This window comes from Leptodactylus fuscus, chromosome 2 (assembly GCF_031893055.1).
Source record: "Leptodactylus fuscus isolate aLepFus1 chromosome 2, aLepFus1.hap2, whole genome shotgun sequence".
NCBI classification, from domain to species: domain Eukaryota; kingdom Metazoa; phylum Chordata; class Amphibia; order Anura; family Leptodactylidae; genus Leptodactylus; species Leptodactylus fuscus.
Genome location: NC_134266.1, coordinates 198,133,361 through 198,204,663, shown reverse-complemented (window position 1 = coordinate 198,204,663; position 71,303 = coordinate 198,133,361). Strand labels below are relative to the sequence as shown.

At 42.3% G+C, this 71,303-nt stretch overlaps 1 protein-coding gene across 2 annotated transcripts; it reads left to right on the top strand.

Annotated features, from left to right (window-relative positions):
• The first annotated feature begins 10,608 nt into the window (after positions 1-10,608).
• Positions 10,609-64,141, top strand: SLAIN1 (SLAIN motif family member 1). 2 transcript variants are annotated; one of them, XM_075265396.1, is made up of 8 exons: positions 10,609-11,294; positions 21,774-21,913; positions 29,995-30,141; positions 42,663-42,812; positions 45,794-46,147; positions 49,220-49,375; positions 58,328-58,613; positions 63,846-64,141. In XM_075265396.1, exons 1-8 carry the CDS (start codon positions 10,810-10,812, stop codon positions 63,919-63,921), a joined length of 1,794 nt encoding a protein of 597 aa, XP_075121497.1. In that variant the 5' UTR covers positions 10,609-10,809; the 3' UTR covers positions 63,922-64,141. The 2 variants fall into 2 exon arrangements, with proteins under 2 accessions (XP_075121497.1, XP_075121498.1); XM_075265397.1 differs by lacking the exon at positions 29,995-30,141.
• The last annotated feature ends 7,162 nt before the right edge of the window (positions 64,142-71,303 follow it).

The following is a 71,303-nucleotide window of genomic DNA, read 5'->3' as shown; positions in this document are numbered from 1 at the left end:
AAGGAAGCATCTGCTGGGGTCTACCAACTATTGTATATGAATAAATGTTGTTTTTGTATTCTACTACAGGTGTCCAAATACTTATTGGTAGACAGTGCATGTTGAATTAAGTTGAAAGTAAAATCATCATTTATTTTTAACCTGTACTTTAAATCCATGATAACTTCCTATTCAGTTAGTTAGGAAATTAAATGGGTTATCCACTTTAGGTACTCCCTTTTGGTTAGAATGGTCCCAAATGATAAAAAAAAAATCAGCTCTATGAATGAGATCTTTTTTTTATTAACTCAGAATTCCCTAATAGGAAAATGTTTTTTTCTAAATCAAACAATCCCTTAGTAATCTTCTAGTAATAGAAATACACTTGTACTCTACTTTAGTCATCTATTATAGAAATACACTTGTACTCTACTGTAATCTATGTATTACATATCAGACCTGGACATCACCTGTAGCAGTCACCTCCTGGGTACTAAAAATAGAATCCAGTGCTCGCATACCTCCAACACAGGAGATAACAGGTAATGCAAAAAAATGAGTACCGGTACTCCCCATAAGACAACAAGTCACATTGAGAAAACAACTGTATGATGGTTTAAGGAGTCAGTGGTGGTGACAGTCTTGCAAAAAAAAAAAAAAAAAAAAAAAAAAAGGCAGGATGATTAATGAACAACTAACACTAACTTACTCTGTATGAAACTACTCCCTGAACACTGGCCCTAACACCAGTATGTATGATATTGCAAAGTCATTTCATCTTCTGAATTCAGCAATTGTATTGCCAATCCAAGGCGAAAATTCCTCAGCAGAGCATCATGTTTCTCAAATCTGTATTAGCTCGGAAGCAGAGAAATTTTGAAATAAATTCTGTGCAGACAATAAACTATTGTCTTTACTATGATGATGACATTTTGATTGTATGAGAATTTCAGGACTTCAAGGGTTAAATGCAAAGCTGCACCTGCACCCAGAAGCTGACAAGAAGGCTTTCAATCTGCAATTTTCGTTTCGATCATGTGAAGGATCGGTAATTGTAGACTTGATAATACCAACTTTAATTATAGCTCACAAACCAGAAGGACTATATTTTGGGGGAGGAACTAGACAAACTCTCTTATGTAAATCCACTAGCATTTGGGAAAACTAACAATGATAATTATTGATCTCCATGTACAGCAGTGTCTTTGTGCCAATGACATTGCATATGGAGTGTGCTTAATACATTATGTTTAAGGATAGATAGCCTTTCAATAGAAGTGTTAATATTTTATTTTTGACAATTAACAATATATATATATATATATATATATATATATATATATATATATATCAAATTAATATTTGATGTAACCGCCCTTTGGGGTCTTGGAAGTAATGATGTGGCCCCGCAGACACCTGATCTCAACATCATCAAATATGTCTGGGATTACATCAAGAGACATAAGGATATGAGTATGCAACTTGGACTGGCCTACAGGTGAACATGTGAATCCCCCAGTGCGTTCACACGGAGTAAACGCACGTGTATTTTGTCAAAATACACGTGTAAAAAATACACGTGTAAAAATAAGACTACCATTGACTTCATTGACATTTTTTTACACGTGTAAAAAAACACGTCAAAATGCACGTCAAAATACACATTAAAATACACATCAAAATAAGGGGCCACACGGTGGCTCAGTGGTTAGCGCTGCAGCCTTGCAGCGCTGGGTCCTGGTGTTCAAATCCCACCAAAGGCATAAAACCATCTGCAAGGAGTTTGTATGTTCTCCCCGTGTTTGCATGGATTTCCATCCCATATTCCAAAAAGACATACTGATAGGGAAAAATGTACATTGTGAGCTCTATGTGGGGCTCACAATCTACATTTAAAAAAAAAAAAAATACACATCAAAATACATGTGTAAAATGTCCTTGAAGTCAATGGGAGTCTTATTTTTACACGTGTATTTTTTTACACCTTAAGGGTGCATTCACACTACGTATACGGCAGCTTATTCTGAATGTAACACACGTTCAGAATAAGCGGCGTATAAAGCAGTTCCATTCATTTCTATGGGAGCCGGCATACGAGCGCTCCCCATAGAAATTAATGGGCTGCTTTTTTCACTACGAGCGCTCCCATTGAAGTGAATGGGAAGTGCTGGCGTGTACGGCTCAGCATGAGCAGAGCTAGCCGTACAAGCGGGCACTTCCCATTCACTTCAATGGGACTGCTCGTAGTGAAAAAAAGCAGCCCATTTATTTCTATGGGGAGCGCTCGTATGCTGGCTCCCATAGAAATGAATGGGAACTGCTTTATACACCGCTTATTCTGAATGTGTTTTACGTTCAGAATAAGCTGCCGTATACGTAGTGTGAATGCACCCTAAAGGCTCATTCACACGGAGTAAACGCCAGCTTATTCTGAACGTAAAACACGTTCAGAATCAGCGGCGTATAAGGGCTCATTCACACGGAGTAAATGCCAGCTTATTCTGAACATAAAACACGTTCAGAATCAGCGCGTACAAAGCAGATCCCATTCATTTCTATGGGACCCGGCATACGAGCACTCCCCATAGAAATGAATGGGCTGCTTTTTTCCCTATTGGTTTCAATGTGATACGCGCGTATCATATTGAAACCAATAGGGAAAAAAGCAGCCCATTCATTTCAATGGGGAGTGTTCGTATGCCGGGTCCCATAGAAATGAATGGGATCTGCTTTGTACGCGCTGATTCTGAACGTGTTTTATGTTCATTTGTATACTCAATGTGAATGCACCCGTATTTTGCCAAAATATGCACACGTTTACTCCGTGTGAACGGGCCCTTAGTCAGAGGGCCCCCGGCTTACATTGGTTTGGCAGAAAACACTAATTTTACTTCAAACATATACTCATTTGCGTCTCAACCAGATTATTTGAGAAATTACTCAGTTTATTTGCATATACTTTGGGTGACTGATATGATACCTATGTGCAGAGTCTGGGTAACCAGTATCCTTCCTTCCTGTGCACCATCTTGTAAATCACACTACATTATATCCAAAAATAAAGCAAATTATAGCTACGGTAAGTGCACATATAACATCTAGAAGAAGGTTTTGCCAAAACATGCATCAGAGCTAGCACCATCCTGGGGCCAATTTGGCCATGATATAATCCACATGATTTTGGAAGGCCTGGATATCAGGGGGAAGGGGGAAGGGGGAAGGGGGAAGGGGGAAGGGGGAAGGGGGGGGAAGGGGGGGGAAGGGGGGGGGCGGGCTAAAGCTGTTATGGTTTATAAAAAATACTGGATGCTGACTATTGTACTATTATAAAAGGTAGCGGCTTATACTATGCAGTTCTTGCTCCTGTCTTAACCTGCCTGCACTTCAGTATCCAGGGTGCACTGCACGCCATGTCCAGATACTGAACAATGTCACGTTCTGAAATTGCTCAGAATCCAGACATAGGGTGAGAAGGTCTTGACAGAAGCAGGGATTGGTGAGTAAATATTGTCTGCTACCTGTTGGAATAATCCAACAGCAGCCAATGTCACTGAATGAGCGACAAAACTTGGACAATATACTGCATGGGAGCCAAAAAAAGGGGCCAGTATTCTGTGTGGAATCCAAAATGTGGGTCAGTAAAGGGGGTGTTATATAGTGGGGGGCCAGTAAAGGGTTTTTATGATTTGAAAGAAGGGGCATGGCCTAAAATGTTGTTTAGGGAGGTCCAAAGAAATAATATTTCTTAATACCCCCAAAACGACAAGTCCGTTCCAGGTATGGAGGCATGGGTTCATGAATCTGCAGCTTGTTATCTTGCTAGGTTAAATTCATATCATCTTCTTTTAAGTCCGTTGTTGCACGCGCAAAATTACACGTGTTATACGCCCGTAACGACCCATTGAAATGAATGGGATTTGTTTTGAGCGCACGCATTCTGACACATGTATACTTGCCAGAATGCGCACCTGTAAAGTCCGTGCGAACTGGCCCTAAGTTGCCATGTTGCCCTAGCCCAGTGATGGAGAACCTTTTAGAGACCAAGTGCCTAAACTGCAACCCAAAACCCACTAATTTATCACAAAGTGCCAGCTCGGCAATTTAACCTTAATAATGTGCAGATTCACAATTGCACACAATTACAGACCTGCTAAATATAGTCATACCAATGAGGCTTTATAGAGCTTTCTGCTCCACTGTGACCCTCACACAGTCCAATCTGCTTCACAGTGACCCCCCCAGGGCAATCAGCTCCACAGTGGCCCCCACACATTATAATCTCCTGCACAGTGGTCCCCACACAGTACAATTTGCTCCACGGTGGCCCCCACACAGTATAATCTGTTCCATGGATGGGTGCCCAAAGAGAGGGCTCTGAGTGCCACCTCTGGCACCTGTGCCATAGGTTCGCCATCACGGTCCTAGCCAAAAGTAGGGTTATCTGCATTGGAGACTCTGTTGCAGTGACTGCCAAAATCGCAACACGAAAAAGAGCTGCAAGTCCAACTTTTTCATCCGAGTATTTTAGTTTAAAGAACGGACACCTGATGGATCCCATTATAGTCAATAGGGTCAGTCGGGCAACGTTGGTGTCCTATGCTTTAGCATTCTGTGGGTCCATTATTCTGGTCCTGTGACAGACCAGAACAACAGGCACATGAGCACAAATGTGACCATATTGCAATTGTGGCTGATTGTTGCAGCAGGAACATATCATCACCCAGCTTTTCCAGGCCCCTGGATCATTGTATAATTATGAGATCTAGAAAAACTGGGTGGCTCTCAGTCAGTCATGTTACTGAAGTGCTGTACAGGGTGATATGGCTGTTTCCAGAGACAATAGAATACATGCATCTGTACTGGGTAGCATACAGAGTACTGTACAGTACTGCCTGGTTAGGAATGTGTAGGTGGCAGTGCGTGATGTTGGTGGGCACCCATTGGATTTTCCTACGGGTGACACTTCGGTCGTCCTCTTCATTGCTGATAAAGAGGCCAAAGTCCTGCCATATAGCGCTGTGACACCTGATACAAACAATAACACAATCATGTTACATTATATCACAACACATGAAAAACAAAGTCATAATTTTTACAGTTCAAGAAAAAAGTAGGGTGGGTGGGAGGGATGCTTCCTGCTTCAGTGCTGGCAGGGATCCAAGAGGGCATCCCGTCCAGTGTTGGTCTGAATATGCCAGAGGGAGGCCCCACCCCCTCACTGCCACTGACCAAACAAACACTAAGTCAGTGGAGGGGTAAGGGGGAGGGAACTAAAGCACACACGGCCGGTCAATATCCTGCTGGATTAAGCAGCTAGCCGGCTCGCAGACCAGCCATATTATCCTCACACAAAACACTCCTCACCTCCACCTGGCCCACGTGTAACCTTAACATAATTACGAACAAACAAATTTTATGTATAAGTGGAGTGGGCCACAGCTTTATTACATATATATATCACACATATGCAGAAACCCCATTCTCAGCGACCGATGTGGTGTGTCCCCCCAAGTGCCAGCCACCTCATCCTGATGGGCCCGCGTTGGATGTTTCTCCGGGTGACACGTTGATTGTCCGCTTCATCACTGAAAAAAGGGCCAAGGTCCTGCCATATGCCAATCAGAGCTCGGTGTAAGCCTACAGCGGTAACAGCCTATTAAAAAAAAAAAAAAAAACAGCAGTAGCGGCTGCCGCCAGGCCCCCCTAGTGTCCCGGGCCCTGTGGCAGCCGCTCCTGCTGCTACAACGATAGTTGTCTCCTGCGTCTCCTGCCGCAATACCCATTCTAGAAAGGTACTAAAGACTTCAAAATAGCGACATGAAATAGAGCACCCCATGGGTAAGTACCTGTCATAGTAAACTACCTATCATAGTAGAGCTCCGCGACCTGCACGCACCAACAAAGACACTGCTTTATCAAAGGACACATAGGACACCGTCGTTTCCTCTTTTGGGATGCTGTCATTGACCGATTCGCCAGGTGGGAAGGATAGGTGATGTATCAGCCTGAATTTTCCTTCCTCATTAGGTTTTACTAAGGGGATCTGCCATGCAGCCCAAGGCCACCTCCTTATCAGTTTTGTACTGTGTTCATGTCTTTTGAAACTGAACATAAATTCTCTACTAATGTAAGGGATGAACTGGCAATATGGGGTATGTAAAAACCAAAAGAAAAACCTCTAATTATCATGTCTGCTTCCTGCCTCTCGGGATATCTGTCTAGCCAAAGGCACCTCTTTTCTACATTCAATGGGGTCCTCTGGTTTACCATGTGCTTGTTTTAAGAGCCTAACTCTTTTTGGGCAGAGCAGAGCTGTATGGGCTCCCCCACCGATGGTGCATTCATGTTTAAGTCGGCAGGAGGTGAAAAATCTACAGTGTCCTTCATTATACATCCAGCATGCTCCAGGCTTACAACTAGCCGCTGTGGCGATGATGCTCCTGCAGTGGCTGCTGGCTTAAAGGAGGACCCTGACAGTTTTGGGGTCATTAACTGAATCCATATGTCAGTAGCTTTTGAAGCCTAACCCACCTCTTGCCGAAGCGCCAGGAGCCGCCAGAATTCCTAATCATACATCCACCATGCAGATCCACCATGCAATTTATGAGCTGAGGAATGGTATATAAGTACACAAACAGCTTGTTTGCCTTTTCCAGTTTTTCTTGGCAAAGTATACATGACATTGTAGCATAAGCCTGCAACCAATTGATGAAAGTTCTAGCCACTTTAGCCTTTTTATCCTCGCCTCTACCATATACTCGCTGTTTGTCCACTGTAAGCTGGTCCTGAGATATTAGTGACCAAGTGTCCACAAATTCTCCATTCACAATTTACCTCCGCTGGCACATGTGTGCCCATTGGAGCCACATCAAAAAAATACGTGTCTCTCCATAACTAACCATCAGGCTGCTGCGCACCCCCCCCTTTTTAATCTTTGAAGGGGGCTTAACTCCAACATCTCCAACACTTCCCTCAGCATCTCAACCACTGCGTCCGTCCTATGCTGTAGCGTAACCTCACTCGGTGCCACAACTGGAGAAGCCCTCCCTTCCAACTTCGACAACATTGCCTTAAGAATATCCAAAATGTCACTGCAGTTGGTGGATTGTGTAGACTATGCCTGGGAACAAGCCAACACACTGGTCGGTATGATGAGCAGCTGCGCCAGCTTGTTTGAGAAAGGAGGCAGTGGAGCTGGTCCTGACATCATAGCCTCAGGCACGTATGATGCTTCCTGGGCGGTTATGGGTTCTCTTCTCCTCCATGAACTCACAGCCATGGGTCCACCTCCATGAACTCACATTGCCACGTGTCCGCCTGAATCTGTATGAATCCTTAGATGACGAGTCCAAAGAGTACGATGCCGATCGTTCCCTGTCAGAGCTATGGGTGTGCCTTTTGTTGTGCCTGCGGGACCTAGAGCTACGCTGACTTGGATGACTCCCAGTGGATGACCTACTAAGGGACCTATGGCGGGAACTCCTACTGTCATACAGGGGGCTATTAGATCTAACTGACCCAGGTGCCTCAGAACCTCTCTAAGGCGGGCGCCCGAGCACCGGGAATCACGGGTCATTGAAGACCTCCTGGGAGCTATAAGTGCATAGGTTGTTATAGGAGTGTACTTGCCTTCAAATAACTCCCCACTGAGGCGGACTTCACTAGGTGGTGCTACCTCACCATAAGGAGCAGCAGCTATTGGGCATAGGCTCGTCTGTGACAAGGCGGAGTCTAAGATTGGACCACAATGGAGACTGCTGTGGTCCAATCTTAGACTCTGCCTGCTCACAGACGATCCTCCGGCCGAACTAGCGTTGATTGGCCGAATGCTGTACACTGTACAGCATTCGGCCAATCAACGCTGATCAATGCATTCCTATGAGAAAAAGTCAACTCCTGCATAACCGCAAGCTGCCAGCTCTCCCAACTAGCAAGGACGAGCCTGCTGCAGAACCAGCGTTGATTTGCCGAATGCTATACAGTGTATAGCATTCGGCCATCAATGCTGGTTCTGAAGGACGAGTAAGGGCCGTTTCACATTACCGCTTGCCTCTCATCCGGAAGGCGTCTGCAGGAGGCCCCCCCCCCGAATGGAATATCAGCACAACTGCAAGCGCTGTGCAGTTAAAGCGCACGGACCCCATAGACTATAATGGGGTCCGTGTGCTTGCCGTGTACTGCCCGCACGAATCATTCAGCACACGAACCCGTTATAGTCTATGGGGTCCATGCGCTTTAACTGCACAGCGCTCCTCCTAAACACTCTCCTCCTGCTACTCGTGGACTTGGTGACTCTCCTTTAGTCGAATAGTGGTTTCTCTTGAAACGAGCATTTTTTCCCATAGACTATAATGGAATTCGATATATTTATTTCACTACTCGCTCATCTCTAATTACTACTACTACTGCTGCTGCTGCTGCTCCATAGCTTGGGGTTCTACTTCAGCGCTGGCAGGGATCCGAAAGGATGTCCTCGCCCAGCGCTGGTCTGAATATGTCAGCGGAGGCCCCGCCCCCTCCCATCAGCCAATAAAATGCTAATCCAGTGGAGGAGGAAGGGGGAGGACACTACAGTACACACAGCCGGTCAAAATCCTGCTGGTTGGCTCACAGGAACCGGGCGAGAGCCGTAAGCAACTCCACCGCCAGTCTGCACCTGCTACTGCCGCCACCTCCTCTCGCAATGCATCAGCCAGGGTCATGCCTGCTAGCTGCTTACGCCCTGGCATGGCCCGCTGTACTATGTCTGCCCAGTCCTGTGCCCACTCTGCTGTGCACCTCATCTATTGGGGGAAGCCAGTACCCTCCAGAAAATATAGGCCATTACAGCACTAGACCACAGCTGCATATCTCTCAACTGTCCCAGATTCTGTGGGACAGTCCTGGATTGTGGATTGCGTCCTACAGTCCCGGTCGGCAATCCGGTATGTCCGTTATGTCAACTCTTCTGTGTCTGGAGTTGACTTCAATAGCGAACAAAGCTTCTCTGCTGTGTGTGTGGGAAAGTGAAGGTGGGGGACATAAAACTGGGAGCAGACATAGGGGGAACATGAAACTGGAGACAGATGTAGGGGAGACAATAAACTGGTGGCAAATAGAGGGGGTTGGGACATTAAATAGGGGGAGAATAAGAGGGATATTAAATTGGGGACAGCTGGAGGAGGACATTAAAAAATGGGGGTCCCTGGACGGAGACAATAAGCTGGGGGCAGTTGGAAAGGGACATTAAACTGGGGACATCATGTTCGCTTCTATTTGCCCCCAGTTTAATGTCACTTTCTAGCTACCCCTACGATTTAATGTCCCCTTCCACATACCCAGCGGCATTTTTGCTTACCTAAGCCAGTCCAGGACAAGCTGTCCTGGACTGGCTTAGCACCGAGCGGTGGACTGGGGAGGCCGCTGGAGCAGCGCTGCTCCAGCGGCCTCCCCTCACGCTCAGGCAGAGAGCAGGTCCTCTGCCTGCCTGCGAATGCCGCTAAGCCCCTCCGTCACGCCCCCTCCGATCCGCCCCCTCCTCCCAGGCGAAAAGGCCAGGTTCACCCCTGCACATACCCCAGTTTAATCTCCTCCTTTAGTTGCCCCAGTTTAATGTCACCTTCTAGCTACCCCTACGATTTAATGTCCCCTTCCACATACCCCAGTTTAATCTCCCCCTCCAGCTGCCCCAGTTTAATGTCCCCTCCTATTTGCCCCCAGTTTGGGCACGAGGAGAGGGACTTTTTTACTGTGGGCAATTGGAGAGGAACATTATAATGTTAGGGTGAGCATTATAGGTAGGAGCATTATACTGTATGGTGGCACAAAGAAAAATGGATGAGAATAGGCGGAGTCAACATAGAAGTGGGTGGGGATAAATTTGCCACGGCACGCATAGCACACCACACATTTTGTCCCTCTTTCTGTTCTTTGAAAGCTGGGAGGTATGCAGCTGTCATGTCTGAGTGCCACTGAGGGGCCACTGACTGACCACTCTAATACCGATGCAGCATCCTGAATTAGGTGGAGATACTGGACCTGGAAGATGGGTATTGTAGTGAAGAGGAAGATACCTGTTATTCATTCTCCCTGGCATGGAAGCCATATATAAAGCTCATACTGATAGTAACATTGTGCTTTGTAGGAGGAAACAGGTTGGCTCTGGGTGGAAGGAGCATGGCATGAATGCAGATTAGCTTGTATGTGCTAGAACCTGTGCTGGTACAGCATGGCTTCACTCCAGTTATAGATGTGTGTCCTGTCACTGTGTTACCTGTGGTGTTGCATAGGACTGCCTACTGTATACCTCAGTCCGTGCAGCTCAAACAGGGTTAATGACACATTTAACTCTGCTACATCTGTAGTCCTGAGCCATCTCCGCACACAGGAAAGGCCTTTATTAGCCCAAGAGGATTTACCCTGTCATTGCTCAGCCACAGGCTGCAGGAATACAATCTGTTCCTGGCCATACAATTTGGGTTTATCACAGGCTAAATCTTAGAGCGGCTTCAGTTGGTGTGCTTGCTATAAATGGTTTTATACTGCTATTGAAATACTGCAGGTCTACATTGCATTGTATGCAGGTTTAATATCCCCAGAGCCTGGCTTCTCTTTGTTCCCATTGTGTGTGTCCACCCCCCCTCTCTGAGCATTAGTGGGAGGGAGCCCGGCACTCACATCAATATTCCCAGTGCTGACAGGAGGCGCATCCACTCTGAGTAGAGGAGGATGCAGCCTGAGCACAAGTGCAGCAGCCATCAGCGTCCCTGACTGAGCCTGCCCGGAGCTGGACATTGTACGCTCATCACCTTTGAGTTTGGGAGTGGGCACTGTGCAAGCTGAGGCTGTGCCATGGCAGAGGTGAAGTGTGGAACCACTGCGGGCACTCCTGTAGCCACTAATGGGATGGTGGTGAACGCAGAGCTGGAGGTGAAGAAGCTTCAGGAGCTGGTCAGGAAGCTGGAGAAGCAGAACGAGCAGCTGAGGAACCGGGCGAGCGCTGTCAGCAACTGCACTGCCAGCCCGCACCTGCTGCTGTCGCCCCCTCCCGCAATGCATCAGCCAGGGTCATGCCTGCTGTCTGCTTCGGCCCTGGCACGGCCCGCTGGACTGTGTCTACCCAGCCCTGTGCCCACTCTGCTATGCACCTCATCTATAGGGGGAAGCCTGTACCCTCCAGATAATATAGGCTATTACAGCACTAGACCACAGCTGTCATGTCTGAGTGCCACTGAGGGGCCACTGACTGACCACTCTAATACCGGTGCCACCATCCTGGATGAGGTGGAGATACTGGACCTGGAAGATGGGTATTGTAGTGAAGAGGAAGACACCTGGTAATCATTCTCCCTGGCATGGAAGCCATATATAAAGCTCATACTGATAGTAAGATTGTGCTTGGTAGGAGGAAACAGGTTGGCTCTGGGTGGAAGGAGCATGGCATGAATGCAGATTAGCTTGTATGTGCTAGAATCTGTGCTGGTACAGCATGGCTTCACTCCAGTTATAGATGTGTGTCCTGTTACTGTGTTACCTGTGGTTTTACATAGGACTGCCTAATGTATACCTCAGTCCGTGCAGCTTGTAAAGGGTTAATGTTACATTTAACTCTGCTACATCTGTAGTCCTGAGCCGTCTCCGCACACAAGAAAGGCCTTTATTAGCCCAAGAGGATTTACCCTGTCATTGCTCAGCCACAGGCTGCAGGAATACAATCTGTTCCAGGCAATAGGATTTGGGTTTATCACAGGCTAAATCTTACAGAGCGGCTTCGGTTCATGTGCTTGCTATAAATGGTTTTATACTGCTATTGAAATACTGCAGGTCTACATTGCATTGTATGCAGGTTTAATATATTTATTCTGAATGGCAAAGCGTCATCTGTTTTTGTACTATGCTGCATGGGATTGGTAGGCATGGACGGGGGCGTTTTGTTTTGTATCACACCATCTACTTGGTCCTATGCAGTGCATCAGAAAGCTGGTGTTTATAGGATACATTGCTGGATATTCTCCTAATATTCTCATTTGTATTCAAGGCATTGTAGAAGAAGAATGTTACTATTCCAGTGCCAGTCATACTGAATTGACAAACCCTTTTAATAAAGCGTCATTAGATACCATCTGCATTTAAGGTGTGTCAGTCTTCAATTAAATGTTACTCTCATGGAAACCTTGAGCAGCCGATCACCTGAATATAATCTCTATAAATGCAATATGCATAGGATATTATTACACCATGTCTCTGCCTGCTTTATTTAACCACTCAGCATAGTCACATGGTCTACTAAAATGTATGTATATTATTGCAGACCCATGGGTTAGGCATCAGATTTCCTAATGGTTTTATAATCCATCTAGGTAATGGGATGAGCTTACAAAATCAATTGATGAGCAAGGGACATCTGTATATGTGAAATACTCTCCAGACTGCATTGCTTCTGCTGGATTCTTGCACGTGCTATCAGGAGCAGTAAGGATCAATTTACACACAGCAGATTGTTGCGACTTTCCAATCCAACTGAATACAGTTTGTAAAAATTCATGCTCTTGTTGCAGAAACAACCCCATTTAGATGAATGCAACTGATTTTCTAGCCACAGTAGTTTCTGCAACAAATCTTCCACATGTGAATATACCTGAATTGCTGAACTTTTTCTGGATAATGCTTAATAATTGCCCTAGTTAATAGATTGGATCTGAGAATGTACATGATGGTAATCATTCATATGGAAATTCTAGTAATGCAACTATAGAATAAACATTTTCTATTGATTCCATAATCACACAATAGGGTTTCCATTCTGGTCACAGTTTATATACGACAATAACAGAGATTGTCAGAGGCTTTCTTGTGTAGATCAGATCATATGTCTGTTTATCCTTGGCATGTATGGTATGATATCTTATAGCCAAAGTGTGTTTATAGGTGCCACATGTAGTGCTTGTTATGATGAACTGTCACTACTCCTAGCAAATCTGTTTTGGCAATGAAATAAGAATTATTAAGCTTTTCTTAGAAATCAGTGCTGCGCTTTTCTTCAATATTATTATTATTATTCATTGACAATTGGGTGTTGCTATCCACTTTGTAGCATTGATACATGTTAGATGGCCATAAATCTCTGTCCCACCAAACCAGAGTTTTAGGCTAAGGCCCCACTGGACATCCCACAGCAAAAAAAGTGCTCTGGGAAAAACCACGGCGGCAGCGCATTGCGGTTCTTCCCACAGCACTTTAAACAGAAAGGTATAGGTATAATAGGTATAGGTATAATTGACATGGTGTCATTTCCAAAACCGCACTGGTTTTGGAAATCACGGTGTGTCCACACCACGGTTTTTACCACAAAGTGGGCATGGGATTCGCTAGAATCCCATCCACTATGCCCTGACTCTAAAACATGGGCAAATCGCTGTGTTTACATCCCGTAGGGTCCCAACTTTAGGCTGCTTTCACACGGTCAATGTGTGGTCAGTGATTTTCATCAGTGATTGTGAGTCAAAACTAGGAGTGGAGACTACACAGAACAGGTAGAAATATTTCTATTATACCTGATCTCTGTGTAGTCTCCACTCCTAATTTTGGCTCCCAATCACTGAACAAAACACTGACCAAACACTGCTATGTTAAAGCAGCTTAAAGGAAAGGTGCTTGAGAATCGTTTGTCTTATGGAAAATACAAGTCTTTTCTAATACAGACATATCAGTAGAGGCAACAGATGCTTCTTAAAGGGGTTATGCAGGGAGAAATAAAGCTTACCAATGCATTCCAAATAAAGCTTACCAATGCGTTCCCTGCATGAGCAAACTTTATTACTAATAAATATCCAGGTCTGCCAAAGCCCAATTATTACATTTGTTGAACGCTACTGCGAGGATGGGAATTTCATTCCTCCAACTGTTAACTGTTAGGGGGCGTTCACACTACCGTCGGTGTCCGACAGGTCGTGTCCGCTCCTAGTGTCCGCTCAAAATCTGGCACGGACATTAGGAGCGGACACTAGCCTGTGTCCGTGACACCTGTCATTCATTTCAATGGGCATCGGGTGCGTTTTTTTGCACTCCGTGCCTGTCCTTCCCTGTCCGCAAGGGAAGATGTCCGACTTCTCAAGCGGACAGAAAAACCCTGCATGCAGGGTTCTTCTGTCCGCTTGAGAAGTCGGACATCTTCACTTGCGGACAGGGAAGGACAGGCACGGAGTGCAAAAGAACGCACCCGATGCCCATTGAAATGAATGACAGGTGTCACGGACACAGCTAGTGTCCGCTCCTAATGTCCGTGCCAGATTTTGAGCGGACACTAGGAGCGGACACTACCAGTCGGACACCGACGGTAGTGTGAACGCTCCCTTAACCAGTCCGCTCTACTCTATAGACATGCAGAAGGAGTACAGCGGAGTCAGTGACATCACAGAGGTGGGCAAGGACAGTGATTCCATCAGGTGCTAGTATTAAATGAGCCAAGTGTGTATATATATATCTTATTGTTTGTATAATGAAAAGTTCTGCAATATTCTAATATACATTCTGTATCAAATTCTCATAGTTTTCTAGATCTCTGCTTGCAGTCATCCATTCTCCTTATTCCCAGTGGATAAAGAATCAGTCCATGGTCATGTGATGAACATACGGGTGCACAGCTGGTTCTAGTCACAGCACAGTAATTAGACATCTGCCTGGTAATGAGCTGTGCACCTGTATGTTCATGTATTGTATTTGCATTAAAGAGGTTGTCCAAGATTTAGGCTTTTATGACCTATCCTGGGTAAGCCATAAATATCTGATTGATGGAGGCAACCGCAAGGGCCCCCACACCGATCTGCTGTGTGGGGCTGCGTTTGATGTCCATACTATACACAACATGATGCTGGAAGCTGATACCCCCTGATAGTCACTTTATAGTCGCTCAGCACCAGTACTGCAGCTCTGTTCCCATTTAAGTCAATATGAGCTGAACTGCAGTACTGGCCCTCGGCCACTATACAGAGCGCGGAGCCAACTTCTTTAAGCAGCTGATCAGTGCAGGGGCCACCTCAAAATCAGCCTCCAAAAAAAGCCTCCCAATAGAGTTATATTGGGGGGCTTTCTTTGGAGGCTGATTTTTTGAGGCAGATTCAGCATCAAAATCAGTGCCAAAAAACTCTGCACTGTGCACTGACCCTAAGTGCCATCCTCGATCTTCAGTTGGATGCCGCAGAGTTGGAAGCAGAAATGGTACTATTCCATTATCGGGCCAGCAGCAGCGCAGTTCAGAACCAGCATGGGGACAGCAGCGGTCAGTTCAGTTCAGCAGTGGGAATGACAATGACATCCGAGGACTGCTGGCCTGATGCTTGTGCCCAGTAACCAGTACATCAATGCCCCCCCTCCTCTTCCCAGTGCTGCCCCCAGCTCTCCTTACATCTGCCTCGTACCCTCTCCCCGTAATAGGCCTCACCGTAAATCCTGAGCAATGAACGCTACTAGTTAGTCGCCGAACGTTGCAGAAAGTTTGTCCCTCTGACATGCCGTAGCTCCCCGTTTCTATGGTCGGCATCAGCACGTCCCTTGTCAGGGCCTGGATTGAGCCCTGGTGTCTTTCCTTTCGGTCTCTGATCTCGGTACCAGCACCGAGTTGAGGCCTAGTCGTGTGGCGGGTAGAGGGTACGGGGCAGATGTAATGAGAGCTGGGGGGGGGGCAGCACTGCCGAAGAGGAGTAGGATGGGCGGGGGGGCATTGATGTACAGGCTACTGGGCACAAGCATTGGGCCAGCAGTCCTCGTATGTCATTGTAATTCCCGCTACTGAACTAAACTGCTGACCGCTGCTGTCCCCATGCTGGTGCTGAACTGCCCTGCTGCTGGCCCCATAACGGAATAGTACCGCAGAAATTTTCAGATTCTGCAGCTCTTTTGGAAAAGTGGAAACATTTTTTGCTGAAGCTAAATTTTTCAGCTGGTACAAATTCCGCTGTATGAACTTGCCCCTATTTACTAGAAAATAACATCATAATATATTGACAATTTTCTAAGTACTATATTTAGTTTTATAGCACATTCAAGGTTGTCGCTATGCTCTCCTTGTATAATATTGTATAAAGCACTGTTAGCATCTTATCGTCATGACCTTGTCTCATCTGAAGATGTGACAAAATATTCACAATATTGTTAAACTTTGTAATAATAATAATATACAATAATCTATTAACCATGAAAAGTTCCCGGCATGTAACTGTTATGTACGCTTGGATTTATCACATGACTTCTTTTATCTGTTGTAAACTTTCTCAGATGTAGCATTTAACCTAGTTTTACTTGTTTCTTCTTCATTGCTGAACCCTTTCAGGCTATTGATGCCTTTCTTCAGGAAAGACTTTTCTCTAAGTGGGTCAAGAATTGGGTAAAACTTTATTTGCCAACAAAGCCTCTAGATTAGCTCACATTCAAGGCATGTGACCAACTCTTGTGGTGGGACAAGGAAGAATGTGTACCTTCATGGCAGTGCTTCAGGCCAGTGTGGAAACTGACCTTCTCTGTACTTCGGTGATGTCTGGCCTGACCCCAGATTCCAGGTTACTACAGGATGTAACCAATGCTGAGCTAAGTGGTTTAGTTGCTGAATATTGCTTAGGTTTGATATTATTTGGGCAGGTTATCGTCTATTGACAAGATAGGGAATAATTGTCTGATTGGTGGAAGTTCTCACTGGTCCTATGTGCCCTATATGAATAAAGTGGAAGGTTGTATATGCATACTACCACCCCATTTATTTTTATTGGACTGCCAGGAGTGCTGTACTCTATCATTGGCTATCCTTTGTAGAGCATGTGGCAGAAACGTGCGACCTGTCACTCCACACAATCAGTGCACACAAGACTCCCATTCTTTGGATAGCTGGTAATTTGTAATGACCAAAGTTCTGCTTTATGTACATACGTTAGGTTTCTTTGGTATGGTTTAGCAGATTGTCACTGAACATTTCTGATTTAGGATACTCTTTGTGTATTGGTTTGGGTTATGACTATAGCCACTGCTCTGTATATTCCTTGCTTAAATAATTTGTAAAACAAATCCCAATTCTGTTCCACGTTGTTCGCATTCAGCATATTGTGATCTAGTTAACAAATTATGTTGGTGTAAGTGGCCAATTTAGCCACTAAATCTGACCAAGGACATTTGTAAGGACTTTGTTACTCCCTGTGTTTATGTGGGTTTCCTATGGGTACTCTGGTTTCCTCCCACATTCCAACGACCTATTCATAGGGAATGTAGATTGTGGGCCCTATATGGGACAGTAAATTGTGGAATATGTTGGCACTATTCACTATGCAAATAGATAATATAAGAATCACACAGTGTTTACACATGGACACCAGTAGACCCCATTGACTATAAATAGGACTGCCGTGCGTTCGCCATTTTTAAAACTCCAAGCGCCGGAGACAAAGGTCCTCTGTGAAATGGTCTAGTAATACTCCGCATAAACTAATATGCAAATGTGAGTTTTTTTTGTCACACCACAAAATTGACCACTTCAAAACTGGCATGGGACACTCAATTATTTAAGTACACCAGAAAATCTGTCACAGGGACTTATTTAAAGGCCCCACATTGCATCCTGCAGCAGTTTTTCCACGTAGAGCTTGTCACAGAATGTCCACAGAGGTTTCCTCTGCAGACTTTCTGCTTCCATTATACCTATAGGGAAATAGCCGGTGTTTCCGTAGGTTTAATTGACATGCTGTGATTTTCTAAACCCCAAGGTTTTGTAAGTCACTGCTTGTCCACTATGTGTATTTTTATGTAAAGTGGGGATGGGATTTGCTAGAATGGCATTCGCTTTGCTATAAATGTGAAGCGCTGCATTTTTTTTTTTTTTTTACACAGATTTTCCACCGCAGGCAAACCGCGCCATTTACGCCATATGGGCCCGGTTCACATTTGCGTTCGGATTTCCATTCAAGGAGTCCGCTTGGGGTCTCCCCGAACGGAAACCTATGCATATTAGAAAGTGGTTACCTAAGTAAACCACATGGACTCCATAGACAATAATGAGGTCTGTGTGGTTTCCACTTGAAACATGCAGAGAGAAAGGAGCTGCTTGCAGTACTTTTCTCTGCATGTTTCATGCAGACACCAAGCGGAAACCACATGGACCCCATTATAGTCTAGGAGGTTTGCAGGTTTCCCAGGTAACTGCTTTTTAATGCGTATAAGTTTCTGTTCGGGGGTCCCCAAGCGGACTTCCTGAATGGAAACCCGAACGCTGATGTGAACTGGTCCTAAGGCTGAGGTTCCACGCTTCGGAAACGCAGATTTTTTGTTGCAGATTTTGTTGTAGTTTTTTTTTTTTTTCTGAGTGTAAGCCAGGAGTGGATTGGGCAGAAAGTAGAAGTATAAGAACTTCTTATATATTTCCCATTCCTCTTGCATCCTTTCTTGGCTTTGGCTTAAGACACCACAGCAAAATCTGTAACAAAAAGGCTGTGTTTCCGCAATGTGGAGCCGTACCTAATACTTCAACGGTTTTAGTTCATTCTCCCCAGTGTCTGTCACTTTCATTACTTTTATTGTTTTGCCCCATAACAGTAATAAAAAGTGCAGGTGTAAGCAACATCTTAGGCGTTAGCAAATAAGACTTAACCAACTCAACACAACATGTTTCTATGTCATTGACCTCAATGATACAAAATATGGATGTCCCTTCTTTCTGCTTTCCATTTTTTTTTTTGTTATGGGAAAAAGGAAGGGCTGTACAGTAGTGTTATTTTTTCCACCATAAAAATGGAAACCTGTGTTTATTTTGACAATAAGGTGAATGAGGACAGCAACAAATGGAAAGTCTTATATTTGTAACTATTATACATAGGAAACTTTTTTTCTCCCCCCCCCCCCCCCATTATTCTATTCCTCTGTCTGATGAAAACGGTAAGTCCGTGGCTGTGAGAGTCTAGTCTTAGTGACTTATGTATTCATCTGTCTGAAATAGAGAGATTGGCCAGGGGATAAAGCGAAGTAAGGGGAGCCTTCACACGGAGTAACGCCGAGCTTGTAAAAATAAAGGCGTAAAATCACTGTCCATAGACTGCAATGGATTTCTTTGGTTTCGTTTTACGCCTGTATTTTTACGGCCGTAAAGTTAATTGCAATGTATTTCAATGGGTTGAGTGTGTTTACGCGGCATATAACGCCACGTATACGGACCGCGTTACGCGGCATATACGCCGCATAACGCGGTCCGTATACGTGGCGTTATATGCCGCGTAAACACACTCAACCCATTGAAATACATTGCAATTAACTTATTGCATATTGATGTTATTGATTTCCCTTGTTTTTCTCCATCACAGGAGCTGAACAGTGAAAATCATGGATGACCTTTTACTGTAAAATCAGTAAATTGCTTCCTTTTTAAACTCTCAGACATAAATAATCTGCAGACAAGTTGTTTTAGTAACTAGAAGGTAGATTTGGGGGAAATGAATCATTCCCCATGACCCTTTTATTGCATTTAAATGTGCACACCTTTTAACTTCCATTTGCACAAAATTTAATGTTTTTAATTCGTCTTTGCTGTTTTCAATAAAAGGGGGTGTGGTGAAGACCTGCTGTGGGTGGGGCCAGTAGCCCGCCAGATTTATCCTCTAGCTCAGGGGTAGGGAACCTTTGGCTCTCCAGCTGCTGCGAAACTACAACTCCCAGCATGCTCCATTCACTTCCATGGGAGTTCCCAGAACAGCAGAGCCAGTATGCATGCTGGGAGTTGTAGTTTTGCAACAGCTGGAGAGCCGTACGTTCCCTACCCCTGATCTAGCTGGTGTAGACTTCAGTCTAGACTCACTGACTGCTGAAGTGTGCCCTTCAGGACGGGTTCACACCGTCTGCTCTCACCGGCAAAACCGTTTTTTTAACCAGACACAAAGTCGGACATGCAGGACTTTGTGTCCGGTTAAAAAAAAAACAACAAAAAAACAAAAACCGGTTTCGCCACAGAGAGCAGAAGACGCTCATGAGTGCTCACTGGCGGACACTGAATGCAGAGTTTCCGTCTTCTGCCGACAGAAAACGGAAACCTGCAAAGCGGAGATGGGGCGCTGGTGTGAACCCGCCCTAACTTATGACAAGTGTGTACCATGGAGATAAAACTTTTCCTTTTGTTTTATTGTATCTAATAAGGAGGTTCTCATTACATAGCATATTTGGACCATGATGGTGGAATGCCTCATCTTCCTCACCTCACAGCAACCTGTAGTTCCCATTTTCCTGACTGCATGTTCCATGTGAATGTTGAGAAACCTCTTCATTGTATAGTAAAGAAGCAAATACTAGACAGAGCGGATGGGGATGGGGTGACTGCTGCTTCTGTCTCTGGGCCTGTGTGAGAGGGGAACAGAAAACAGGGCAACTATAATCACTTCAACAATACAGTTAGTAATGGTGAATGACAGAACTTAAAGGGATTCTACCACTAAGACACTTTTTTTTCTAGTTACCACGTCGGAATAGCCTTTAAAAAGGCTATTCGTCTCTTACCTGTGGAAGTGCTCTCCGCCGCGCCGTTCGTTCAAAATACCGGTTTGTACCGGTATGCTAATTAGTTCTCTCGCAGCGATGGGGGAGTCCCCATTGCAGCTCGAAAACTGACCGCAGCGCCGCCTCTCTGGTCTTCGGTGTCCTCCCCTTGCTTCTTCAGCGTCTGTCGGACGCCTGCGCAGTATGCTCTCTGTTCGGCGAAGATTGCCGAACGTACTGTTGAAATTGCGGTGCCCGCACTATTGCTGGGACCGCAATTTCGCGCATGCGCAGTACGTTCGGCAATCTTCGCCGAACAGAGCGTACTGCGCAGGCGTCCGACAGTACGCTGAAGAAGCAAGGGGAGGACACCGAAGACCAGAGAGGCGGCGCTGCGGTCAGTTTTCGAGCTGCAATGGGGACGCCCCCATCGCTGCTCCTGCGATGGGGACGCCCCCATCGCTGCGAGAGAACTAATTAGCATACCGGTACAAACCGGTATTTTGAACGAACGGCGCGGCGGAGAGCACTTCCACAGGTAAGAGACGAATAGCCTTTTTAAAGGCTATTCCGACGTGGTAACTAGAAAAAAAAGTGTTTTAGTGGTAGAATCCCTTTAAGTAGTTGCTTTGCTCTTTTCTCTATATTTATTAATGACTTTGGTGTTGACTTACAAACTAAAAGTTCCAATTGCTGAAGGCACAAAATTTTGTAGAATAATGTGGTGAGCAAAACTTGGATCCGTTAGAAAAGTGGAAAAATGGCATCCGTTTAGCTTAGAGCAAGATGACAGCTTATTAGCGTCATGGATTGTGACTTTTTAACCTGGTCATACAGACATAGCTTAAATATCCCCATTAAAAGTGTGTATGTATGTGTGTGTTATTGGGGTGTTCATGCACTAAATCTGTCAGTTTTTCAGTGAGGTTAAGGCCACACGTAGCGAGCCACAGCGGAAAAGACCATGGTGGAAACACATCACTATTTTTCTGAAGCACTTTTCACAGAAAGTCGGCTTAGTTTTCCTCTGTGGACTTTTAGAACTATACAGAAAATTCCAGTGTTTCTGTAAGTGTAATTGACATGCTCGTTTTATAAAAATGTTTTTTTGAAATCGCAGCATTTCCGCTGTGGATATTTTTCTGCAATGTGTGTTTGGAATTAGCCAGAATCTCATCCACTTTGCTGGTACTGTAAAAAAATGTTGTGGTTTTTGCCGCTGCCAAATTGCGGCATTTACGCTATGTGGGGCCCCGGCCTTAAGCTGTATAATATAAGTAAATACTCTGAAGCACAACTGAATTATTCTTTGTATTTTCCAGGCTTTATGTGTCTCCTACTAAAAAGCAGAAATCCTTTGAGCCGACCCTCAGCCCATTAGAATGGTGTAGGCAAGTTCTGGATCATCCGAGTCCTGAAATAGAAGCCGCAAAGAGATCGCTTTGCTTCCGACTTGAGCAAGGTAATCGATATAGTATTGATGTGTGCTATTTTTGATACTGAGCTTTTCCAGAAATGTTTTTATGTATTTTGCAAACCTAATAACCCTCTTTAATATCTCACGTGATGAACATTATGAAGGATTAAGGGCTGAGTATCTGACATATCTGCAGTTCAGCTGATGGGAAATTGTTTTGTAAAACAGAAGTACTGTAGACCACAAAATGTCAGCTCTGGGATGCTCTTAGCATGTCAATACCTTTTAGTCAATGTGTTTATTGCTCGCTAGATGCTTGCTTGTTGTTATGGTAACTGTGGGTGGGTTTTACTGGCAGTGGGCTCAGAAAAACATGACTGTGGACACGTGATGTCACCTTTCATGGTCAAGGATCTTCTGACTTTGAATCATGCGAGGATAATCGGTTGGCTAAGGAACACGGAAAAACATACAGAACGTAAAATTACCTTTCTTTGTAGCTGTTTTATTTTTTCATTTTAATCTGACTATTAAAAATGACCTTAAACCATTAAGTGCAAACATTTACATTTACATTAGAACTTTCTGTCTCATAAGAGTATGAGTATAATAATACCAGTAGTAGTGCTCAAGATGGAAACCTTTTTAAACCCCAGAGGTACACACAGTATATTGGTCGTAGATTTTCAGTACACTTCCACAATAAAGGTACAATGCACGAATTGAGGTTTTGCAAAACTCTAAACACATGATGCTGAAAAAATTTCCATGGATTCTGCATTGCAGAGGGAGAAATTTGCTGGCAGATTTTGCAAGCCATTTGATATAATAAATTATCAACTTTATGTGCACAAAGGAATTGTACTATGTCCAACATGGTAGTATATTATTATAGATATTACGCAGTCTGTAAGACTATGGGAAGATAACACTCCTTGCTGCTTTCTGCAGAATGTCTTCAGTTACAATGCACCTGTTCTGATGCCCACTACTCCCCTCCAAATGTTTTGTACTTGTTCAGACATCATAACTATTTCTCATGTGAGTTTTTTTTTTTTTTTTTGCTTCCTACACAGTTAATAATGTCATAACACATCTGTGGTTGAGAATATTAATGTCCTAACACATTTATGGCTCGACCAAGCTGTCATTTATATCAGTGAATGTTAGCCTGGCCAGTGCACAGCCGCAGAATTTTAATAGCTGATGGTACATTCAGCTTCAACTTTGCCTTGATATGCCTCCTATTTTATATAGGACATACAAGTCTTTTTATCTCAGATTGTGTATAAATCTGATAGGAGAAAAGAAAAAAACTTGGGCCATGCTCTCTAGATGAAGGTGCATTGGAGTCTTCACAGCAAAGTAAAGAAAATCCCATGGCTACTCTGACAATCTTATTAATAATATGCATTGTCTAGGAAAGCATGAATGAAAATCTTACATCTCACTAGTTAGTGTTAGTACTGTTTATAATGGCGGCTATGACTATGTTTACTCTATTGGTTGCCACTGGAATTACGTCTAGAAATAGAAATGTTATTGTAGGTTTGTTGTGTGCACTAGTCCTGGGTAAGGATGTGTTACATGGAATTGATGCTTAGTTTCTTGTTTCACCCAGTAGACAGTCGTGTTAGCACTAATCCTAAACAGACACATTTATATACTATATCCTATGCAGACAACCAAAATCTGCTTGGGGACACCTCCCTTCCCCCTGAATGGAAACTTATACGCATTAAAAAGCGGTTACCTGTGTAAACACACGGAGCCCATAGACTATAATGGGGTCCATGTGGTTTCCGCTCGGTTTCTGCACGAAACATGTGGAGAGAAAAGCAGACTCCCGAAATGGAAACCCAAGCGCAAATGTGAATGTGGTCTTAAACAGATAAGTAAAATGATCAGTATGTCTGTTCCTATTATGTCAAAGACATAAAGACTGAATCATGAACCCTAATGTAGGGTAAAGCACAGGACATCTTGGCAAGCATTTGCTGAAACGGAAAGGTAATGTGCACTTGTCCTCTCTAGATACATTGATATTGCAGCTATAAGTACTCAGACTTTTTACACTTGTATTTGTACATCCAGGAATTACACATGTAGTTTTTTTTTTGCCCATTTTGGTGCATTGTTTTCACCAATGTCAGGAGTGGATCAAAAAAGAAAGGAAAGATTGATAGATCTCCTCTTCTTCTCCCTTCCTGTGATTTACTGTAAAAACTGCATTAAAATCTGTGAAACAACAGCGGAGGAGGTTTACTGGCTAAATGTACCCAAATTATGGCGTAATTTGTGCACCACATTTAGAAACCTTGTTGTCTTCTCTGGTGTGGTTTGGCAGGAAAGTGACAGCTTATATATGGCTTTTCATCACCTCCAACAAGTCCAGCTTGTTACATCATTTAATAGATGCTCCTCCACTAATTCTGGCACAGTTGGATTTTTTTTTTTCTCTAGCCCTCACCATTCCTGAGCAGTCAGTGCTGTTAGTTGGATGTGCCTGATATGTTATTGAGACTCTGTATTGTCAGGGGAGTGGTTGAAAGCATGAGCAGGTGTGATTCTGAACTCTGACACTGGCTACCTCTGATGGAAGATCTGAATCACACTCCCTACCTGACATTGCCCTTCTGACATAATAGATAATGCACGTCAGGCACCAAAACAAACTGGGCTCAAGAGTGGTGGGGGATAGAGAAAAAATTCCAACTGTGCTGGAAGCTGTTGAGTGGCACCTATTAACAGATGCTGAGAACTTGAATTGGTGGAGCAAGTGAAAAGTCATCCTTAAGATGACAGCCAAGAACTGATATAAACTTTGATTAGACAATCTGAAGTTGCACAAAATTTATCATCTAGCATCAGCCACCGGTGCATTGTAAGACCATGTTCGCACTGTTTAGCTATTAGATGAGGAATCTGCTTCAGCATGTGGGCAGCCTAGGGCTGAGAATACAGATAGCTAACATGCTGCAGATTTTCCATAAGATAAATATTGCAATGGAAGTAGAGTGCATCAGAAACCTGGCCAACATTGGTATTGAGGATAGGTGAGTTTTGTTTTGTTGTGTCCCCCCTTTTTAAGTATATTTTACCCCCCCCCTTAAAACTCCATTTAACATATAGCATCACTCATCTCTAGTGTCCTAAGCTTTTGCATCCATGCATATGAGAATCTTCAAAGAGAGTCCAGTATCTTTTGCTCACAGACGTTTGCGTATGTGACCTACGTATACTAATGTGTAAGCATCACTATATATCAGGTTGGCATTGTATCCCATTATACCATGCAGAAAGCTAGTATGGTGAAGCACACATTGAACCTCTGCACTGCATGGAGAATGCTGAGCATTATGCACAATGATGGAGGCTGATAATCTGGAGCGTGCTTGCTTGTATGGACAGTAAGCACGATTTTACTGTACGTAATATTTCCAATGATTTATTAAACAGGAGCATGGCTGACTGATGCTGGTTCCATCTCATAGAAGGATGTGATGCAGTCCGCTGATGTAGCGGGAGGAGGATGAGATGTATCTTGTGATCGCTTCACTGGTTTGTGTGAGAAATTGCATGCCTTTCAGGATTCACCTGAGTAGTTTGGCTCTTCCTTAATCACTGTAATCTTGTTTCTGTCTCACTTGAGACTCTGTGAAGTTTATAACAATTTTCTGGAGTCATGGTTGAGTTCTCCTGTGCACTCTGGATGATGGCACATAGCCAGTCTAGCTCTTATTTTAGTCCATACTCCTGAACTTTTTATGACCAGGAATGTTCTAAAATGAAGTAAATAGCAAGCTACACGTACATGTAACACATTGTGTCTTGTATAGGATACAGCTTACCATGTAACGTTATTGCAGTCAGGGTCATAAGTGATGCCTCCTTCTTACAATGATATCTTTCTTTCAACGTTCAAGTTTTCATACAAGAATCAAATAGACCTATAATATACTTTGTGGGAACATCTGACAGTACAGTTGGAAGCATCATGTATGATAAGTAAGGCCTTACTAGCACTTCTGTATATCACGTATGTGTGGTGTCTGCATTTCGTCGACTCCATATCTACTCATTCATTTCAATGTGTTTATTCAGATGTCAGTGTTTTTGTAGGTCCGCAGAAAACAGTGTCAGCAAGTCCCTTTTTTTTTCATTGATGCTGTAATATTTTAAATGGTACCAGTCAGCTCCGTAATGCTTCCCTTTCGGTGATCTATCTAAAAAATGATGGGCAGGTCTGAAAGTGGACAGAAATACTTTTTTTTTTAATGCTCTTTAGCCCCCTCGGAGGTTTGAACCTATGATAATTACTACTGTAGTATTACAGTAGTATTGCTGTCTATGGTAAAGTCAATACAGATATTGCTCACTAATAATGATCCTGCTGCAGAAAAGCTGTAGTGCCCACTCAGCTCTTGAATGGAGCATTGCACATCAGCTCGACCACCATAGGATATGCCATAAATGTCTGACCATTATGGGTTCCACCTCTGGGACCTGCACCTAAGTCTAAAAATGACTTAGGATAGGTCATCAATATTAGATCAGCAGGGAAACAACGCCCAGGACCCTCGCAGGTCACCAGTACTGAGACAGCATGGATTGCAGTATTTTTTTACATGGTGAGAGCAATGCTGCTCACTCGCCAAAAAAACTGTAGCAGCGATTGCAGGTACTTCAGAGCTATCCTATTTAAATCTATCTCAGTACCAGTGACTTGGTACCTCAGTACCAGAGATCTCGACCCCCTAGATCTAATATTGATGAAAAGTCCTAAGTATAGGCCATCAATGATAGAACCCAGATAACTCTTTAAGGGTTTTTGTGCATATCCCTCCAGAGTAACTAAGATAAATAAAGAATCTATAGTGGATTTCTACAAAGCCGTCATCTAGTTAGGCCGCAGCAGAAAAGCACTATGGGAAAAACCACAGCAGCTACGCATAGCGGTTTTTCCCGCAACACTTTTCACAAAAAGTCCATAGAGGGTTCCGGCATGCATGCTTGACATGCTGCGAGTTACCAAACCACAACAGTTTTGGAAGTCACTATGTATTCGCTGTATGTATTCTTCTGCAAGGTATGGATGGAATTTTTTGCAAATAATATCAATATTTTTTTGCGCCACCATATTCCAAGACCCTTGACGTTTTATTTTTCTGTCAGTGTGCCTGTGATGATGACTTTTGACTTTATTGGTACAATTTATTAATACATGTGACTTTTTGATCAGTTTTCATTATTGTATGTTTTTGAGGAATATGATGAGGAGAAAACATCACTTCTGGTATTTGAATTTGAATTATCGGCTTTCCTGTTCTGTGCCCCCGCTGAAGAGCTAGTGCTAGTATACTCTCTGACTGGCATCAGTCTGTGTTTGTGGAGGGGGGGATAGGGTTTGATATCAGGAACAAAACTTCATGGTTTCCCAGTTCCGGAAGTCACAAGGACAGAGGAAATAGAAATCATCCTCCACTCCCTGCACGTTGTTAGCAGAATATGTTCCCTGCACATGGACTGAAGAGAGTATAAGTCATTTCCACTTCAACCACTGCTAGCTCTGGTTCTAATGGAGTTACAGGCATGGTTTTGTTCTTATTTTAAACCCAAAATTTATGCTTCTAGCCCCCTTGACTCTAAAGCTACAGAGTAATTGCTCCCTCTTCAGTTTCACTGCCTTCTTGAGAAAATGGTTAGGTACTTTGCTCAAATACTGAGCAGAACTTGGACAAAACTGGGGGATAAATCATATTAGCGTGTGAAAATTGTAATGCTAAGGCCTCTCACATGTTGGCCCACATTTACCAAAAGATAAACATTTTTAATTTAGACTAGACTAGATTAGTCTTAGGGTTGGCTCTCAACTGCTTTGATATTCTGTTCAGGGGAGTCCGCATGGGGACCCCCGTGAACGGAATACCAAACGCAATTGCAAGCGGTTTGCAGTTACAGCACACGGACCCCATAGACTATAATGGGGTTCATGTGCTTGCTACCAGATCTCTGCACAGAACATGCGGACAGGAAAGTAGTTTACATTCTACTTTCCTGTCCACATGGTTCGTGCGGGCAGCGCGCGGCAAGCACACAGACCTCATTATAGTCTATGGGGATCCGTGTACTTTTACTGCACAGTGCTTGCATTTGCGTCTGGTATTCCATTCGGGGAGGGGGGGTCTCATGCAGACTCCCCCGGATGAAATACCACTTTACGAGCGCTCCCATTGAAGTGAATGGGAAGTGTTTAGAAGCGCTTGCGTGTACGGTTCGGAATGAGCCGAGCGCTTACGCTGTGTGAAGGGGCCCTTAAACTGTGCTAGATTCATTGCAGTGGCTCAAGCTGGATAAAAACCTGGCACCTTTAAATAAACTGCAGTACTTGCACTAGTTGAAGTGCTGTATTTACATTGACTTGTATATGTTTGTGTACATGTAAATTGTTCATGTAGCAGGTAGAAATAGGAGGTCTGTCTCACTTATAGCAATCTTCTGTGAGTGGCAGCACTTTATAATATGTACACACAGGATTTCAGACTCCTCTTCATGAAGAATAAGATTGCTTGTTTTTATTGGGGGATATTAAGTCCATAGGAAAGAGCAGGTACAGAGTGCGCATGTCAGATGTTCTGTATATAGTACATTATAACAAACTTCATACCAGTCTATGATTCTGAACAAAGGCCGGCTATTGTTTGAAGTCCTTGTTGTTGTATCGATTCCACAATGATGTTTGGTTAGGGCTGTGGTGTGTGGGATTTCTGTGGTAGGAAAATACTGATATAGCTCTTATATTGGCACAAATTCAAGTTTCAACAGAGCTGCTGGAAGTGATACTCTTTTGTTCTTAAGTGACAAGCATTGGATTTAAATAATCTGAGATGATATTCTTGGCATCTTCCAAGGTCGCATGTATGTCCTTTTTCAGTATCAGTAACCTCTAAGGACTGTAATGTGAGAATCTCCCCATAAGCCACTTAGTGATCTGTATTTATCAGCTTCTGTATTTGTGCCTATATTGTAGAATTGATCCCTCTTATGTTAATCTGTATTCCTTAAGGTACCTCACATAACATTGTTTAAAGATAGTTGGGTTTATATATCTGTATTTAAGTTAATAATTGTAACCAGTGCCAGGAAACAATTATTTGATATGGTTAAACTTTACACATTATTCTTAGGGGTGGGGGTTGATAGGGAAGGTTAAAATAAAAGGTTGACTTTATTCTAAGCGTGGATTAAGGCTTCACATCAGTGTTGGCGTCCATTGCTTTGCTGCAATACCAGAGCAGAACTACAGAAGTGCCAGGACACCAACAGAACCCAAATGATCTGGGGTCACTTAATTTTCTGGCATGTCAAGGTCCCAGTCCCTTCTTAATTTCTGTAAAATGGTCACCAGTTTCTCAGACTACTGTGTGTACATTGTGTTAGGATCCAATAGTCTGAGACTCTGTGCTTCTGAACCTGGATGCTGCAGTAGTGGGTGGGAATGTTTCCATTCATGTCCACCGTAACACAATAGCAACGTTTATTTTGTCTGTGATGGGAAAAAATTTAGCACATTAGTCACTTTGTCTAGTCATTTTTCCTGACAGCCACTAGACAAAATAATACATGGCACAAATGTACACATTACAACTATTTTTGATTCTATTGATGTACTCTGTCATATCGTATTGAAAAAATACAAATGGGTAAAAGAGTCAGAATAAGTTACAATTATAATGCTCGGCTCCAATCTAAATCATTCCACTATGTGACGTTTCAGGTTCAACTTTTGTTAGCCCTTATCCCTTCTCTAAGGGTTACAAATACAGCAACCTGATTTATGTGTATGTAGCCTGTCCATAGAGGAAATGTGGCATAGTATCATTTACAAAATAATATAATGTTTATGGTTCATTGTGTGCGCACAAGATATTACACAATAATTTTGTACATAAATGTATGCTTGTATATTGTTAAACAAGTGCACTGTACTATTGCAACCAAGTTACAAAAACATTTACAGTTGTTACTGTTAGGTGATGAGCTTTTCCAATATGATCCATGTCATATATTAGGTATTGTTTTACAAAAAGTACTAATCGGTGATTTTTGTTCCTTTTTATGTTTAGCTGGTCGCTGGAGGAGTCTCTTTTCTACTCCTGTTTCCTCTTTCCCATATAGTCCAGTTGCGAGACTCACTCCATTTTGCAACGGCTTAAATTCTCCCAGCGTCCTTAAAACCCCAGCTAAAGCAATACTAACACCAGAAAAGACAGGTAAACCTGCAACTTATTATTTTTAACTTTGTATTAAAATGTTGTGGGTTTTCGTTATCTTCAGTAAATTATTTTTTACATTTTTTTTTTCAATTTGTGATTTTTAGGGTTTTTTTTATTTACATTTTTGACATCTCTCTTTTTTTTCTCATTGTTAATTTTGTTCTTTTTACACAAAATATTGAGTAAAATTGCTGATATGTGATACTGGTTTAAAAGATAAATATTTTATTAAATATCTCAAAACTCTACCCTTCATTTTGTTTTGCAGTAAAGTTTATAAAACAGTACAGTAGCAATAACTTGTAGGAACCTTTGTTTCTTCAAAGTGCTTTCATTTATGTGTCTTGACTCATAAACTGGAGCAATGCTTTAAAGAGGACTTTTCACATCCTCCTAGAAAGCCAACTGTTGGCATTCTAGAAGTATATAATACCACACATCATTTTTTTAAAAATGTAGATTGTGAGCCCCACATAGAGCTTATGATGTACATTTTTTCTCCCTCTCAGTATGTCTTTTTTGGAATATGGGATGGAAATCCATGCAAACACGGGGAGAACATACAAACTCCTTGCAGATGGTTTTTTTGCCCTTGGCGGGATTTGAACACCAGGACGCCAGCGCTGCAAGGCTGCAGTGGTAACCACTGAGCCACCGTGTAGCCCCAGTAATACCACACATCTGTGAAGATGTGAAAGGTCCTCTTTAAATTGTCAATTCAGTTTTGTAGATCAATAGCGCAGGGGACTATAAGAAACTTTGTAATAGAAATATTTCCTCTTATAAGATCGATCTCCTCTCCTGCCTACTAAACTACTCATTTCACTGCTCAGAGTTGTCTTCAGTGAAGAGAGGTTGTAGCTCACAGACAGGTTACATAGAGGTCTCTGTAGACAGGAGAGAAGAGGACAAGGAGGAGAAGTGAAAGAGAAACGAGCACAACAATCACGACCTACTGCTACCTAAGATAACAGTATGTGTATAGCAGATTTTGGCAATAATGTGGCGTATAGATGTAAGTAGAGCTCTGGTGGGCAAGATATCTTACTGTATTTGCTACAGAATGTCTGTGTCTTGCTGCTTCTCACTCATTCCACTTTCTCTTCCCTCTCCATAGACTTCAGTTTAGATTAATCTTTAGATCACAGTGGATTACTTAAATAGCGGTTCCTCTGTACTCCAATCTCTGTACTTCGATGTATGCCACTTCAAACAGTTGATATGTGGAACTTCCAGATTTTGTACCTCCAAGGAGCTTCAAAAAAGTCCTTGAAAACCCCTTTAACTCTTTAAGGACGCAGGGTAGTTTGGATGTTAATGCTGTGCAACTTTTTCATATTTTCCTTTCCCACCTTCCAAAATTCAAAACTAGAGATGAGCGAATACCATTCGATCGAAGGTATTAGGGTATCCGACATATTCGATTCCGATCGAATACCACGCGGTAAACGCAGTAAAAATTTGTATGCCCTCCCACCTTCCCTGGCACTTTTTTTGCACCAATGACTGTGCAGGGAAGGTGGCACAGGAAGCAGGAAAAAGTAGGCATAAAAAAAAGAGGAAAAAGTCATTGGCTGGCTAAATCAGGTGACCTCGGATTTATAAGAATAGTGGCAGCCATATTCGTGTCAGATGCATTTTGGTGAGATAGGGAGAGATTTTACTGAGGGCGAGAAAGTGATTGTAGCTTCTGCTAGGCAGGAAACATTCATGAACAACAGCTCTTTTCAGAGCTGCACTGCAGGAACAGTTTACACATATACTGAACCTGCCAAAGATGCGTCAGGGTAGCATCAAGGGATGGGAGCAGGCACGTGGACGTGGAAATCCAGCTGGGGATCCAGTCCTCAGTCCACAGTCCATCTACTGGAGAGGGGCTGCCAGCAGTGCCCCTTATCAGTAGCACAAGAGGACGGGGACGTGGACGTGGAAATCCAGCTGGGGATCCAGTCCACAGTCCAGGTACTGGAGAGGGTCTGCCAGCAGTGCCCCTCGTCAGTAGCACAAGGGGATGAGGACGAGGAAATCCAGCTGGGGATCCAAGCCGCAGTAGCTCGACTCCAATTATATACTGGAGAGGGGCAGCCAGCAGTGCCACAACATCAAGCAGGGTGTAGTGCTGACGAGGCTCGAGCACCAGGAACCTATGCTAGGGTGGAAGATATTGTGGACCCGCAACCAGCATGTCCCATTAACGGTACTGACAAGACACCATTCCATTTGTCTGTGCCAGCACACAAGTTCCTCGTCCTCCTCCTCCTCCTTGTCCTCTTCCTACAGCACCACCACCTTCACCTTTAACAAATGGTTTAAAAAAAAAACATTCATGTTTTAGAGCTCACCCCAAGGGCCTGAAAAATAATTTTTTATGGGTCACCCCAAGGACCAAAAACTAAAACTCTGCTGGTTAAAGGCTCACTTCACCCAAAGGACCTAAAACACTGCTAGTTAAAGGCTCAACTCACCCCAAGGGCCAAAAAATAAAACACTGCTGCTGCAAGGCTTTACTCACCTCAAGGGCCAAAACATAAAACCCTGCTGGTGCAAGGCTCTACTCACCTCAAGGGCCAAAAAGTAAAACACTGCTGCTGCAAGGCTCTACTCTCCCCAAGGGACAAAAACACTGCTGTTTATAGGCTCAATTCACCTCAAGGGCCAACAAATCTCTGCTGGTTAAAGGCTCAGTTCACCCAAAGGGCCAAAAACTATGCTGGTTAGAGGCTCAACTCACCCAAAGGGTCTAACATTCTGCTGGTGCAATGCTCAACTCAATTAAAGGTACAATGTTTAGATGGCTTCTTTCCAAACCGAGGGTGATTCCTTTCGGTAAGATCTGATGGCTGTTTCCAGCCCTGACTATCCTGGTTGATCTTGCTCAGTAATGAGGCCAGCTCAGCATGAGAATCTTCCACGTTAGGTTGTCCATGCCCACTAATGTGCACGAAGACTCGATCACAGTAAATGTTCTTATTTTTCTCCAATTCAATCTCTGAATGAACTGCTCTGAAAGATGGCTAGGCACTGCTGCAATGGCAATCATTGGCTTTTGCTGTTCTTTTTCCAAAGAATCTTGTGCCTTACTTGAAGAACAGACAATCTTAGTCTGACTGCTGGTTGCTTGGGCTGCAGCATTTGAAGTTGGGTCTGTCAGCCTTGTGATGAACTCCTCATTCTGGATCCCATTACTTTCAACAGTCTCTAAAGTCTTTTGACACTTTGAATTTTGTTCAGTTCCAAAGGACTCTGTGTTTAGATTTGGCTCAGTCGCAGCTCCAGAACATGCCTTGGAAGGCAAGGTTTCCTTTAGTGGCTCCATCTCAGCAGGATGATGATGGTGAAGCTTGGTTAAATTTGGTGTCGGAAGGGAAAGTGGTTTCTGATCTACATCTAAAGTATAGGAGCATGTTGTTTGGACTATTAACACCTGATCAGAACCCTGTAGAGGCAATGCAGAGTCCCATATTAGAGGACCATTACCGCTAGTAGTGGTTGCAGCCAATTCTCCACCTTTGAGGTCCTCTAAATAAAAGTTACCCCCAGGACCTGATGCCAAAATGTTATCAATTTCACAATCAAAATCAAGGTCAATGTTTGCGTCCTCAGTCCAATCCACTGCATCAATCCAACACAATGAGAGTGATGGTTCTGCAACCACCGTTTTAGGGGCTAAGAATTTTAAAGGGGCTAACACTCTGTTGCTGCAAGGCTCAACTCACTTAAAGGGCCTAACACTCTGCCTGTGCAAGGCTCAACTCACCCAAAGGGCAAAAATCTCTGCTGGTGCAAGGCGCAACTCACTTAAAGGGCCTAAAACTCTGCTAGTAAAAGGCTCAAGTCACCTCAAGGGCCTCAATCTCTGCTGGTAGCTCAGATTAAGGAGACTCTAACTTAATTTGGAAGGGCTGATGTTAAGGGCCAGAAAAGTACATTTTTGAAGGTCTCACCACATCACATACATAAAAATGACAGTTAATGGTGGGGGCTGTTGGATTTCCCATTACCTATGCCATCTGTGGTTGTCATGGGCAATGTGATTTAAAGGGGTGCATGCTAATGTTTCTTTAGCTTTAAATTTTTGTTTCTGTCCATACTATTGTGGAGGAAAGAAGGTTTCCAAGTAATTTTGAACTTTCACAGAGGTTGTATTGAGTGTGGAAAGTGTGTAGTTGATAGGCTGTGATACTGGGTAAAACTGTGACTTGGGCATGTTAGATGCCCCCAGGCATGCTTGCCCTGCTGTCCCAGTTGCATTGCAGAGGTGTTGGCATCATTTCCTGGGATGTCATTGTGGACTTGGTCACTCTCCTTAGTCGAATTGTGGTTTCCCCTGAAACGAACATTTTTTCCCCATAGACTATAATGGGATTCGATATTTGGTCGAATATTGAGGGGCTATTCGAAATGAATATCGAATATTTCACTACTCGCTCATCTCTATTCATAACTTTTTTTTTTTTTTCTGCAGCTATGTAAAGGCTTATTCTTTGCATAACGAGTTGTACTATTATTTGAAACCACTTTGGGGAACATATAAAATTAGATTAGCATTTATTAAAGAGGACCTTTCACCACTTTTGGGCACATGCAGTGTTATATACTGCTGGAAAGCTGACAGTGCGCTGAATTCAGCGCACTGTCGGCTTTCCCGATCTGTGCCCGGTGTAAAGAGCTTACGGTGCCGGTACCGTAGTGCTCTATGGTCAGAAGGGCGTTTCTGACCATTAGCCAGAGACGTCCTTCTGCCTCGCGGCGCCAATCACGCTGTGCTGTGGAGCGGGGAGGAACGCCCCCTCCCTCTGCTCACACAGCTCGTCCATAGACTAGTATTATCAGGAGCGGGAGGGGGGAGTTCCTCCCCGCTCCACAGCACAGCGCGATTGGTGCCGCGAGGCAGAAGGACGTCTCTGGCTAATGGTCAGAAACGCCCTTCTGACCATAGAGCACTACGGTACCGGCACTGTAAGCTCTTTACACCGGGCACAGATCGGGAAAGCCCGCACTGCATGTGCCCAAAAGTGGTGAAAGGTCCTCTTTAATGCTTTTTGGGAGGCCATGTGAAAAAATCCAAAATTCTATAGTTTTTGCTTTTTGTTCCTATGACATTCACTCTGCTTTAATGACAAATGACACGTTAACTTTGTCCAACGAGTTTATTATGATTATGGCAATACTACTGTATACATACATATTAATTAATATGTTAGTTTTACTGCATTTTCTGATTAAACCAGAATTTTTCTCAATAAATGAACGATTTTCCTGGGGGTCACTGTATTCTGATACTTTATAATTTTTTTTTACTGTTTAGTTGACACAAGGGCTCTCTATTTGTTAGGCAAGTTGTAGTTTTTATTGGTACCATTTTTCACTATGTAACACTTTTGATGACTTTTTATTGCTATTTTTTTGGGGAAGTGAGGTGATCAATATATATATTAATGTGCACATTGCAGTATATACATGCAGTATGCACGGGACTTATTATGCTTAATAATTTATAAAGAAAATAATAAAGGAGAATCATTTTAGTATAGTAGGCACATATATGCAGTACATCCATTTCACATAGGCTCCCTCTGTGCAATAGGGATCAGCAACCTCTTAAAACTAATCACGGGGGATCCAAGGGGTGGAGGGGTAATCCTACCCTGAACCATCTCGGAACCCGGAAGTCATGCCACAAGCACAGCTCCTGTGCCTGTGGCATACAGTATACACTTAGCACAACGTAATAGTACAGTTGGAAGAGAGAAGGGGTTAAAAACTATTAAATTGTTTGTGCTTTAAAAACATCACTGTTACAAATACAGCTGATCCATCAATAGCAATCCCCTAACATATGGCTATGTTGACATAAAAATAAAAAATATGGCTTTTGGCACATGGCATTGAAAAAAAAAAAGAAGAAAAAAATAATACTTCATCCAAGAGTTCAATATAGGCCATGTCTTTAAGAAGTTAATGCTGTACCATGTGCATTGTTTGTTCTGTGAATTGGTAACGTTTTCCCTACCGTTGTAGCATGCACAGGATTATTATGGAAGAACATATGCAGGACTCTGTGGCAGTAAACTGCTGGGGTTATAGCCTGGTATACTTTTATGTTCATTTGATACCATCACACAAGAATAGGAACAGTATGCGATTACTGTGTTGCAATAGATTAACAGACTCACATTAGGGATTTGTCCAAGTCTCTTCACATCTTCAAAAGAATAAAAGGGTAACAGCATTCAAGTCCCATCTCAACTCTCAAGGAAAAATGTAGCATTTATGAATATTACAAAGCAATAAAGTGATCATACAAGAAGCTTGGTCTTTTCAAATTATTCAATCTATCATAAATCTATCTTGGGGAATTACTTTCAAGCTGTAATAAGACTTGGTACATTTCCCCAAAGGAAAGCTGTTCCATTCTTATGTTCAGTATTTCCTACTGTTATATGTACAGCTGGAGAAGACTCAGCTTTATTTTTAAACCTACGCAAATGCAAAAATTTTTAAAAATCTTTGAAATATACATTTCAATAAGCTGTATTCTTTTATAAAACCTTACTCTGTATAAAATGTACCTTAGATGCATTAAAACCTTCAGTAGTCCATTTAAGGCCAAGGCCCCACGGCCGGAAACGCCACGGAAAAAATCGCGGCGTTTTACAGTACTTGCAAAATGGATGGGATTCCAGCGAATCCCATCCCCACTTTGCGGAAAAAATCCATTCCAAAACCATTGCGGACACGCGTGGACACGCTGCGACTTCCAGCTTGTGGGTGTTTGCTTTAATATTAGATACACTGGATTTTCAAGAATATTGCTGCCATCATTCTAGTGTTTGGGGTATATCTTCTCTTGTCCATCATACTCACAAAATATTCTCATTTGATTTTCATTGTGAATACATCTGGACAGGTATATAGAGGCAAATATGGTATAACATGCAGATTTACTGACCTAAATTTCTAATCTTATCTTTTTCCCCAGCATATCTGAGTCATTCTACAATGTTAATGTTACTGTACCAGAGTTTTTGTGTCACTGATATTAAGGGGTTATGCATGAAATAATGTAATCCCTACTCTAAAATAAAGAAATATTAGAAGTCAGTGAACCTATAAAATCTTAAAACCACAAGCTGAAAGGTTGCTGCTTTCAGGAGGTCAGAATAGGTTGGGTGATCTTTAAAGGATCATTTCTAGAGATGAGCGAACACTAAAATGTTCGAGGTTCGAAATTCGATTCGAACAGCCGCTCACTGTTCGAGTGTTCGAATGGGTTTCGAACCCCATTATAGTCTATGGGGAACATAAACTCGTTAAGGGGGAAACCCAAATTCGTGTCTGGAGGGTCACCAAGTCCACTATGACACCCCAGGAAATGATACCAACACCCTGGAATGACACTGGGACAGCAGGGGAAGCATGTCTGGGGGCATAAAAGTCACTTTATTTCATGGAAATCCCTGTCAGTTTGCGATTTTCGCAAGCTAACTTTTCCCCATAGAAATGCATTGGCCAGTGCTGATTGGCCAGAGTACGGAACTCGACCAATCAGCGCTGGCTCTGCTGGAGGAGGCGGAGTCTAAGATCGCTCCACACCAGTCTCCATTCAGGTCCGACCTTAGGCTCCGCCTCCTCCGGCAGAGCCAGCGCTGATTGGCCGAAGGCTGGCCAATGCATTCCTATGCGAATGCAGAGACTTAGCAGTGCTGAGTCAGTTTTGCTCAACTACACATCTGATGCACACTCGGCACTGCTACATCAGATGTAGCAATCTGATGTAGCAGAGCCGAGGGTGCACTAGAACCCCTGTGCAAACTCAGTTCACGCTAATAGAATGCATTGGCCAGCGCTGATTGGCCAATGCATTCTATTAGCCCGATGAAGTAGAGCTGAATGTGTGTGCTAAGCACACACATTCAGCACTGCTTCATCACGCCAATACAATGCATTAGCCAGCGCTGATTGGCCAGAGTACGGAATTCGGCCAATCAGCGCTGGCCAATGCATTCTATTAGCCCGATGAAGTAGAGCTGAATGTGTGTGCTAAGCACACACATTCAGCACTGCTTCATCACGCCAATACAATGCATTAGCCAGTGCTGATTGGCCAGAGTACGGAATTCGGCCAATCAGCGCTGGCTCTGCTGGAGGAGGCGGAGTCTAAGGTCGGACCTGAATGGAGACTGGTGTGGAGCGATCTTAGACTCCGCCTCCTCCAGAAGAGCCAGCGCTGATTGGCCGAATTCCGTACTCTGGCCAATCAGCACTGGCTAATGCATTGTATTGGCGTGATGAAGCAGTGCTGAATGTGTGTGCTTAGCACACACATTCAGCTCTACTTCATCGGGCTAATAGAATGCATTGGCCAATCAGCGCTGGCCAATGCATTCTATTAGCTTGATGAAGCAGAGTGTGCACAAGGGTTCAAGCGCACCCTCGGCTCTGATGTAGCAGAGCCGAGGGTGCACAAGGGTTCAAAATCGAATTTTGGCGCACTTTACCACGCGGTGTTCGATTCGAACATGGCGAACACCCTGATATCCGATCGAACATGTGTTCGATAGAACACTGTTCGCTCATCTCTAATCATTTCTGCTAGCAGAGTCATGAGTGACCGCCTATGTATCACTACATAACAATATTTAAAATTAATGCATCATCTCTCACTCTCTCTCATTATATCCAGATGGTACAACATATTGCTTTTTCTAAGCGCTTAGTTCTTACCTTCAGACTGTCCATTTTTTTTTTTTTTTTTAAATGTATTTTGTACATGATCATGGGATGGTTATCTTGCCAGATCGACTGGTAACAGCAATTAGAGAGATTCTTTACAACAACCATGTGGATAATAGACACAATTGTCTGGAGTTGTTCATTGAAATGTTTTCTAGATTGACTCTGTGAGCAGTGCAGAATTCATTAATAGCAGATAAGCTGTGACCATAGCCTATTGTAAATGTATATATACACTCACCGGCCACTTTATTAGGTACACCATGCTAGTAACGGGTTGGACCCCCTTTTGCCTTCAGAACTGCCTCAATTCTTCGTGGCATAGATACAACAAGGTGCTGGAAGCATTCCTCAGAGATTTTGGTCCATATTGACATGATGGCATCACACAGTTGCCGCAGATTTGTCGGCTGCACATCCATGATGTGAATCTCCCGTTCCACCACATCCCAAAGATGCTCTATTGGATTGAGATCTGGTGACTGTGGAGGCCATTGGAGTACAGTGAACTCATTGTCATGTTCAAGAAACCAGTCTGAGATGATTCCAGCTTTATGACATGGCGCATTATCCTGCTGAAAGTAGCCATCAGATGTTGGGTACATTGTGGTCATAAAGGGATGGACATGGTCAGCAACAATACTCAGATAGGCTTTGGCGTTGCAACGATGCTCAATTGGTACCAAGGGGCCCAAAGAGTGCCAAGAAAATATTCCCCACACCATGACACCACCACCACCAGCCTGAACCGTTGATACAAGGCAGGATGGATCCATGCTTTCATGTTGTTGACGCCAAATTCTGACCCTACCATCCGAATGTCGCAGCAGAAATCGAGACTCATCAGACCAGGCAACGTTTTTCCAATCTTCAATTGTCCAATTTCGATGAGCTTGTGCAAATTGTAGCCTCAGTTTCCTGTTCTTAGCTGAAAGGAGTGGCACCCGGTGTGGTCTTCTGCTGCTGTAGCCCATCTGCCTCAAAGTTCGACGTACTGTGCGTTCAGAGATGCTCTTCTGGCTACCTTGGTTGTAATGGGTGGCTATTTGAGTCACTGTTGCCTTTCTATCAGCTCGAACCAGTCTGGCCATTCTCCTCTGACCTCTGGCATCAACAACACATTTCCGCCCACAGAACTGCCGCTCACTGGATGTTTTTTATTTTTCGGACCATTCTCTGTAAACCCTAGAGATGGTTGTGCGTGAAAATCCCAGTAGATCAGCAGTTTCTGAAATACTCAGACCAGCCCTTCTGGCACCAACAACCATGCCACGTTCAAAGGCACTCAAATCACCTTTCTTCCCCATACTGATGCTCGGTTTGAACTGCAGGAGATTGTCTTGACCATGTCTACATGCCTAAATGCACTGAGTTGCCGCCATGTGATTGGCTGATTAGAAATTAAGTGTTAACGAGCAGTTGGACAGGTGTACCTAATAAAGTGGCCGGTGAGTGTATGTTACCCGTATATAGATGACTAGCTGGTACCCGCAACTTCGTCTGCGGTGATTGTAGAAGTGGGTATATACAGGCGTGGGTAAAGTTTTCGTACTGTGTATAAGGTATGGGTTATGAAATGTAACTTTGTATCTTGTTCTCTCTTGTATCTCTAATTCAGAGAATACGTGAGACTTTTGTGTTGAAGTTAATTTGTATTTGAGCTGCTATATATACGGTGTTGTGAGAAACTTTACATAGTGACTTTGGGACAGAAGTATTTGAAGTTAACCCTTTCCCGGAGATGGCATTTTTTGATTTTGGTTTTTCATTTTTGACTCTTTCTAAACCCCATAATTTTTTTTATTTCTCCGCTCCCAGAGTCATATGAGGTCTTAATTTTTCTTGGGACAAATTTTTCTTCCTGATGCCACCATTATTTATTCTATATAATGTACTGGGAAGCAGGGAAAAAAATTCTGAATGGGGTGGATTTGTCAAAAAAATGCATTTCTGCGACTTTCTTAGGGGCTTTGGTTTTACGGCGTTCACTGTGCAACCAAAATGACATGTCCCCTGTATTCTGTGTTTCGTTTCGATTCCGGGGATACCAAATTTATATGGTTTTATTTACATTTTGACCCCTTAAAAAAATCCAAAACTGTGTTAAAACATTTTTTTTTGAAAAGTCGTCATATTCCGACAGCCGTAACTTTTTTATACGTGCGTGTACGGGGATGTATAGGGTGTCTTTTTTGCGGGGTTGGGTGTACTTTTTAGTTCTACCATTTTCGGGAAATGTTATTGCTTTGATCACTTTTTATTCAAATTTTTATCAGAATCAAAAGAGTGAAAAAACGGTGGTTTGGCACTTTTGACCATTTTTCCCGCTACGGTGTTTACCGAACAGGAAAAATATTTGTATAGCTTTGTAGAGCGGGCGATTTCGGACGCGGGGATACCTAACATGTATGTGTTTCACAGTTTTTAACTACTTTTATATGTTTTCTAGGGAAAGGGGGGTGATTTGAATTTTTAATCCTTTTTATTTCTTTTTATATGTGTTTTACTTTTTTTTAAACCTTTTTTTTGCATTTATTAGACTTCCTAGGGGTATTGACATGGGTGGGCGGTGTCGCGGATTGTCAGAGCGGTGGGGGTCGGCAAACATGGCTGCTCCGGAGCGTTAAAGAGAGCCTCCTGGAGTATCGTTAAGGGGAGGGGCAAAGTGGTAAAGTATATGTATATGTGATTGTGTGGGGTTAGGGGCGAGGCTGCAGAGGGTAATATGAATTTTGTGGCTTGCTATGGTCCAAAGTGTGTGAGATTGCAGAGATGGTGGTGTGAGTTTGGGTTTTGTGGGGGTCCTGGCACAAACGTATGTGCACTGTTGTGACAAAAAGTAGCCTATTGCACAATCGGGTGTAGTGACTATGTTTGTGGAAACTTTCAGCCAAATCGGTCGAGCGGGTTTTGCGTGATTGAGGAACAAACATCCAAACATCCAAACACACAAACCCACAAACATCCAAACTCACAAACTTTCACATTTATAATATTAATAGGATTGCAGTCATTATGATCCTGCCTGTGCTGTTAGAGAGGTGACTGCAGAACAGGAATTATTAGACTTAGTGGACAGAGTGAAAAAAAATCTGCAGTGGAAAGAACCATTATTGCTATGTTCCAATAGGTGGCACTAAGAGCAAATTCCTCTTTTTCAACAAAGACGTCTCCTAAATATAAAATATTGTAATCCACAAAGTATAAAATATTTGTATCTTGTGTGTACAATTTTAAAATAAAATGAAAAATATTAGAAAAGAAAATAAATGACACATGTTATGCCTGATTTATTTAATGCTCTTACTAGATATGACTATAGGTGCAGCCTTCCAAGGAGACTTTAATGGAGTTAGTATTAAATCTTCTTTAGGAGGGGTTGTCCGTTTCCAGGTAAAGTAAATGGATGAAAAACCGACCCATTTCATTGGATAAGTAGAAAAATGAATATGAGTATTGAGGTGATAATTTTAGTGTATTCAAAAAGAAATTCTGTGGACTGGTATTAAATGTGACAAGATGGTGCAAAAAACATCTGGGATGCGCCAATTATATTACTATTTGTATTAATATGTTATTCACAGATTGTCACCTTGCTCTCTACATCCTCCTTATGACTTTTTTAGAGGCCCTATAAAGATGGTTACAAAACATGATAAAAAGTCACTGTTTTTCACTCTATTAGTCTTTGTTTGTGCCAGTTTGTTATAATTTCATTTTGGTGGCCCAATGTGGTGGTGTAGATGTTGTGCACTCTACCTACATATGATCTTGTTTTTCAGGTTACAACTTGAAAACTTCACCCTTGAGTCCACAGTCTTCAGTAGACAGTGAACTCAGCACATCCGAGCTGGAAGATGATTCAATCTCTATGGGTTACAAACTACAAGACCTCACGGATGTTCAGATCATGGCACGACTACAAGAAGAAAGTAAGGCATCAGCATTTTCTTGTGATTTACTCGTCTTTACATTCATTCATCCATATCAGAGCTAGAAAATAAATATTCTTCTGTGATATAAAATGTAAAACTGTTAGGAACAACACCCAACAGCCTGTACATAAATGTAATCTACATAAAAAGGTTACTTTTTAAATAATAAAACTATTAGAGCCCCTTCACACGGAGTTTACGCTCCGTGTATTCTGTACATTTTACACGTGTAAAAAAAGTACGCGCAAATACGCGCGTTATACGAAAAAGCCATTGAACTCAATGGCTAACTACATTTTACACGTGTCTTTTACACGTGTAAAATGTACAGAATACACAGCGTGTAGACAGCGGAGCGTAAACTCCGTGTGAAGGGGCCGGGTCTGTTCACATAGAGTTTTTTGCAGGCGGATATTGACATGGAATCTGTCTCCCTCTAGCGATTCTTTTCCGCTAGTAGGAAAAAAGCGACATGCCCCTTCTTCCTACTGATTCTGCGACTGAGTTAGCCGCGGCAACTGCGGCACGAGACTCCCTGCCGATGAGGCCCATTCATTCGGGCCTAATCAGAAAACTGGATGCTGCGACAGGATGCCGGTACACTGCATTGGCATTCTGTTGCAGCTAGCTGAGCGGAGAGTTCACATGGCAGAAAAGGCTTCCACCGTTTGCACATACCCTTAGAGAACCGTGCAGGACAGTCATCAGGAATTTTGGGGCCCCATACAAGCAAATTCTGCATCCCCCCCCTCCCCAGGTGCTCATTTAGTAACTTGAATGATGCCTAACGGAGATCCTTGACTATAATGAGTATATTTGACTCTGTGTCCAGTAGAGAACTCCCTAAGCCCTCACCCATGGAAATGAAGCTTTGGTAGCTGGGCCTTAGTGTTGAGCGTTTATGATGTACCAGTCATTATCTGTGCAGCTGCTAACTCAGCAGTAATATACAGCGTGATTGGTATGGCAAAATTTAGGGGCCTTTCTTTACAGACGTCTTCATGCAAAAAATGATATAGATGGCCTTGTTTAATCTACATAAAGATGGCTGCATAGTACTGTCATGAAGAGATTATGCACTAAGTACTGGTCAGTAATGCTCTGTACACTATCATTCTCTTTTACTGGTATAACAGTAATAATGGCATCAGCCCCCTAAGACCCTGACCGTCTTATTCTGTGGCTGTCCGAAACAACATTTCCACCAGAAATCCAAAAGAGCTTTATACTCTTTCTCCTAAGAATAGATTCCTATTCTTCCCATTTTGGTTCTTGGGTTGCTGCTATATAAAGAAATAAGATACATACAGGATATAGTGTAAATATAGAATATGTGGTTTTGTTTGCCCCCCAATATTATTATTATAATAATCTGAAGTCTCTTTGAACCCCAGTATAATTAGTGGAGGCCCATGGGATACATAAAAGACAGTATTGTTCTCCTCCCCCATGTTCCGATGCTGGTCCTTGACCTCTTCTAACCTCTTGCAAGACGACAGGGATTGCTGTGGTTTATGATTGGGCCTCAGCGGTCATGTAGATCACACCACATCATGGTGCTTGCATCTATACATCACAGCGCCACATGACCTCACAAGGGATACAGTGCAGCAATTGCAAGCACAATAACAGAAGATGGGTGAAGCCACCTAGTCTAGACACAGCTCTGCAGGAAGGGGGGTCCTGTATAACACAAACATAGACACGTCACATGATTTTAATTTAGATTACTGGGCCCATTTCCACCATGAATACTACTCAAATGGAGGCCCTGAATCCATGGTATATTAGCCCTGAACTGTATTACTAGTTATGCTGGTTGTCATTGGTAATAGTCAAGCTCATTGACATACAACCTTACACTTAGCTAAGCACAATGTGCAGTTGATGTAACTGGTTGTTGACTAATATTCAGCATGAGGAGCTGTGCAGATTAATGTCTACATTTGTGGGAAAATATTCAGTATAACTCTTATGTGATCCATTGGTAGCTGAGCTCTTTTTTTGTAAGTCATCTAACATGGGGCGGTTCTATCAATGATTGACAGTTATCTCTGGAGGGCTGTCAATCACAAAGTAGAACCAGAGTAGACAATTGCTTCTAAACATGCAGTGAGCAAAGATAGACTAAACAAGCTATGAATTCAACTGAAGCTATTGGTTTGCATTTTCTTGGTGACAGGTTTCCTTGAAAGGCCTTAGCCAATTATTTTAATTGATTATCTATGCTTAGGATAGGTAATTAATACGTGACCAGCACCCAGGACCCCTGCTGATCAGCTCTTTCAAGAAGCCAAGGCACATGGATGTATCATGACCTCTTCACTGTTTACATCGCACACCATCTGTTTCATAGTAGTTGAGCAATGTAATTGCAGCTTTGTCCCATTACTTTCTATAGGATGAGACTATTATTACATTGTCTGACTGCTATAAAACAGACTGCATGCCATGTAAACAGTGAAGAGGATTTAGCACTTGTACAAGCACCGTGACTCCTTTAAATCGCTGATTGGCTGGGGTCTGTGTGTTATATCCCACTGATTTCTTATTGATGACTTATGCTGGAGATTGGACTTCATTGAAAAAACAATATGAAAAACGCCTTCAAAACAACAAATTACTAAACCTACTGATTGTTTTTCCTTACAAAACTGTATATCATTCTTCTCAGCTTACCCTGTTGTATAATTTGCTGTCTGCACAATGCATTGCATGTTCATTGGTATACTGGAATAGAAATTAAAAGTAGAATCTGTGGGTAAGGTCTTCCTTACCCCTCGTTCACATTTGCATTGGTATTCTGTCCGAGGGAGTTTGCATGGGAACCCCCCCCCAAAAGGAATACCAATAGACTATAATGGGGTCCACGTGCTTGCCGCACACTGTCTGCATGAATCATGCGGACAGGAGAATAGATTGTTTCAAGCTCAATTTAGATGTAAAGTTGTCTTTAATAATGTTTACTTTTGTTGCAGGCCTTAGGCAAGATTTTGCTTCTACCTCCACTTGTAGTTCAGTATCAAGACATCGCTCAAGCCTTTCTCTGTATTCTGGAAAGAAAATTTCATGTGCCAGTAGTGATCAGGAATCGGACCGTTATAGCGTTGATGATGAAGATGAAGAGTTTGATTTATTGCCACCACCTCAACCAAGACTTAGTCGATGCTCTCCTCTTCAACGGGGTATCCCTCACTCACAAACTTTCTCTAGCATACGGGACTGCAGGAGAAGTCCCAGTTCCCAGTACCTGAATTCTAATGGATATCAGCAATACAGTTTTTCTTCTCAAGCTCAGACTACAGAGCAGTCACAAAACAGGACTAGTGCAGGTAAAAACTAGTATATTACAGTCATTATACACAATTTTACTGAATGAAATATAAGCTCAATACACATATTGACCTTATATTGCAGAGACAACATGAGTAACTGAATGATCCCATATTCATGGTATAAGCTTCCGCAGGTGTATGGTTCCCAAGCCTCTGGTGCATAGTAAAAAAAAAATATGCAGAATGCATTTGCATGATTAAAATACTTCATGCTCATCTTTTTAATCTATTTGGCATGGTTTCCCGGAGTCCCAGTTCTCTTCATTTCTGTAAATTGACCACCAACTTCTGAGACTAATCAATGCAAACTTTTTTTGTTTTCTACACTACCCTTTGCTCTTGGCTTTCCATAGGCTGGGAAGTGTCTCTGACTACCAAATCATTTTAGGGGGAATTTATTATGACCAATTTAAGATGGCGAAGTAAGATGTACCAAACATATTAAGAGGCACACCCCTCTTACTAAATGTGGTTGTCATTGTGCAATAAGATTATATCTAAACTTGTTCTATAATGTATGCCAGTATTTGGGAAGGTGTCTGCAGCTTTGAAGAGTTGGTAGGTCAAACCATCCATTAATTGATAATCAGCTAGTGTGATCACGCTCTAAAAGAGGTCGTTTGGACAGTTTGCCTGTCTGGGGCATTCATTTGTTTGTTATAATATTCAAGAAGGAAAGACATCACCAATGATCTTAGAGAAGCAATTGTTGCTGCCCATCACTTTAAGAAGTGTTACAAGACCATTTCCAAACAGTCACTCTACACTGAGAAAGGTTACTCACACGTGAATGGACAGTTGACCATCTTCTCAGGAGTGGATGCCCCAGCAAATTCACCCCAAGGTCAGACCGTGCAATGCTCTCAGAGATTTCAAGAGACTTGAAGACCATATCTATGATTCTAAAGGCTTCAGTTAGAAAATTAAATTCTGAAGTTTAAAACTTTAAAAAAGGAAGGGCTGCTGGGAGCAAGTGTCTTCTTTTTATAAAGAACATGAAGTATGCACAGCTTCAGCTCAACAAACCGCTATGTTTGGAACAGTATTCTTTGTATAGATAAGACCAAACAGCAGATATTTGGCTATAATACACAGTACCATGCGTGGTTAAAACCAAACCCAAAATTTATCAACAGACAGCTCATACCAGCAAATCTACAACAGAATGTATGGAAAAGGAAAGAATCAAGGTGAAGTATCAACCCTGTAAAAGTCCAGCAGAAGTCGAGAGAATAAGGAGCCAGCAGCACAAAAGAAAGTGATCTGCAGGACAGGAAGACAGGTAAGTATGATAGAGGGGTGAACTGAGTTAGTTAATTAGGAAGGGCTAGTAGTGGGCTGGCTAGCTAGGGAAACAGGGAGAGGGTGTGAGAGAGGGAGGGGGAGAGAGTGAGAGGGGATCTGAGTCAAGAGCAATGCATTATGGTAATTGTAGGATAAAAGCACAGGAAGCTACAACATGTAAGCAAATGCAGAGGATGATAGGAGCTCCCGGAGAAACCCAGAAATCACTCAAAACAATGCTAAAGGTATTTGGGCGCATTTATTAACAGACTTTTTTTTTTTTTTTGCCTGAGCTGTGCTTAAATGAATGTCCACAACCTCAATGATCAGAAACAATATTGGAAAGAAGAGTGGGCCAGAATTCCTCCAAAATGATGTGAAAGATTGATAATCATATAGAAAACCATTACTTTAAGTTATTGATGCTGAGGGTATTTCTTCAAACTATTAATTTGTGATGTATACATAGATTTTCTCACATCGCTTTTCCATTTTAGCTTGATTTTTTCCCCCCCCTATCAGTATGTCTTTGGAATGTGGGAGGCAACCCAAACAAACACTGGGAGAACATACAAATTCCTTGCAGATGTTGTCCTTGGCAGGATTTGAACCCAGGACTCCAGTGCTGCAAGGCTGCAGTGCTAACCACTGAGCCACTGTGCCACCTTTAGCTTCATTTTGTGCTAAATAAATAATGAAATTTGATATTGCTTCATAGCATGCAGAATTTCAGATTAGCCTGCTGGATACTGTAACTGACCTTAGCTCAAGCCTTCCCTCAGTCTATCAGACACAATTGACCCTTAGTGTCCCTAAAAATATCTCTTTCATCTGCAGTACTAACTCTGACATGGGCAACAGGAGTAGTACTAAGGCTCAGGCAAGAAACCAAACTAGCAGGCCTGAACACTGAGCTGATGCTACAAGAAAAGAGTGGTTAAAACAATAGTGTACTAGGGACACTACTAGACTGGAACAAGGCACTGAAGCTTGTAGAATATTGCTGTACTGTGAATATATGTAGCATTTCTTATAAGCAGCAAAAACTGTAAGAAACCAGGAGATCTTAGAGAGAGCTCAGCAGTCAAGCAAACAAGTCGACTTCATCTGCAGTCGTGACTTCACTGAGGCTACAGCTGTAAAGCCCTATCCACAATCTAATAGGCAGGAGACGATGAAGCAGCAGGGAACTCTGCTCTTTGTAACAATAGTGATACCCTGAATCTGTCTGTTTCTGACCACCCAGCGGTTGTGTTGTGATTTGTAGCCTTTGGAGGGTTTTATCAGTATGTCACAACACATTGCATTGAATTGGCTTCATGAGAAATTGGAGTACTTAACACTAGAGATGAGCGAACACTGTTCGGATCAGCCGTTCCGAACAGCACGCTCCCATAGAAATGAATGGAAGCACCTGACACGTACACTTTGCCGGCGGCCGGTCGCCGTGCCAGGTGCTTCCATTCATTTCTATGGGAGCGTGCTGTTCGGAACGGCTGATCCGAACAGTGTTTGTTCATCTCTACTTAACACTCCTGTGCTGCAGGCTCCGAATGAAGATGTGAATATAGCCTCAAGGATGGACAACATATCTGTATATGCCTACCAAATTCAGTAGAGTGCATGTTTATATTAAGTGGAGCACCTTCATTAAGTTAAGATTGTATTGTACCATATTAAAGTCACAGAAGATGCAGTGGAAGTAAACTTGTTACTCATCTGTATACCTTTTTATAAGTCAGCCATTTTTCATGTAAGTTACTTCTCTTTTCTGTTTGCCTCTAGACAAGTTGCGTAGAAGTATGCCCAACCTGGCGCGAATGCCCAGCACAACAATATCCACAACACCTGTGATGTCTCCCGTTACTGTACGCAATAGCCAAAGCTTTGATTCTAATCTGCATGGTGCAGCAAATGGGTTATCAAGATTGCAGTCAAGTAGTAAGTATCTTGCTTCTCTACCCAATATGTAATGAATATTAACAATCATTATAAAAAGGATCTTTCATGACCTCTACCATTGTGTATGGCAATCATACTGTCTGACTTTACGCACTTTGGTATTAGGTAGTCTAAGCTTCATATTATTTAGTAGATATCCCTGAAATGTAAGGAGGGCCCTTCATGTCCTCTAATATCGTGTGTGTTATATACCCCTGTAAAGCTGACAGTTGACAGTTTTGCTGGTATCTGCCACTTGCAGATATTTCTCTTCTGTTCGTTTTGGTACAAAATACCAATATCACTGCATTGTCAAAAGGGTCGATCTCACAGCTCAACATCATTGCTTCCTTTCTGTCCAGTGATGACGCTGAGCTGTGAGGTCGGCCCCTCTGACAGTGCAGTAACGTCAGCGCCAAAACTAATGGCACTGATATCTCTGCATTCAGAGCAGATGTCGGCAAAACTGACAACGCACAGAATTCAGAGCACTATTGTTAGAGGACATGAACGGCCCTCATTAAACTTCTGTGATATTCACTAAATAACATTCAGCTTACACTACTCAATACCAAAGTGTTGTGTACAGTCAGTGTTGGTTTTGTCTTCTTGGATCTTGTGTGTAGAATTGGATCTTTGCAACTAAATCTATATTCATTACAAAGGGGTCAACTCAAGATACAGAACAGTGTACAAGGAGACACAGGGTGCTGTCTTCCAGAATGTATACCCCATGAGTAGCATGGACATTGGGCTATTTGTTTTCCTCTAACAAAATATGTATGCAGTGGTGGTTAACCCCTTAATAATGCGTCACATATAAGTATTCAATGAACAAAGAATTATCGTTTTCCTACCTTCCAACCAGAATGTTCTTTCACCTGCCATAAATGTGCAAGATAATACCATTATATTAATGTAGATCAGGATGTTTTTTAAAGATAATGATGTACGGTCAAATAGTAGTAGTAGTAATAATAATAATAATAATAATAATAATAATAAAAAATTTTAATTACCGTATTTTTCGGACTGTAAGACGCACTTTTTTCCCCCCAAATTTGGGGGGAAAAGAAGGGTGCGTCTTATAGGCCGAATGTGGCGCCTGGCATCCGCTGTAATAGAGAGGCGGAAGCCGGCAAGTGATAGACGCCATTACAGGTGCCGGGGCCTGAGACATCGCTGCCCTGCCCTGCATGAAGCCAGCAGCAGGAGAAGTGATGCTATTCCGCTCCTCCGTCCCCCCGCCGCTGGCTTCATGCAGGGCAGGGCAGCGATGTCTCAGGCCCCGGCATCTATCCCTCCCCGGCATCCGCCTCTCTAGTACAGCAGATGCCGGGTCAGTATCAGCGGCCCCTTCTCCCCCGGGGCCGGTCCCCACCGGCCCCGTACCTGTAAAGTTGCAGGCCGGCTCCTGCGTGGCGATATCGCAGGAGCCGACCTGTTCGGGTGACAGCCGGGAGCCTAATGAGGCTCCCAGGCCTGTCACTGCTGTATTAGTATTGCGGCTGGGTCTATGACCAGCCGTAATACTAATAGACAGAATGTCCCATAGACGGCAATACAGTTGTATTGCCGTCTATGGGACTTGCGATCAAGTGACCGCAGGTTCAAGCCCCGGGGAGGGGAGGGGGGGGAATAAAATAGTAAAAAAAAAAAAAAAAGCTTTAAAAATATGTAATAAAAATATGAAATAAATAAAAGTTCTAAATCACCTCCTGTCCCTAGAATATATACAGTCCTATGAAAAAGTTTGGGCACCCCTATTAATCTTAATCATTTTTAGTTCTAAATATTTTGGTGTTTATAACAGCCATTTCAGTTTGATATATCTAATAACTGATGGACACAGTAATATTTCAGGATTGAAATGAGGTTTATTGTACTAACAGAAAATGTGCAATATGCATTAAACCAAAATTTGACCGGTGCAAAAGTATGGGCACCTCAACAGAAAAGTGACATTAATATTTAGTAGATCCTCCTTTTGCAAAGATAACAGCCTCTAGTCGCTTCCTGTAGCTTTTAATCAGTTCCTGGATCCTGGATAAAGGTATTTTGGACAAACAATTCAAGTTCAGTTAAGTTAGATGGTCGCCGAGCATGGACAGCCCGCTTCCAATCATCCCACAGATGTTCAAGGATATTCAGGTCTGGGGACTGGGATGGCCATTCCAGAACATTGTAATTGTTCCTCTGCATGAATGCCTGAGTTGATTTGGAGCAGTGTTTTGGATCATTGTCTTGCTGAAATATCCATCCCCGGCGTAACTTCAACTTCGTCACTGATTCTTGAACATTATTCTCAAGAATCTGCTGATACTGAGTGGAATCCATGCGACTCTCAACTTTAACAAGATTCCCGATGCCGGCATTGGCCACACAGCCCCAAAGCATGATGGAACCTCCACCAAATTTTACAGTGGGTAGCATGCGTTTTTCTTGGAATGCTGTTTCTTTTTGGACGCCATGCATAACGCCTTTTTTTTTATAACCAAACAACTCAATTTTTGTTTCCAAAATGAAGCTGCCTTGTCCAAATGTGCTTTTTCATACCTCAGGCAACTCTATTTGTGGCGTACGTGCAGAAACGGCTTCTTTCTCATCACTCTCCCATACAGCTTCTATTTGTGCAAAGTGCGCTGTATAGTTGACCGATGCACAGTGACACCATCTGCAGCAAGATGATGCTGCAGCTCTTTGGAGGTGGTCTGTGGATTGTCCTTGACTGTTCTCACCATTCTTCTTCTCTGCCTTTCTGGTATTTTTCTTGGCCTGCCACTTCTGGGCTTAACAAGAACTGTCCCTGTGGTCTTCCATTTCCTTACTATGTTCCTCACAGTGGAAACTGACAGGTTAAATCTCTGAGACAACGTTTTGTATCCTTCCCCTGAACAACTATGTTGAACAATCTTTGTTTTCAGATCATTTGAGAGTTGTTTTGAGTAGCCCATGATGCCACTCTTCAGAGGAGATTCAAATAGGAGATCAACTTGCAATTGGCCACCTTAAATACCTTTTCTTATGATTGGATACATCTGGCTATGAAGTTCAAAGCTCACTGAGGTTACAAAACCAATTTTGTGCTTCAGTAAGTCAGTAAAAAGTAGTTAGGGGAATTCAAATCAATAAAATGATAAGGGTGCCCATACTTTTGCACCGGTCAAATTTTGGTTTAATGCATATTGCACATTTTCTGTTAGTACAATAAACCTCATTTCAATCCTGAAATATTACTGTGTCCATCAGTTATTAGATATATCAAACTGAAATAGCTGTTGCAAACACCAAAATATTTAGAACAAAAAATGATTAAGATTAATAGGGGTGCCCAAACTTTTTCATAGGACTGTATATAAAAGTAGAAAATTATATATCATAAACCACCGTTTTTTTTTTTCAATAAAAGGTGATCTAAGCAATAGATATTCCCCAAAATGGTATAACTAAAAAGTACTTCTGGCCCCGCAAAAAAAAAACACTCTATGCGTCCCCGTACAGCTGCAGGGTCACCTGTCAATGTGGCCTTGTAGCTGTTGCAAAACTACAACTCCCATATATTAAATATTTTACCAGTTTTTGCTTCAAAATTTTTTTCCCCTATTTTCCTCCTCTAAAACCTAGGTGCGTCTTATAGTCCAGTGCGTCTTATAGTCCGAAAAATACAGTAAGTATATATATATATATATATATATATATATATATATATATATATGTATATAAAAACAACAAAACATTACAGAGAAATAGTAAATTCACACAATGGAATATAGGCCCCTGCTCACAAGAGCTTATAATCTATGAGGTAGAGGGGGTGACACAAGAGGTAGCAGGAGTGATATAGGAGATAGCATTGCTTATACAGTGGTCCAGACAATTTTGTGATAGAGGTTACTGTCATTACACATAAGAAAGGTGTATGAGCTGTCACCAGTACCTGGACATTACTCCAGCCGGTAACTGGCCCTATTTACTTACCGATCCTGGCAGGGGCTGGGATCGGTAAGTGACGCTGCGGGCCCCACAAGCACTATTATTATACTCGGGGGGGGTCTTTTCAGACCCCCGAGTATAATGATCGGAGGTCCCGGAGAGGTAAGGGACCATAACAAACGTGTTACTTACCTTTCAACGCTCCTGGCAGGCTTCGGGCCTTGTTGTGTGACATCCCTGACGTCACATGACCCGGGCCTGCCTCCCGGGTCATGTGACGTCAGTACGTCACTAAAAATGGCTGACACCACCGAAGACTGCAGCGGAGCCGGGGATAGGCAAGTAGCGGGTTTTTTTAAATGTTGGTATTCCCCTGGGTCTCCGATTATTATACTCTGGGGTCTGAAAAGACCCCAGAGTATAATAATTGTTCATGGGAGTTCATTCTGGGGCATAATACTGTGTGTGGGGGCCACTATGGGAAATAATACAGTGTGCAAGGGCCACTATGGGACATAATACTGTGTGCAGGGGCCACTATGGTGAATAATACAGTATGCAGGGGCCACTATGGAGCATAATACTGAGTGCAGGGGCCTCTATGGGGCATAATACTGTGTACAGGGGCCACTATGGGGCATAATTTTGTGTGCAGGGGCCACTATGGGGCATAAAAGTTCACCACGGGGCCCCGCCATTCCTAGTTACGCCACTGGGCAGTATGTTACACTTTCTTTGTTATTACTGTTGTACAGTAACAGCAGTCAGTAGGGGAAATCATACCCTGGGATCCTTTTAAGCACTGAAAGCTGACTATTACCTCTGCACCCCTATATAGCTCCTATAGCCACCTTAGACTTTATATTGCAAAATTAATTGGCTCGCAAACTGATATGATACTCATGGAAGTGGAATCATCACTGAGCTGCTTGTCCTAGCACTGGTTCTGCGATGCTCTGGTCCGTCAGGAGGACTGAACAACAGAGAAGCAGATCACTATAACAGCGCTCACACACAGAGCCTGGCATAGCCCATTGACCCTGTTGTTTTTAAACTGAAAGTGAGGGAGCAAAAGTCCTCAGTGCAAGACTTTTTTTTCTCTGCTGAATATTGGCAAACTCTTCTACTGGGTCTCTACCAAGACTCTGGCACAGTTGTGAATCTAACCTTAGTGGGGCGCTCACTGCATACATATTTACAGTATACAGCTTCTATTGAGTTAATATCATATGTATAAACCCATATACAGTTAGCTCCCCCTAGGGGCCACAGATCCTGTAGTCATACTTCGTTTCTTCTACATTCTGCTAACAAATTGTATCTTTACTAGAAACTGAAAAAATAATCAGATACAGGTGAGACTGCAAGATTACAGTACAACCACACAGACACGTTTTTGAGTTATGTATGAAAAGTGTGGTCATGGCCTTGCAACAAACATGTACAACAAACTAAGCCAACTAATAGGAGATGTTAAGTTAAACTAGACAGTCCAATAATGCAGCAGATTTACCATCTAGCATCATGCAATATCATAAATCTGGTGTATTTTAAGACTGCCTAGTCTAACTTTACACTGTCTATCTTTCAGACAGTATTAGTCAATCTACCCATGTGTACTTCTAAAGAACTAAGAAAAAATGGCATCAACCTCAGCTCAGTACATCAAGAATAAGATGAATAGTACCGTATTTTCCGGACTATAAGCCGCACATAAAAACCTACGATTTCCTCAGAAATCGTAAGTGCTGCTTATAGTCCGGTGCGGCTTATATTTGGATGGAAGCGGCGGCAAAGACTGCGTGCCGCTTCCATACATACATAAAAGGCACCGTAAGGGTGCATTCACACTACCGAACGCCGGCGTGTATCACAGCTGTACACGCCGTCGTTACAGCAGGGCTGCCGGACACTTCCTATTCATTTCTATGGGAGCAGGCATGCGAGCGCTCCCCATAGAAATGAATGGACAGACACTTCCCATTCATTTCTATGGGAGCCGGCATGCGAGCGCTCCCTATAGAAATGAATGGAAAAAAAGCAGTCCATTCATTTCTATGGGGAGCGCTCGCATGTCGGCTCCCATACAAATGAATAGGAAGTGTCCGGCAGCCCTGCTGTCACGCCGGCCTGAAACAGAACGTGAAACTTACCCAGCGGTGCAGGGCGGGCGGGCGGGCATTCAGGCCTCCTCTGCCTCCGATGTTCCGTCCTTCTCCTCCGGCGCTCGCTGATAATGGCCGGGGCGCATGCGCAATATCATAATGCTTCTACTGCGCATGTGCCCTGGCCATTATCAGCTTGCGAGCGCCGGAGGAGGACGGAACATCGGAGGAAGAGGAGGCCTGAATGCCCGCCCACCCTACACCGCTCGGTAAGTTTCACATTCTGTTTCAGGCTTTTATTTTAAAACGGGGGGGGGGGGGGGGGGGTAGTTTAACCTAACGTTTACGGTTGGGCTCATGATTTTGCTGATAGAGCCCCTCCTCGCCTGCCGAGCGCTTCCAATAGAAGCGGCTGGCACGCGGGGGGTTAAGCGGCCGCTGGCAAAGTCTGCCTGCCGCCGCTTTCAATAAGATATAATGCACACCGGACTGCGGCTTATAGTCCGGTGCGCCTTATATATGAACCGAGACGGACTATAAGGCGCTCATGGGCAATGCGGCTTATAGTCCAGTGCGCCTTTTAGTCCGTAAAATACGGTAAACAAGGAATTGCCATAACTTGATCTTATACAGTGCCTACAAGTAGTATTCAACCCCCTGCAGATTTAGCAGGTTTACACATTCGGAATTAACTTGGCATTGTGACATTTGGACTGTAGATCAGCCTGGAAGTGTGAAATGCACTGCAGCAAAAAAGAATGTTATTTCTTTGTTTAATTTTTTTTTTTAAATTGTGAAAAGTTTATTCAGAGGGTCATTTATTATTCAACCCCTCAAACCACCAGAATTCTGTTTGGTTCCCCTAAAGTATTAAGAAGTAGTTCAGGCACAAAGAACAATGAGCTTCACATGTTTGGATTAATTATCTCTTTTTCCAGCCTTTTCTGACTATTTAAGACCCTCTCCAAACTTGTGAACAGCACTCATACATGGTCAACATGGGAAAGACAAAGGAGCATTCCAAGGCCATCAGAGACAAGATCATGGAGGGTCACAAGGCTGGCAAGGGGTACAAAACCCTTTCCAAGGAGTTGGGCCTACCTGTCTCCACTGTTGGGAGCATCATCCGGAAGTGGAAGGCTTATGGAACTACTGTTAGCCTTCCACGGCCTGGACAGCCTTTGAAAGTTTCCTCCCGTGCTGAGGCCAGGCTTGTCCGAAGAGTCAAGGCTAACCCAAGGACAACAAGGAAGGAGCTCCGGGAAGATCTCATGGCAGTGGGGAAATTGGTTTCAGTCAATACCATAAGTAACGTACTCCACCGATATGGTCTCCGTTCCAGATGAGCCCGTAAGGTACCTTTACTTTCAAAGCGTCATGTCAAGGCTCGTCTACAGTTTGCTCATGATCACTTGGAGGACTCTGAGACAGACTGGTTCAAGGTTCTCTGGTCTGATGAGACCAAGATCGAGATCTTTGGTGCCAACCACACACGTGACGTTTGGAGACTGGATGGCACTGCATACGACCCTAAGAATACCATCCCTACAGTCAAGCATGGTGGTGGCAGCACCATGCTGTGGGGCTGCTTCTCAGCCAAGGGGCCTGGCCATCTGGTCCGCATCCATGGGAAGATGGATAGCACGGCCTACCTGGAGATTTTGGCCAATAACCTCCGCTCCTCCATCAAGGATCTTAAGATGGGTCGTCATTTCATCTTCCAACAAGACAACGACCCAAAGCACACAGCCAAGAAAACCAAGGCCTGGTTCAAGAGGGAAAAAATCAAGGTGTTGCAGTGGCCTAGTCAGTCTCCTGACCTTAACCCAATTGAAAACTTGTGGAAGGAGCTCAAGCTTAAAGTCCACATGAGACACCCAAAGAACCTAGATAACTTGGAGAAGATCTGCATGGAGGAGTGGGCCAAGATAACTCCAGAGACCTGTGCCGGCCTGATCAGGTCTTATAAAAGACGATTATTAGCTGTAATTGCAAACAAGAGTTATTCCACAAAATATTAAACCTAGGGGTTTAATAATAATTGACCCACACTTTTATGTTTAACATTTATTAAAATTTAACTGAGCAACATAACTTTTTGGTTTGTAAGATTTATGCATCTGTTAATAAATCCTGCTCTTGTTTGAAGTTTTAAGGCTCTAACTTATTTGCATCTTATCAAACCTGCTAAATCTGCAGGGGGTTGAATACTACTTGTAGGCACTGTACATTCAGGATACCATTTTGTCTGTGTCCACACACCTCAATCAATAATTTTCTTACCTTGATCCAAGTAAAAGTTGTTGGACTGTTTCAGACTTGTTCATTGCTCAGCCTATGAGCTGAATTATTCCTTGTTGATGTGAAGAATAGGTCATCAAAGTCTTCCCCCTGGCTCTGCCAGTTGAATGGTTGCCAGCCTCTGGGACTCTTCTTTTTAGGAAGTGTTCATATTGATTTCTTCAGCTATTTGTAAGGAGGCATACATGACTACGGAACTCAAAATCCGCTTGCAGATAGGATGTGCGTCTTAAAATACAGAAAGATGTTTGGCTTTACATCTGTCCTGCATCTTTGTAAAACAGAGAATTGCACCATGTTTATTAGATTTCATATATAATTAACAGTGTTTTGGGGAATAGACACACCGTGATAAAATTTGATTTTTTTTTTTTCAGAACATTAACAATTCTGTCTTTCATGTCTGTTTTTGTCGGTCAACCGTATTCACTTGAATTGGGATGCGCTGAAATGGCCGACACATCCAATGTACAGTAGAAGAGTGGTGCTATTTTTCACTATAAACATTTTAGGATGTTCTTCGTAGTTCTCACCTGAGTATTACCATATACGTGGAGTACATCTTCCCTAATTAAAAGTATTCTTTGTTATTTCTTACATCTTTCTTTTTTAGTACCATCACCTGGTCAACTTCAACAAAGGGTACACAGTGTGGGGAACTTCCCAGTGTCTGCAAGACCACCTCTGAAAGCTACAGCCTATGTCAGCCCCACTATACAAGGCAATAGTGGCATTCCTCAGTCAACTAGCCTGCAATCTATATCAAGTTCTGGGATCCCAATGCCTAACAAGACTGCAAGTTCGTTGCCTATAGCAAGAAGTGGTCTGCCAAGGCCAGCGTTGTCTAGCACTGGTGCAAGTAGTATACCACGGAGTAAGATTGCTACTCCACCACGCAGGTAATTGACGTCTTACTAACATTTAACCATCTTACTTGCTATAGCCTTTGTGGAGGGGCACTAAAGCCAGCCAGGGGCACAAGGAGAGGGCTGGTGGGGGCATAAGTAGGGCACTGTTACTTTGCTGGAGGCAATATTATCTTTCAAGGGGGCACAAAGAAGGAATGGTTACCTTCTGGGAGCCACAGTGGGGCACTATTAACTTGTGGGTGCACAGCTAAGTTGTATGGGGTTTAAAGAGGGCCTCTGGTTAGTAGCACTATGTCAAAGGATCATTTTAGGAACCAGAGTTGCAGTTGAAAGTTACAGACTGGGTCAATGGTCATGAAAAAATTTGCAAGGGTTCTGGGGCTCAAGGTGAACTTTTGCTACAGGGTCCATGAGGCTTTAGTTTCGTTCTTGTCATTTGCACACAACATTTTTGTATCCCATTGAAAGGAACCTTTTTTGGTTAATGGGTTTTTGGGGAATGGGTTTAGTTTAACATTATAGTTTGTACTTAAGATTCTGATTGAATGGTTACTGAGGGGGGAGGGGCTACTTGAGGGCACATTATATTGTGTGGGACACTTGAGGGGACATTAAATTATGTCAGGTGGGACCACTTATGAGTACTTTGAACCAGGCCCACCAATATGGTAAAATGGTCCTGGGTCAGAGGCAAAATATAATCTTACAATAAATCATCAGGTATAAAGGAAAGTAGGAACCATTTCAGAAAAAATATCACCATTCAGACAGGAAAGATTTTATTCTGCGTCTCCTTCTGGTATTATGTATATATTGTTCTTAGGCGTTATATATATTTTACTCTGGTGGGGGGTGTATTTTTGGCTATCTTCTGCCTTTTCATAACCACTGACCAAATGGTACAAAATATCAGACATCTGAAATAATTTGTTGCAATTCTATTTTATATTCCTTTTAAGCTACCGTACACATTAGATGTTTATGACTTACTTCTGCAATACATCTAGAAATAATTTCACCTAGTGGAATTGAGAAAATTAGACCTTTAAACCATTTCCACTGCAGCCATTTTTTGACTTTTCGAATTTTGTATTTTACTCCCCACTTTCCAAAGTCTATTAACTTATTTATTTTTATGTTCAGAGAGCCATATGAGGGCTTTATTTTTGTGGGCCACATTGAATTTTGTAATGGTTCTATTTAATGTTCCATTTACGTACTAATAATACATACATGTACTAGGAAGCTGGAAAAAAATCTGAATGAGGTGGAATTAGAGAGAAACTGCATTTGTGCGACTTTCTTATGGGCTTCGTTTTTACGGCGTTCAATGTGCAGTCAAAAGGATCGGCCAGTATTATTATAGTCATACCAAGTTTATATAGGATTTTTTTTTACACTTTTAGTCTAAAAATTTGAAGAAAAAAAAATTCTTGGAATCGGTATATTCTTACAACTGTAATATTTATATTTCTGTATATGGGAACACATAAGTCATCTGTTTTTTGCCGAGCCAGATGTACTTTTCATATATACCATTTTGGGGAATGTCTATTGCTTTCATCACTTTTTGTCCAAATCTTTTTCGGAAGCAAAGCAGCAAAAAAAAAAAAAACTAAAAAAAAAAAAAAAAAAAAAACGGGTTTGGTTCTTCAGATTTTTTTTTTTCCCACTACAGCATTCACCATATGGATAAAAAATTATTTATAACCTTGTAGAAAGGACATTTTGGACATAGGAATACCTAATGTTTGTGTTTTTTACTTTTATTTTTGGACCATTTTAAGAGTTTTGAACCACAGGAGGTCTTATCACTAATCAAAACAATACAATGTTAAATACAGCTGTCATTGACTCTCTTAGGGTCAGTTCACACAGAGTTTTTTGGTAGCGGGTTTTGACGTGGAATCCACCTCAAAATCTGCTGCAAAAACCAGCTCCCATTGACTTCAATAGGAGCCGCTCGCTTCTTCTTTCCACTAGTTAGTAGCGGAAAAAAGAAGTGAGATGACCCTTCTTGCTGCGGTTTCCATGGCTGAATGAGCCGCAGCGTCCATGGCCCATGGCTCCCTCCCAATAAGGCCCATTCTTTTAGGCCTAATCTGGAGTGGAATGCCACGACAGGATGCTGGTGCACTTCCCTGGAATCTTGTTGTGGCTAGCTACACAGAATGTTCACACGTGGAATGCAAATTAGGCTGAAGTCCCAATTTGCAGATTTTGTTTCATTTTTTAGTCAAAGTCAGGAATGGAACAAATGAAAAACTTCTACTTCTCCCTTCTATTCAATTCACTCCTGCCTTTGGCTCAAAAAAAATCTGCAAGAAAAAAAAACGTGGGGCCTCAGTCTATAGTGTGCTAACTGGCTGCCATGAATGAGCGGCGCACTGGGGACATGCAGATGTGTCCCATGTTCCATCCGTACTTCTGTGGCCCCTTTCATTCAATGAATAGGAGCTACTGAAGCAGGGCCGCAAAATGAGACATAGGACCTGTTCCATATTTTTTGGCCCGGATGGCCGTGGTCATGTGTACAGGCTCATAGAAATGAATGGGTCAGTGTGCTATCCAGGAAAATTCCAGACAGCACACTGACCAGTCATACAGTCATCTGCAAGGGGGCTCAGAGTAACCAATGACCGAAATGCTGCTATTTTAAGTAATTCGTCTGAATTGAATCTCTCTTCTCCAGTGAGTATTTCAGTTTGGAACTTAAGAAAAATGTGGTTTGTTAATATTCCTGTCACAGATTAGAGTCTGTGTGAACAACCATCCAAAACCACAAGAGCCACATCAAAATTATTCTCTCAGAAATAGGAACCTGCCAAACATGTTCTAGGATTGCTTGATCTGTTGATATACTTGCTGTATATGGAATAATAGCTTTACCACAAGCTAACCTTACCTTTCTTAATACTATATAAAGGTGGTTGGCCACATAGATGAGTTTCAAGGCTTAAACTACAATACAATGCAGTCAAGAAGATTTTTTTTGTTTGTTTTTAGAAGATTTTAATTGGTAACATTCCTGCATGAATGTTAAGCAACACAAACATGAAACAGGCACGTCTGCTATCCTAACATAGATTAGTATTATTTGGTTGTAAATTTATTAATACATTTGCAAGAGGAATAGCAAAACAATGGCACAGCAAATAGTTTTAAAAAATATGTTAATATCTTATTTCATGGGGAATATAAGTATTTATTAAAACAGACACATATCAGACTAAGGGTGCATGCACACTACGTAACGCCGGGCGTGTATGAGAGCCGTACACGCCGGCGTTACAGCAGGGCTGCCGAACACTTCCCATTCACTTCAATGGGAGCGCTCGTAAACGCCGCTGTTACGAGCGCTCCCATTGAAGTGAATGGGAAGTGTTCGGCAGCCCTGCTGTAACGCCGGCGTGTACGGCTCTCATACACGCCCGGCGTTACGTAGTGTGCATGCACCCTAAGAGATAACATAGATCTATTCTGGGAGTGCTGTCATTGCTTAGAATCTGATGATTTCTCATTGACCTATCCAGGCACAGAGTCAGTGTGTGTGAAATATACTGTTGTGTTTAGAGGAACTGATTCAAAAAATCAATAACTGATACTCATTGTGTAGGGACTTTGCTTGGTATTGTAGCTCAGCCCCATTTTCTTAAATGAGACTGAGTTACAAACAAGTCTCATGACAAATGAACATGGCAATGGCCTGTAAAACAAAAGTAGTCCTCCCCCCGAGCACCTCTTCTTTGAACAGCTGACTTTTGGGGGTTCCAGAGATCAGTCCGCCAGTTGGTTGTTGATGTCCTATTCTAAGGATAGGTAATCCATATTTAAAGAGGACCTGTTACCAAGTGCTAAGTAAAATACATCATTTGATTCTTGCCCTTCCCCTGGACATTTTGGTGTTTTGCGTTTTAAAAACCAATTCAGAACCATGACTTTTTGGGTTTTGTGTTCTAGTCTTTTACTTCCTTCTGAAAGCCATAACTTTGTTTCCATTAACAGAGTTGTATGATGGCTTATTTTTGCAGATCAAGTTATACCTTCTAATGGCACTAACTAATAACTATTCTGTACTATGTCATGTGAAAGTGAAAAAAAAATACAATGTGGTAAACTTGGGGGAAATAAATGCAGATGACCAATTTTCTTTCTGATTGCCATAGCAATGGAAGGGCTCCAATTATCTCAGGAAACTGATAGTGAAAGTAACATCTGAGATGCCATGGAGACATTTGACCACAGCATTTAAAGGGTTAATTGGCTATCATTTGAGATGTCTCTGCCAGGTCCCTGATGTATAAAACTGCAAAGACCCAGTGGCTTTGGAGTTCTGGTGCAAAACACCATGCAAAGGTTTAAAGCTTCTTACCCCTTGTTCACATCTGCATTGGTATTCTGTCTGGGGGAGTCTGCATGGGGACCCCCGAACATAATACCAAATGCAATTGCAGGCGTTGTGCAGTAAAAGCACATGGATTCCCATAGACTATAATGGGGTCCGTGTGCTTGCCGCCAGATCTCCGCACAGATCGTGTGGACAGGAAAGTAGTTCACAATCTAGTCTCCTGTCCGCATGATTCGTTCGGGCAGCTCGCGGCCAGCACATGGACCCCATTATAGTCTATGGGGTCCATGTGCTTTCACTGCACAGCGCTTTCAATTGAGTTTGGTATTCCATTCAGGGGGTCCCCATGCGGACTCCCCCGGACGGAATACCAACGCAGATGTGAACCAACCCTTAGTGAGGAATGTATAGACACGTATTGTAGCCCTTAAGTAGTTAAAATCCGTCCACTCATTCAAAAGCCATGACCCCTGGACATGTATATCTAAACTAGCACTGATTCTCCATGTGGAGGGGAACTTTTCCATAGAGAAATATAAGATTACCGTCCACTTGGAGAATCGGAGCTAGTTTACATATAGTCTTCCAGGGGCCGTATCTTTTGAATGAGTGGATGGATTTGAAAAAGAAAAATCCCAAATTGCCCATGCAAATTGTAAGAATCAGATTATGTATTTAACATTTTCTACTTGGTGACAGGTACTTTTTAACTCCTGGGAAAAGCCCTTTACTAATTGGCATGTCAGTAATGGTATGATGATGATGGTATGATGATGATGATGATGGTATGATGAGGATGTCTGTATAAATGCACAAATCTTTATGCTAATTTATATAACCAATATAGTTCTGTTTTTTTTTTTTTTGTTTTGTTTTTTTTTTCTCCCTCTCCCTCTATTCTTCTATTTTTTCAGTTTCCTTCAGCCTCCGAAGACTCTTTCATCACTGAGCACGCTACAGGATGGAAACTGGAGAGATGGATGCTACTAAGTTATGAATAATAATTTTATGAATAACATGTATCCCAGCTGGCTGGGAATACCACATGTACTACAACACTGTTCTTGAAATTTTAACATTTGTAACATATGTGTTTTGTGGGCGTGCTATCAAAGACAATGTAGCTCCTTAATGTTTGCCGTGAACTCATATATACTTCTCACAACAATAATTCAATTCTTTAACAACATGTATAATGTATGGAACGTATGCAAAATGCATCAGCAAATAATATGACTCACATTCATTATTTTTTCATTTTTCTTCTATTTTTTTTTTTTTTTAAACCTACCAATGCACTTAACCTGTTTTGTACACTGAAGTAAGCACTGCAATACTGGTTACTACAGCCTTTGGGGATTCTCTGTATTTAATGTGAAATTATGTAACACATGAATGATTATACACAAAGACGCTGCTTCACTTTTGTGCCATAAAATATTGTGAAAAACAAAAACACTTTTTTTTACCACATTGTTTAGTATGGTTGGGATTTATTAGGAACATACTGTACATAACACATTTTTGTTGCAAAGCACAAAGGTCAAGAAGAAGAGTCACTATAATGTTCTACACTCCACCAGAACTGTCTTGTTGCTTTTTTATGTTTCATGTTAATTTATTATTATTTAATGTTTTGGATTAATATTGGTATTACTCTGAAGCTCTACTGTAATGGGGTGTGGGCTTTTCTTATATACACAACGGTTTTACTTACGGTCAAAATATTGAAAAATCAAAGGTCTCAATGAACATAAAACTTTTTGATAGGCGTTTTACAAAATTAAATTGCACTAATGCTTTAATAAGACAGTATATGATTTCATAATGATGACATCTGTATACTGCAGTTTTGGAATGTTTCAGTAATAAAGAGTATTTTTCAGCATTTGTTTGTATTTTATTGAATGTCCATATGCTTAATTCGATCATATTCTGTGGTCCTTTGAGTTGTAATATTAATTTGTTCCAGGACCACTAGAAATTAGTAATTTCTTCTGAAGACTCAAAAGCGTCATTGCAGAACAAGAAAATATAAAGAGTAAAGAAAAGATTAGCAGTAAGTAAATAACAATCATGAATTGACCCCCTCAGTTCCCCCACATGTAGTATAATGGCCTTCTCACTGTCCTTAGATGTAATATAATGGCCTCCACATGTAAATTAAAGATCCCCACAGTACCCCTCACCTATAATAAAATGGCTCCACAGTGCCCCCATTTATAATAGCCCCCACCCTTGGTGCTGTTTAAGGAGTGAGTGGTAAGCTGCATTCATTACCCACTACGAGTTAAGGTCAGCTTAAGGGTACCATGGTCCTCAGGCTGTTAAGAAAGTGTCAGTATAATGTCCCAGAGTGGCCTCGACGTTAATAAAATTAAAAAAAAAATCCCACATACATAGGAATTTTCAAACCGTTTCAGGTTCACACCTGTCTTTTCTGGGTTTCTGAACCCTAACTTTTATGGGTTCAACAATCACAATCTACTAATATATGTTGGGGTTCTTCAGACCCTCAGAGTATAATTAGCAGAGGCCCATGAGAGCTGAGTAAACATAGCATACAACCAGTGTTACTCGCCTCACCTGGGCTTCGGCACTGCCTGCTGTATTCTTCCGGCCTCCATTGTTGATGCCAGGAACTACTGAGGCCTGTGTTTTGTCACCTCTCCTGGGGCCTCCAGCTACTTATACACTGGGGTCTGAAAGACACCAGAGTATAATCATTTCTCTTCCAGTCCTATAGGAAATATGTTCGAACAAAACCTATGCTTCAACTGAATATAGGATGAAGCAAGTCTTCTGATGTTCACCCATATTTACTACTTAACCCTAGCGTATTTGGCTTCTGGGTAAAGAGATTTAGGTAACAAATTTCCTTATATTCTCTCTCCTTTGTGTCCCCACATAATGGTAGTTCATGGTGTTCACCACCCATGAACTACATCTTCAGACTCCCAGAATATAAACAGTGGAAGCTCAGGGAGGTGAGTAAACACAACAAACAATGTTACTCACCTCTCCTGGGCTCAGGCACAGTTTCCTTTGCTCTTCCAACCTCCAGACGATGTCAAGAACTACTGAGCCCTGTGATTGGGCCTCAGCAGTCACATGGGTCACGTAGCATAATAACGCTATCAGTCTTTATACCAAAATCAAAGTAGTACATTAAAGAATAAATGCAGAATAAAGTCCTTCAATTAGGTTTTGATACAAATCTTTCATTTTCTTGTTGCCAAAATTTCAAGGCTTTTGTGTAGTACTTGAAAACATGGCTCCTTTCATCTTTTCAGGAAGTGACATAATGTCTGTTGGTCACATGGCAATGCAATATCTCCATACCATGAAATTGAATGGGCCTGAATTGCAATATGGCCATGTAACCAATGGACATGATGTCACGAAACACATGTCAAGAAAGCAGTCATATTTTGAAGGCCCGCACAATATCTTTAATAGGGATCTCAAAGTGTGTACATGATGCAACAGGAACAAAGTAGAAGTGAAAGGTGAAGAAGCAGGTCATTCTCCATATTCCTTACCAAAAAGGGACCAAAACGAGCATTCCCAGAAGGTAAGAATGATAGTACCTTCAGCATTATAGCAGTGCTAACAATGTAAGTCAACTAAAGTCACCATACCATTTAATTTTTTTGAGGGGAAATAGCACCATCTTGAAAATATTTGAAAGCCTTTTTCATGGAGGGGATTAGAAATAGAGGCGGTGAGGGCCATGCGAGCAGCTCAACTTTTTGTGCTGAGAGGTTTAAATTCCTTTCCAGGTTTCAATCAAGGGAGTGACCATTCAGGGAATTTAGGACTACAAATGCATCCATGGGCTTATGTTTTTGTAGCCATGTAAGTCCTCTAGTCTAAATAGTGATCTAATTCTTCAGTGTCTTTAGGTCTGGAGAGAAAGGATCTCTTAATACTGACTGGTTTATTGGGCCAAATGAACTGAAGATTTTTTTTTTTTTTTTTTTTTTTTAATAGGACATATATGGGTACGCTAGCCATGGGCAGGCGAGGGTACTTCTGTATGTCCTAGGGAATAATCAAGGGGAAGTTAAAAAAACAAAACAAAACACCCTTTTGCCTTTTTAAGGCAGTTTTTGTTAATAACTTAATGGCCAAGTTGACAGACTATAACAGCTTCCCTTGCTTTTTATCATACTAAAGAAATGTGATGAGCTGTACAAGCCTGTTACTTTAGTCTGCAATGTTCTCTGCGGTCTGGGACAGAAAATTGATAGCTTTATATACTGACGTTCATCCTGCCACTATTTCTGGGAGATAATGAAATATAAAAATTGAGAGTCCTCAGTAGTTGACACTTTTTTAATAGCTGAGGGTATGTTCACACATCAGTATGCCATCCGTCCGTTTGAATTCAGTTTGACACTTCAAAACAGACTGATACACGTACTGATTGCATACTGACACCTTTTTATGCTGATAGCAAACTCTGGATCTGTTGGATCTCTTGGTCGCTGTGCTGATGAGATCCAACAGATCAAAACGGCACTGTCCACAGCTGGGAATCTGTTCCTTTTGGAATAGAAATACTAGTTTGGCAATAATCCCCACATCATGTTATTAGGCTTATTGAAAAATATCATGCATGATGTTAATGGAGATGTCCTAACAGGCAGCTTATAGAGGCACTGTTTTAATAATTACATCCAGGAAAAGAGATTTGCATGTATTTCCCATAATCTTCATATCATTGATAATATTATGGTTTTGATTGCAGAAGTGTTTCGGCACAGGGAGGTCCATTCTCTGCTCTGTAATCGTGTGACAGTGTGAGCTAAACCGCATTCTGAATTTTTGCCCTGTCTCCCCTACATAAAGGTCCCCATGTCTCAGTAAGTGAACTGATGTTGCAGACCTCGCTTTGCAAAGCGGTGCTAGGACTTATTTGCTTCTTAAATTATTTAATGGTCGTAACTTTTTAAAAAATTTCCTCTCAAGGAGAAATGTTATAACTATTACAACTGATAAATATTCTAAAATAGTAATGTTATTATTAATCCACTGAATTGTGGTTTATTTACTACATTCAGCATTGAACACATCTACAGTATTTGCTTCAATGATACTCTTCTGTCCTAGATTCTCCCTTCCCTCGCTGATTGTTCCAATATGCTCACTTCTACTCATCCAGCATATGGTTCCTTTTCTTGCTTTCTCAATGTTCCCCAGGCTTCAGTCAATCCTCCTCCTCCATTTAGGAACCCCCATTTGGAGATGTGATCTATTGCATTTGGTTTCTGACATGTTCTATATGGACAAAGAGAAAACATCTTGGCCATATAATTTTATTTCTTTAAGTCCTTCACCTACTTAATTGTTATTTTATTTATGTATTTATTTCTGTTTATTTCATATGATTACTCTGGGTTCAATGAGCCTGTGGCTTAGCCTTAAGCTTCTTGAGCTTGGACTGCTCATTAGACTGAGAAAGCCCAAGGCTATGTCTTGGACTTGCAGCCAAAGCAATACTTTCACAAAGAATATACCACATCTGCGCTGATAAGAGTGAGAAAAGGCAACTGAAAATAAATGTGAGACCGGCCTGCAATAAGGAATTGCTTTGTTTTATTCCTATGACAGTATTCTGAGCAGTGAAAGTATGTTTTTAATCTTCTTCAATGTTTTGAAGCTTACAGTGCATTTGAAAGCCCCAAATATCAATTTACAGATTTTCAAAAAAGTCAAGGCACCCAGGAGACGCTTCTTCACTGCTTGGCAGATGTGATGTTTAAACCATCACTTTCTGAAAGCAAATGAGATAAAAAGAGACAAACATCCAAAGTTGATTCACTATGTGGTGCATGAAGGGCAGAGCTGTGATATCTAGTCTTTATAAAGTGTTCATGGCATGATAGAGACCCACACATCTCTAGGAACCTTTTACATTAAGTCTGAAATAAACAGAAGAAGCATTGGAAAAAGTTTAAGCTTATTTAGTCATGTATGCCAGCTTTGTTCCTTATTTTCACTACCGTAAATTATGTAGATTTAACCCTTAAGTACTATCATGGTGTCTATGATAATGATATATCTATGATAGTGATGTATGATAGACACCATGATAGTACTTAAAGGTTAAAGAGTTTGCCTCATCTCAACAAACCCTTCATCTATACAATTTGGCCCAGAGATAGGCTAATACCTGCAGATCTGGCTTCAGACACCCTATTAATCATCTGTCATTTAGTACATGGCTGCTGCAGAGGAAATTATTAGACGTACAGGTCATTCAGGTATAATAGACAGACTGGGCCGGCCTGCCAGAACCAGAACTGCTCTTTGTTAGCATCCCTCTAGGATGCTAACAAGCTTGTTTAAAAGTTTACATACTTACCATAGCACGACTTCAAACACATTTAAAATAACTAAAAAGTACAGTATATATTTACATTGTATGGCCAAAATTGTGAGAACATCTAAAAGTCAGGGATTTAGTAGGATTATAGTCAGGTGTTTCCATCCAGTTATACCACAGCAGTGACAATGTGTAACTTGAAGAACAGTCATTATCTGAAACAGATAGGAGGCTTAAAACTAGATGAGGAACAGCCGAAGGGCCCCTTCACACAGAGGATACGCTGGCTGATTCGGAACGTGTAAATGTTCCGAATCAGCGGCGTTTAAAACAGATCCCATTGCTTTCTATGGGAGCAGGCATACGTGCGCTCCCCATAGAAATGAATGGGCTGCTTTTTTCCATTCGGATCGTCTACACGTTGAGAATCAGCCAGCGTATACTCCGTGTGAAGGGGCCCAACACTGCTACAAAGGTTACATAGCATTGGATGAAGACATCAGTCCATCAAGTCCAACCTATAACCCTACATTACTCTACCGTGTTGATCCAAAGAAGGGCAAAAAAAAACCTATCAGGTTTGTGCCAATTGCTCCATTTCAGGGGAAAACAATTTCAGAAGACTGTTCATTCAATGAGAAAATCTGGAGAAACATGATGTAAGTTCCTTGTAAGTATGGGTCTGCATGTCAGCAAATGGAATTGGGAAATTGGTCAAGGTTCATAGGGGGAAATTAATCAATCACTCTACACCACTTTACTTTACTTTCCACTCCTTGCTCATCACATTGTGGGCTGTTTTTTTTGGCATGAGTTATACCCAACTGATTTTTGAAAAGGCATCAACCTCTTCAGAAATCTCTCGATCCCTGTGTCCAACCCTTTCTGAAGACTGGTGTACGATACATCAGACTTAATAAGTCTATCCCATAGTGTCCTCAATGCTGAGAAATGCAGGCAGATACTTATTCATAATGCAATACCATCAGGAAGGCGTCCAGCTCCAAATTTATTCTGCAGAAACAATGGCACCTCCCATACATATCACTGAGTTTGTCTGGGATTACATGAAGAGACAGAAGAAGAATTTGAGCATGCCTATGTCTGTATGGTTAGCTCTCTAAGATTTGGATCAACATCCCTATAAATTTAATTCAAAATCTGTATATCTTATACTTCTATTATACTTCTACTTACTGCTCAATCCACTCCTGGCTTTGGCTCAAAAAATGCAGCAAAATCTGCAACAAAAAGCAGCTTTTGAGCAACTTGGGGCTTAGCCTATAAGTGTACCTGGTAGAATTGATCCTGTTTTGAAGGCAAAGTATAGTCACAGCAAATATTGGTCATTCATTGCTCATTCACTTTGCTTTTCTTAATTGACAAAGGTAAACTATTAACATTTCTATATTTTAAAGCATTCTTACATTGCACGTTGTATCTTATCAATTCTCCCTTGTTTTCTCATGATGTTTTATTGTCCATAGTGATGCGCGCTATTATCCTGGGTGATGAAAAAGAGGCTGCAGCAGCCTCAAAGTCTCCAATGTAGGTGAGTATAACTTTTTCTTTTTTTTTTGCCCATTTGTGGGCACTTTATTAACAGGTGTTATTTATATAAAGGCTATTAGGGGCATTATTAATACAAGGAGGGGGGTCGGGGGAGGGGGGGGGGAGTTCAATACCAATGCTTTCTGGCTGATCTTTTGGTCACTTTTGAAAGTTGGTTGTGCTTTCACATTCGTGATAGCATGAAACGGACTCTACAACCCACACAAGTGGCTCAGGTAGTGCAGCTCATCCAGGATGGCACATCAATGCGAGTTGTGGCAAGAAGGTTTGCTGTGTCTGTCAGCGTAGTGTCCAGAAACTGGAGGTGCTACCAGGAGACAGGCCAGTACACCAAGAGACATGGAGAGGACTGTAAGAGGGCAACAACAGCAGCAGCAGGACCGCTACCTCTACCTTTGTGCAAGGACGAACAGGAGGAGCACTGCCAGAGCCCTGCAAAATGACCTCTAGCAGGCCACGAATGTGTATG

What these genes read in the sequence shown, in the direction of transcription:
- SLAIN1 (XM_075265396.1), top strand. Translation starts at nt 10,810, where the DNA reads ATGGCAGAGGTGAAGTGTGGAACCACTGCGGGCACTCCTGTAGCCACT. An exon ending in TTGCTTCCGACTTGAGCAAG is followed by an intron (nt 21,914 to 29,994) that starts GTAATCGATATA and finishes TTTTATGTTTAG; the next exon opens with CTGGTCGCTGGAGGAGTCTC. An exon ending in ATCAAGATTGCAGTCAAGTA is followed by an intron (nt 49,376 to 58,327) that starts GTAAGTATCTTG and finishes TTTCTTTTTTAG; the next exon opens with TACCATCACCTGGTCAACTT.